The 72,089-nt window shown below is 35.7% G+C and overlaps 1 protein-coding gene across 1 annotated transcript; it reads left to right on the forward strand.

The window, feature by feature from the left end:
• The first annotated feature begins 42,150 nt into the window (after positions 1-42,150).
• On the forward strand, positions 42,151-42,610 carry LOC308617442 (small nuclear ribonucleoprotein E-like). The gene has a single exon (XM_081234635.1). The coding sequence runs from the start codon at positions 42,230-42,232 to the stop codon at positions 42,506-42,508; it is 279 nt and encodes a 92-aa protein (XP_081090761.1). The 5' UTR covers positions 42,151-42,229; the 3' UTR covers positions 42,509-42,610.
• The last annotated feature ends 29,479 nt before the right edge of the window (positions 42,611-72,089 follow it).

A 72,089-nucleotide genomic window follows, 5' to 3' on the forward strand; every position in this document is an offset into this window, starting at 1 on the left:
GAATAATAGCTTTCTGAATAGCTTTCAGACTATGGATTGTGCTCCATTCCCAAAAGGCAAATTTGTGAGTTTTAGATAAATGTCACGTATTTTTTTGTTTAATTATCTCAAAACATATAATACAGTGGGGTGAATGACAGCTGCATGAGGATGTATATATGCAATAATCCTCTTGCTGGTTTTTGGCAGAGCCTGCTGTAGTTCCAGTCTCTTTGTTTACCATGTGCAAAAGACTGGATCAACTTTCAAACACTTTATTACTGTTTAATGGGGGAATCATTAGTAGATGAGTTTAACAGACCCAAATGCTGGAGACTCAGTGGTTTATTTTTCAAGATTAAAATAATGTCTGTTTCTAACCTTCCGTAGTTTAAAGCAAATTTGCATACAGCTGTATCCAGTTAAGTGCCTTTCAGACTTGTCGTTACATTAAGAATGTACAAGCATTAAGAGTGCTTGTAATACAATTGACTTTAGGCTGAATTTTACATTAATGGCCCGCTTTGTTATTTAGCTGGCATTAAAGGCTTAAGTACAAGAAAATCCATGTACAAAGCATATCGTTTTATTTTAATTTAAACTCCCAAGAAATTTAGTGACTAAAACATCCGTTATGCCATTTGGAATAATTTTTTCCCCTAAAGCTCTTCTTAGCAAAAGACAAATGTTAGCAGAATCCCAAAATGCACAGTTACCTCAGGTTTGCTGGACAAATTGATAAAGACGACAGTGATACAAATTGGAACCACAATGGCCAGGGGACACAAAGCTGATGGGGTTTAGGCCTCTCTTAGGATGCTGTTAGGAAAAGGGCCATTAACATTGGCAAATAGGAAAAAAGCTGTGAGTAGGATGCTAACAAGTACAGCAAGGGAGATGGCGCAGGCTGCCAGAACAGGAAGTGATTTCAACAAATCTCTAAGGGAAATCTTTTGGATAATTTTTCTTCAGCGAATACCTAGAAATTATGCTATTTATGTGACATCTACTTGCTTATTAATAGCTTTAATAGGAACTATTCAGTGTTAATAAAATCTCTACTTCTCTAGAAATGTTGGAATATCCTTGGTAAGTGAATTTTATGGTTCACTTTAATGTTACGACCCTGTAAAATATACTAGTCTGCATTTGATTCTATTCATCAAAAATTAGGCCATTACTATGCACAAGGCGCTAGGCCAGGCACTTTCCTTTCTTCGTATGTGAGAAATGCATTGAATATAATTGTGCATTTCTCTGATGATCTGGGATCTTGTAGTGCCTCCTGTCGTCTCCATTCTGAAGATTTATTCTCATTGAAAATCAGTTCAGAAGGGGATGGAAGAGGTGAAGGAGATTGTACTAGACTGCATGATTGCCTCTGGAAATATATACCTTTGTGTTTGAAACTTTATTATCCTTTATTTGCTTCTTTTTCTTAGGAGTAATGTGCTGAGAAAAATGTGATTAATTAAGGGAACTGGATAGTTTAGTTCCAAATAATTATTTATCACAAACTCATCCTCTCTATATGTCTTTGGTTATTCTTTACAAAGAGGGTTTCTTGAGATCAATCTATCTGCTATAATTTGAGAAGTGACTTTTCAATGCCTAATGGATGAAAGATGAAAAAAAAAAAAGGTGGGAAGAAACTGAAGTTTGTGATTATACCTGTTGGCTGGGTAATTATACTACCAAACCACTACTGAACTATAAATCCACTGGGAAGCAAATGAGTATCTGGAGAGTATGGCCAAAGAAAACATCTAGTAGAACAAATAAACATAGCTGGGACCTCCCAATAGGAGGGTGGAGAATAGCAATTTGGGAAGCTGGCCTTGCTTGGAGATCCCTGTGCTAGAAGTGTGAAAGGATGACACTTGTTTGGAAAATATTCCAGAAGGGCTGGATATCAAGATGTAACCACAAGGGACTTCCCTGGTGGTCCAGTGGCTAAGACTCCATGCTCTCAATGCAGGGGGCATGGGTTCGATCCCTGGTCAGGGAACCAGATCCCGCATGCTGCAACTAAGAGTTCACATGCAGAAACTAAATATCCCATAGGCGGCAACGAAGATCCCGCGTGCCGCAACTAAGACCTGGCGCAGCCAAATAAATAAGTAAATAAATAAATGTTGAAGAAAAGATGTAACCACGAGAAGCAGAGCAATGATTCACTCCTCATAATTAGACACAAAATCAGGGCTGGATCTGGAGGATAAGGTAGAAACCAATATCTGGGCTTTCAAACTTACAGGACGGCAGGGGGTGAACAGAAAATGCATACGAGTGAATTTGAGTGATGGAGACAGCGGCACACGGAGAGCTCATGCCTTGTCTACCAAGTGAAGAGGTTATCTACTGTCTTCATGTGGAAATGCAGGCCTGTGTGGCCAGATCTTACAATTTTTAGAGATATCAAAAGTATAAAATCCTGACTTTAAAATGTTATAATTCATGTACAGAAAAAAAACCCAGAAAGTAGGAGTTTCAAAAAAATTGATAGGCCAGATTTACAAGTCTTCCATGTTTCTACTGTATTCTTAGCATGACCTGCAAGGCCCTTACTCTCCTCACCTCCCATTGTGCTACCCCTTCATCACTTCACAATAGCAGCACTTGTCTTTCTTAAGTTCTTCAAGTGATTTTGCTTCAGGAGTGCTCTTCAATCATCCTTTTTCATTTGGTTATCTCTTATTCATCCCTGAGATCTCAGCAAAAATGTCACCTCTTAAGAAAGTTATGCCTGGTAACCCGCCATCCCCAATTCCCCAAGGTTTTGTAAGGATTCCTTTCTTAGAACTTTGAACATTTTGTTTATCATACCTATCCAGTTAGTATTTGTTGTGTTTTGGTTGGGGAGCAGGGTTAGTGAGAGAGTTCAGTTACTTGTTTAATGTCTACTCTCTATTGAATTATAGCATCACGATGTTGGGACTTGTCTGTTTTGTTTAATGTTGTTTCTCCAGAACTTAACATAATGCCTATATAGAACCTCAGGGCATATTTACTGAATGAATCAGCAAACTACCCCCGGGACAGCAGAACGCATATATTTCGTGTGGAAGGGCACATGAGATCTCTCCATGGTCCTGAAAACTATTTGTGAAAAGACGTGGCCACTTGATTGAAACGTTTTAGGTAGGGGGAAGTATGGAACTAGCAGCAACTAATAACTGACCAAGAAAGGAGAAAAGATGAGAGAAGAAAAGATGACTAATATAAGAAACTAATATTTACTGTGACTCTTTTACATATGTGATTCTCTTCTTTACATACATAATCATAATTAATCCTCACAACAGCCCAGCAGCATAGATATTTTTACCCTTATTTTGTGGATGAGGAAACCAAGGCTTAAAGAGATAGTTTTCAGAAGTCCCAGTTCTCAGAGGTGACTGAAATGATATTCCAACAAAAGTTCGTTGGACTCCAAAGTTTACTTCATTAATACAGGAAGCTGGGTCATGTGGATTGATAGAACTTAAATGCTTCATGCCTAAAGGAAGGACTAGTTTTATAAATTCATATAAGAGGTTAAATCTGTATGTACGGGAGAAAAAGGCAGAAAAATTTGTGAATCAACCTGGGTCTATAGTATGTAGCAAACAACTGACAACACTTGTTTTTCCAGGATGAGTTTTGAAAGATAACAGCTTCTTTGTAGTAAATAATGAACATACTGCAGTAACATTCATTATTGAAAGTAAAAGATGTTGCTCTTTGTATTCAGACGTCACATTTTGACAAAGTCTAATCCTGAGAAGAAAAAGTAATAATCAACTTCATGACTGTAGGTTTTTCTTTGTGTTAAAAAGCACCTAGAGGGCTTCCCTGGTGGCGCAGTGGTTGAGAGTCTGCCTGCCGATGCAGGGGACACGGGTTCGTGCCCCGGTCCGGGAAGACACCACAAGCCGCAGAGTGGCTGGGCCCATGAGCCATGGCCGCGGAGCCTGTGCTCCGCAACAGGAGAGGCCACAACAATGAGAGGCCCGCGTACTGCAAAAAAAAAAAAAAAAAAAAAAAAAAGCACCTTGAAATGTCTGAGAGGTGTATTCTGTACCCTAATGATCTTAATTATCTGAATTATTCCCCCAAATATCTTTATTCTGGAACTGGTGATGTACTACTTGTAAGGGATAATCACAATACCAAACGTGTTTATTTGCACTTGCATAGTGAACTGTGTAGCTGTGCACAAGGGACTCCTTTGGTATACTTATGGAGTGGAGGTGGGGATGGGCCTTTGATGAACGGGTTCACGTACAAGACCACTAATCTCAGAGGGGTGGAAGAGAGAGAAAAACATGATGTTGATCCCAAGCTGAGCTCAAAGTGAGTCCCAGTAAGTGACCCAAGGACATAGGGGAACCCTACAGTCACACCTACAACTTCCAATCATGGGAAGGTCAGAGACAGGAGACAGATATTTAGGCTTAATGCTGCATGCATGTAACATCACTCTTCTGGGTTGTTCGGATATTATAGGTAAACATCCCTACGAGTCATTCCCTTATATAATCTTTTTCCCCTTTGGAGACCTCCACCTCAATGTATCCTATTGTTGCTCCCTTCCAGCTGCAATTTTATGTACTGCATAAGAATAGAAACTGACTTAGCCTGGACTCTGATTATTGCTGGGAGGAATTATTATTATTATTATTATTATTATTATATTATTATTATTATTGCTGGAGGAATCATAGAAAACATAGGGGTACTTGATAGTATCCAGGCACACTTAAAATTTTTAAAAAGTTTCTACTAATGAGCTATAATAAGCTTTCCTCATTTAATACAACATGAGGCTGTTCAGATTTAGTTTCTGTTTTTTTTTTTTTTTTTTTTTTTTTTGCTGTACGTGGGCCTCTCACTGTTGTGGCCTCTCCCGTTGCGGAGCACAGGCTCCAGACGCGCAGGCTCAGCGGCCATGGCTCACGGGCCCAGCTGTTCCGCAGCATGTGGGATCTTCCCGGACAGGGGCACGAACCCGTGTCCCCTGCATCGGCAGGTGGACTCTCAACCACTGCACCACCAGGGAAGCCCCCAGACTTAGTTTTGAGAATCTATTAAATTGTTCTTATTTCTCACTTGTTTTAGAACACACACACAATTTAGCCTTCAAAGGACTAATTAAAACATGGACGAAACCTGTTGATATATTTAAGTTTTCCAGAAATAGCAGTTTCTTTGTGTCTCATTATGTACTCATTTAATTCTGAAGTTTTTACTTAATTTCTTTCCAATGAAAAATGATAAAGATGTAAGCCTTATAGGCATGAAATTATGGTCTCTGTGTTAAGATTCTAACAAATAGCTATTAATTTCATGGCATAGAAGGTGAAGAATATGGCATAATATGTTACCTTCTGCTTATTTCAATCTGTGCAAGGTAATGAATATGGTATACTTTTAAAGCAGATTGCTTTTCGAGTAGATTTGACTGTGGTAAATGAGACGTGATTTCCAAAGTTGCCATTCTAAACATGGCATGTTCACGAACATGATCTAGAGTGAACATTAGGGTAAGGTAACTATGGGGCTTTAGAACTAATGCATTAGGGAAACAAGTAGTGTTAGAGTAAGCAAAATAAAATCTGTCATCCTTCTGTGATTTAGACCTGCTATAAATAGAAAGTGTTTAAAAGGTGTTATTTAGTAGTTTCCATTATGCAGCTGTCTATTTAAATCATTTAATTTTGGCATCTAATCGAACTCCCAGTCTCCATCAGAGATAAATAAGAAACCATATGTGAAGGCATCTGTGGAAATCTTCCTTTTATTTATGACAACATTAAAGTAAGACTCTGATGTCAGTTACTTAACAATAATAAACGTTCCTTTGCACCTATAGTGCTGAGATACTTGGGCATATATATCCCTCAGTGGTATCTTATACCTACTGCTGTTTGCTTCATTATATACAGATGCACAGCAGTGGAGACAGTAATAGTCTTTCTTAATTAAATAAAGCTAAATGTTAATTAGTTCAAAAAATTGATTTATTTTTAGTGTCTGAAACTTTTCATACTGGGCCTTTTGCTTTTAAAGAACAGGTTGTATTCTCATTTAGAACTTTACATTTCCCCCCTTTATTTTGGGTTTGTATTTGGAGTCTTGTGGTGGGCTCTAATCGTCATAGAGAAATTATAGGTCTACAGATGTTTTCAAGATGTTCCTCTGTCAGTAGCAGATTATCCCCTGTAGCAAAATCTCATTAAAGTGCAATTTACAGAGCTCTGCTGATGTTGCCATCAACCAAAATTAAAGGCATTAATTTTTCAAAGTTCACAGAAGTCCTTACATAAATGGTGTAGCAGTTTGCAAGAACAATTTACAGAAGTGTTATTTGCAGAATTAACCTACATTAACAGAACAAATGTTGTAAGGGCAGAAGAAAGGCCTGGGCAGTGAAATTGCAGCTGTTCCCATTTTATATTAGGTGCTTGATGTAAAGAAGTGTTGAAATGTAACAATGACTGCTTGCTGGGTGAAAAGTTGAGAAGGGAAAACAGGAATTTGAACGACCTCACTAAAAGAGTTAAGCTTACAACAGAGTGATCACCAGTTGGAAACACCCAGTGAGACCTTAAATTCTACTTTGAAACATCTGTAGTCAATATCTTTTAAAATATTCTCATTTAGAGAATGAGTTTATGTAGCTCATGGTGTGAGTATTTCTCTTCAATAAACTGCTAAGTGTCTGAGAATTTATTATCTGTACCTCAATGATCCTAGCTAAGTTATATGTATGGTGGTGTTTGTGGCCCAAGGTATGGAGGTGGGACTCTTTCCTGGTAGGAGAGGTATAATTTTTTCTCTCATTATTGTATATCTTTTCCCTATGCTCGATTTTCTCTAACAAAATCTCGATTACTGAATTTAAAATATCACGGTTGAAACTTCAAAAGAATTAGAAATTTCAGAGATTAAAAACAGAAAAAAAAGACTACTCTTTGGAAGTGGTAACTATTTGCTACCACATTTGTTTCAGAACAGAGGGTACGGTTCTTAAAACTCATTAATCTTTACTAGTCTTTTCCCTTTCATTACATTAGTTATTTCAGCCTGGATTGGACTCTCATTGTATAAATGAGAGGGCTCATCAATCACACCTGGTCTCAGCCACTCTTTCTCTGTAAGGCTCATTCTTTCCCAACATCCCAGGGGTGGGCTTACTTTATTTCAGGAAGTCTGGGTGATGCTTCGTGATTAGAGTGAACTGTTGGGATGATATCTGTGCTGGTGCAAGGCTGGTTTTGACAGTTCACGTCAATGGCAAACACAAGCTGTTTCTGTTTAGTATCCAGCCATTGAATGTGAAATTGTAGTCCCGGTAAACAGGTGTGCATATCATACAATTGCCCCGCAAATGCTCTTACAGCCATATCAGTTCTTGTGGTTTGACTTTTTCATGCATGTCAGGCTCCGTTTGCTTTGTCTGAACTCTGTCTGGATGTACACCCGATTTGATTACATAGTTGTTTTTTTTCCCCCTGTGAATCTCAATAAGATCATGGACTTTTGTCAAGAAATTCACCTCTGGTTGAGCTAGTATGATAACTGTGTCTTTCAGAAATCTTAAAAAATATTCAACAAGCAACCCAAATACAAAATTTTAAAATATAATTGAAAAGTATACAAAATTAGAACACTGGGGGAAATTTGGAAGGGACACATTTGCTTTTGGTGGATATGAAATTTAGGAACTTGTTAATAAATTCTGTTGTTTGGGAACGTTTCCTATTTAGAAATAAATGACAGTTCCTTAAGGGACCAGGTGGAATATATGTCCATTGGCCTTTCTGTTGAGATTTTCAAAGAGGATATCAATTATGTTCCAGAATGATGAGGCCATCTGTTAACCACAGGCTGATTTCAAATCATCAGATATTGGTAGGAACATTAAGCCTTGCTAATTTGCATAGTATCATTATCTCTAATACAAAAAATACATTTGGGAAAAAATGTGTATTCTCTGGTCCATTCAAGTATGAAGATATCCACTTGGGTATGGTGCAAACCCTGTAATATTTACAACTGGGAAAGCCTACAGAAATTACTCATATCTGCCTTGACATAGTGAAGGCAGCAATTGTTACTTTATTATCTTTTGGACAATAAACGTGAGAAACACACACAGATGGACTATGAATTTGATTGACAGCCCTAAGCCCTAGTCAAAAATATTCTTGAATTTTACTCTAATTTTTCCTTGATTATATGTCCCTTAATTTGTTTCAATAATCTTCAAATATGTGGTAGATGATTCCTTTTCTGTAATATTAGTAAGATAATTTTCTCACTTACACAAGGTTTTATACTTTGCTTAATGTGACTAGTCTATAGAAGTATTGGTTGAATAATTTATTTTCATTTTTATTTGATAATAAATTTTCCTTACTCATACAGGATCTCTCATTTAAAGAAATAATTAACCAACAGAAATATTAAGAAATCTGACATGATAGGCGTATTCATATTTATATTTGTACATCTAGTGCATGATAATTACATAGCATCAGAACAACTGAATTAAAATTTCAGATATTAGTAGTTTTATGAATGATTTGAGAAAGAGTACATACAAAAGTAATAGTAATTAATGAAATAAATGACTTTAAAAGTTCCAATCAACAAAGAAAACACTGATAAAAGACTTACAATTTTATTGGACATATTGAATGTTAATTTGTAATATTAGTAAATATTGATTCTAGCCTTTGTTTTTTCCTTCATAAGTGGAGAAAAATTGATTTTTACACTTGATTGGTCAAAACTGAATTTCCCTTAAATAGATTCTGGAGGCTCTATATTTAAGAAAAGGTCATTTGATCTACTTCTAGCCTTAAGTGATAATTTGGACAATTGTTAATCCTTGTAACTTGTGCAGTGTGGCCCTCAGACTTCCTCACATGGGCAGCTTGCACAGTAACTCAGCAACCTTGCTGTTGGTCTGAGCTGGCAACACCTCACTGAGTTCCCTCTTACCCTAAATTTGGCCTTTAACTGCCTTCTTTCCAGGGACTCAGGTTCTTACTGCTATGTTCCTGTTCAGAAGCTTCCTCTGTCCAGTCTCTCTTCTTGAATATTTCAACTAAGTAGCAAAGGGAACTCAATATGTATTTCTTTTGGCAAATTTAGTCAGAATCAGCCCATACCTTCGAAAATTATTGTGGAAGAAATGGACATACCCATGTTAAATGAGGAGAATATATTTATTTAGGCAACTGGTTATTTTTCATAATCTCTGGAAATGATGCATTCACAGTGGGAGGCACCATAATGCAGTAGCAGACAGATTTGGGTGGAATCCTCTCTTGCCCCAGGACCACCCACAAGAGTTTAAGGAGTGACTTAACTTCTTAATGTCTCAGTTTCCTGTTTGTAGAGAAGATAGTATTTACCACATGAGGTTGCTGTGAGGATTAAGTCAGAATGGTGCCTGACATACAGCAGCCACTCAATGAATGCCAGCCAAAAAATTCACTGGCTATACTCCTTAGATATAGAAAAGTAAACACAAGTAGGCAAACTTTCCAGGTCATGGCTTGCAAAACCAGAGTGAAGAACTCAGAAGAATATGTAAAAAATGTTAACTTTCTCCTTTGGTTTCACACATGCATGATCTATACTACCTTTTGAGAATGTCTAGTTAACTTGCTTTCATAATGTGCACTATAGAGAATAGTACACTTTGTAAAAACATGTTTATTCTCTGCTTTTGGAGCTCAGAAAAATGGCTAAAACCTCTATTCGCCATTCAGTGAACTTCAGGAATAGCTTGGGTTTTTTTGTTATAAATTTATTTATTTATTTGTTTTTATTTTTGGCTGTATTGGGTCTTCATTGCTGCCTGCAGGCTTTCTCTAGTTGCGGTGAGCGGGGGCTACTCTTCGTTATGGTGTGCGGGCTTCTCATTGTCATGGCTTCCCTTGTTGCAGAGCACGGGCTCTCGGCGTGCAGGCTTCAGTAGTTGTGGCACACGGGCTCAGTAGTTGTGGCACATGGACTTAGTTGCTCTGTGGCATGTGGGATCTTCCCAATCTACGGATGGAACCCGTATCCCCTGCATTGGCAGGCAGATTCTTAACCACCGCGCCACCAGGGAAGCCCAGGAATAGCTTGTTTTTAAACTTGATATCTGGAATGAATTCGACACATTGCTTATCTGTTTGCTTTTGTTTAGAGAGTCTTTAAAAGCTTAATGATGAAAATATCCATCTAAATCTTAAAAATTAAAAAAGCTGTTTTTCAATAATGAGACTTTCTCCAAACCCTCCTTGCCCTCCACCACAAGTATCAGTTTGTGGGCCTGAGAACGGTCCCTTGATATAAATCAAGGCTGTCTTTTAGAAAATTATTATACTCCATGTCAGTTCATTCAATAAATGTTCGTAGTAGGTGCAGTGCTAAAGATGGTGATACCCAAAAGCCAATGAGGATCGTCTCCTTAAGGAGAGGGGAAACTGACATGTGCATAAGCAGAGATTAAGCAAAATAAGGAGATCGTATCAGAGAGGTGGAGCAAAGTACTCTGGGATTGCAGAGAGGGTCTCACTCACTTCAGCAAGTGATGGCAAGTGAGGGAGGCACAGATGGGAACATAGAATTTCGTCAGGGGGAAGTCAAGGTGGTAGGACCTAGAATAAAGATGCATAAAGGCACATGATGAGTTTTATAGGATTATAGATAATAAAGATTGAAATTTTTATAAAATCATAAATACATGTGTAAAATATATTTTGAGGCATTAGACCAACACTAAAATGCTTTGTTCCTTCCCCAAATACTTTATCTTATCTTGCTTGGGTGTGTAAAATGATCATATATCCAAAACCTTTATGTTGTAAAAAATAATATTAATCAGATAGTGTTCCTCAGTCTTTATAACTTTCCTTGTTTCCTATTATCCATAAAAATTTCATAGATAAATAATATATTGGTCATAATAAAAACCATCAGGTATAAATCTTCTTCATATATGAACATGCAGATATTCATGAGAAAGAGACAGAGAAAGCAATTATTTTCTTGGACAAAGTGAAGCTACTTTGTTATATGCGGGGAAATAATATAGGTTAAATTTACTAAACTTTTAAAGGAGATTTGTTTATTTGAAACTTTTTGTTTTAATTTAATGAAGTCAGTTATCTCCTACAAATTCATTAGAAATTTGGAATTTTACAATTACTTTACCTCTTAAATATAGCAAAATTTGTACGCTATTTTAAAATCTCTAAGAAAGAAATAATCTAGTGTAATAAAATTACCTAGCATAATTTAAAATTAAGCATGTTGTCATCTTTAGAATCTATGTCAAAAACCAAATTTTATAGTGTAATATAACATTCATGAGTGATGCATACACTACTTTAGAAACTATTGTTTTTAGGAATATTCCAGGAAAACTATTTCAGGAAAAATATCTCTTTCAGACACAAAAGCTGTTTAACATGCTTCATTGTATACGTAAGCCTTCAAGCAGTAAGTGTTTTTACAGAAAATGCTTAGAATTGACCACTAATCAAGGCACACTACATTAACTGATGGTCACTCCCAAGTTGAGCAGTGCTTTTTCTTTCCTGTACGATGCCGACTCATGTAGACAATTTCTTCCTCTCTTATTTCTATAAGGTGCTTTGAAATATAAATTTAGGAAGTCTTTGCTGGTCATAATTTATAAAAGCAAATATTTCCCCATTTAATTTAACTTTTAGATATTGTGAAAAGCAAGACTGTCACTGACAACGTTTCGGGAAATCATCAATGCTGTAAGACTGTATGTGAATCAAGCAGCCATTTTGCTGCTTTCACCTGAAACTGGAACAAAATGGTGGGAGGGGATACAAATGTTTTAGGTACAAATACATAACATAGATAATTGTAACACTTTTGGGGTGCCTGTCTTAAATTTAATTTTTCTTTTAAATTATCTTATCATTTAATATAACAATAGGAAACATTTATCAAGTAATGACAAATAGAGGAGACTTGTTTATCTGAAACTTTGTGAACTGACTGTAGTCAGAATGGTGCCTCCCAGGCTCTGATGTTGGTTGGCGCCGTCCAAACCAGGCTCTATTCTCACTTGCTGTGTGAGAAGTGGCAAGCTACTTACTTGCTCCCAGTTTTCTCTTGTAAAATGGGTATAACAATAGATCTCACTTCATAGCGATTGTGTAATAATTAAAATAAGATAACACATGTAAAGAACTTAACACAGTGGTGTTTGGTAAACATCCAGAAATGTTTTAATTAATATTCATATGAATAATAAAATAAAGAAATAAAAATTGATGATAGAAGGTAATATGAATAAACTAGTATGAAAAATAAAGCCAGTTTTAGAGTAGTGTAAAGGTTAAATAGACTGGGTCGCATTCCTGTTGTAGATATAATAATCTCTGAATACATTATTGTTCAATAAACACATAATTTAAATATAATTTATCATAATATAGGGACAAAAAACTTCAAGCTGAAAAAAATTCCACAACTAGGCTCTGAAATCAAAAGCCTTTTTAGAGAATGTTTGACACTAATTCTATATATGTTATGTTTTTAGTTATATATATGCATATGTGTATATATACATATATGCTTATACATATTTTTAGGTGTGAGTAAACAATTCATCCTTAAAAATAGACCAACTGTTGAAAAGAAAAACATTTATAGCACAATAAAAATGAAAGTTTTATTAATACTCAGTTGTATATCTGGAATAAGATTGCCTTATCTGTAAGAATTCTTTGCTTCCAGTAGGGCATTCTTGTGAGATTAAAATTGGCCTATTAATAATCAGTATGGTGGGCTCTTCATTACCGTAGAGGTAGAATTTCAGTCTTTAGACGTGTAAGTAGTAGTACTGGGTACTGTGTGTACAGAAATGTAAAAGGCAGGCACATGCCATTTTTAAAGAATAACCTAACTCTATCTCTTTGTATCTATAGCTCTAGATTTTAAAGAATCTGGATCATTATATATGGAATATGTAGATCTTAATATATATCACATATATCTGTATATCTATATCTATTCTTTAAAATCCAGGTCTGTAGATATCTAGATCTCTATATATGATCCAGAAATATACCTACATCTATATCTATTTACATAGATAGATATCCAGATATATATCCATACCTATCTATCTATCTATCTATTATTTATCCATATAGAGATATGTAGATCTGGATCATATCACCATAGACATCCATATCTATATATGCTTTAAAATCCATGTAGATATATATCCATACACTTTTACAGAATCAAGTAGTATATGTGTGTGTACAGACACACAGTTAAAAAATTTTATTTATTTATTTATTTGGTTGTACCAGGTCTTAGTTACAGCAGGCAGGCTCCTTCACTGAGGCACGTGGGTTCCTTAGCTGTGGTTTGCGGGCTCCTTAGTTGTGGCATGCATGTGGGATCTAATTACCTGACCAGGGATCGAACCCCAGGCCCCCCGCATTGGGAGCGTGGAATCTTAACCACCGCGCCGCCAGGGAAGTCCCACACACACAGTTTTATTTCAGCCTTCCTTCACCCTCTCTCCACCATGTTGCTGACAGTAACTCTTCTGCCTCGTGACCAACATGTGGCTTCTGTGAGCTGTGCCTTCACTCAGCTGGGGCGAGTGGCCAGACAGAATGAACTCATGGGATGCTTCCTGCTTCCTCCTCTTTGTGCTTTTTCCTCCTTTTCCCTTTCCATGACCTCTCCATTGCTTTCCTCCTATCCTTTCACTTTGGCCACCCCATTTTTTGGCAAGGGAGTGTTCAATTCTGCATGTTTCCTGCTTCCAATCATTTTCAACTGTGTTATTAGTAAGTAAATTGTTAGGAGGGTAGCACATAACATAACAAACAAGGGTGTGACTCCTGATCCACCTCTGTTCACTCCCTTCCCAAGCTGTACGGGATGAGAATTTGGTTAGTAACAGCCTTGCCTACACTCCGTGTAGTGTGACTGTTGTGTGGCAACAGTAGAGCCTCATCAACTGTGTGGCTTTCTGTGCTGGGTAACATGCTGAACACTTTATACCATTAGCTCTGTTTATGCACCTAACTCCACAGGTAAGTATTATTCTCTTCTTTTTAGAGAGGAGAAATCTCATGTTTACAGAAATTGATAACTCAGTGGTGGTGTTGGGAGGGGTACTCGGATTTGAACCCATGTCTGTCTAATTCCAAAGTCCGTGGCTGTAACCACTAGGCTTATTGCTTCAAGTTTGTTTTATTTAAAAGTCTGTATTTTTCCTACATAATAACTTAATGGCATCAGGATAGGTGAAATATGCAACTTTAGCTTATGAGAAACAGATGTTTGAGGTACATGACCAAATGTCAACTGGAAGACTTATTTCCCTCCACATTTTTCTTCAGTGAGGTATCATTTGGGAACCCCCCCCCCCCCAACTTTCTCACTTTATTTCAGTTGAGAACATTTTAAAGATTTAAACGACAGAACATGCTTGTGACAAAGGATTTACAATAGAGAAAGAAGCTAGTTTTCAGAAAACTTAGGTTACAAATTAATAATAATAATAAAAATATTCCAGTGCCTTTCCTCTGAGCAGACCCAGATGATTTATAAAATGTGAGGGTAAACATCATTTCACTCCCACCCCAATCAGAGCAAACAGTCAAAGCAACAGTGTACAGCTTGCTGGAGCCGTGCTCTTTACAGAGCCCCGGAATATTTGAGAGCTTTGTGTTGCAGATGTCAAAACTGATTTAGTAATTAATCATTTAGAGAATAAAAATCTAGGTTCTTGTTCTGCATCTAGAAAAATACTAATTCAATAAATAACCATAAAGATTTTTATTTTCACTTACCTGGTCTCTACAGAAATTAAAATCTAGTGTTCTATTTGTTAAAAGCTGTAGAAGTGCATGTACACACTAGTTTAATTTGAATTAATATGGGTGTAATATTATGTGCACGATTTGAGGGTAGGAATTTTTATTACAGGAATAAATCTGTTAGTTTTTAGACAAAAAGAGTTTTGTTTCACGAACTGTTTAAATTTGGTTTCTTTCCCAGCGCTTTCTGCCTGGTGCTTCTGAATAAAAATAATGACTAATTAGGGGGAAATCCTGTTTGAATGATAGGATTTCTGGGAAAAGAATTACCAGATTATTTTACATATCCTAGTCATTTGTAAATTGTTGTGTATGATTCCCTCAGAGGGAATCATTTGCTCAGCGATTCATTATAAAAATTTGGACAAGGTTTTACTCTTAATCTTTGAAATGACCTCTAGGCCTATCGTGGCTTTTGCCATAAGTCAGGATGTGCATATGAGAACTTCTTAAAGGACCATGGGGGGCTTCCCTGGTGGCGCAGTGGTTGAGAGTCCGCCTGCCGATGCAGGGGACACGGGTTCGTGCCCCGGTCCGGGAAGATCCCACATGCCGCGGAGAGGCTAGGCCCGTGAGCCATGGCCACTGAGCCTGCACGTCCGGAGCCTGTGTTCCGCAACGGGAGAGGCCACAACAGTGAGAGGCCCGCGTACCGCAAAAAAAAAAAAAAAAAAGGACCATGGGAAGCCAGGATCCCACCCTGGGGTGGAGAGAGCTTTGAGGCCACATCTGCATGCAGGTGATTCCATGCTACACAGGAAATTCCTAGGGAGCTGACAGTGTTACAGAAGCAGCCCAAACTAGAGCAGGGCCTTCTCTTTACTGCCACCCTATATTTACATTCGTTCCTATTCATTCTCAGCTCTTGAAATCTTTTCTGTAAATAGGATTTATGGAAACACTTGTGTACTGTTCAAACCCTAATCCAACACCCAGATTTTTCTACCCCTTAAGGAGGCTGAGTTAGCTTTCCTTGTAGCTGCAAGAACAATACTGCCGGTTTCACCACACTGGAATCGTATCACTTCACGCGTAAATAAGAGGCAGTAGGTGAGTCGGAAAAAGCAAAAGCCTGGACTTCAGAAGAACTAAGTTCTAGTATTGACTATGCTTTTAGCTAGTCCTAGCCTGGTGACCTCGAACAAGTCACTGAACTCGGTTCAGTGATGCCTCCATTCTCTCTTTGTGAAATAGAATTTCAGAGCTGGAAGAAATCTTGGATTAGAGCAAGGATCACAGACTCAAGTGTCTAGCCTGGGGAGCCATAGGTAACATACATATTGGGCTGGATGTAAGATAATAAAAGTGATGAGGAGTGTGGTCCACTAGCAATCCAATGCCCAGTGTAGGGGAGGCAGCAGCTCATGGCTGATTGTTTTCATGGGAGAGCCTGCCCAAACTTGAACTTTATATGTTTTAGGAAAAGACCGTAAATCCAGATTTGCTGTGAAATCCTTTGATTTCTAAGTGTTCGTAAATATTTGAAAAACAAAACAAACCCACTCATCTACCAGGGGAATTTGGTGTGCAGGTGGTCAGTTAGTGACCCCTAGTAAGGGAGGCAGGGGGTCCCCACAACCGCCTTCAGCTGCCAGATGTGTCCCCTTGAGATTGGCGCTCAGTGCAGACCACTCTGTGGCCATGGAGGGGGCTGCTGAGGATATATGTTGCTTTTCTTCACCTTGTTTGTAGGAGATTTGAATTTTGAGTCATGTTTCCACTAGACCTAGAGTAGTTGTGCCAGCAGAGGAGAATTTCCAGGACCATATTTTTCTACTGAAATTCCATGCAACTCTTTCTGGTTTAGTAACATATCCAACAAGTGAACCAACAGCACAGGCAGCATGCCAGATGACTGGTGTTCAAATCGTACCGTTGCCCGGTGTGGCTGTATTGATAGGAACACTGTCTTGGTAGCAGGCACCTGGAGATTGATACCCCTGCACATTAGCTGCTAAAAATCTCTTCAAAAAAACAATCTAAAGAGATTTCAGGGTAGTCCTTTGGAAAATCTCTGTTTTACATGCAAAGAAGCAGTATAGCAGTGTCTTGAAGAATTCTGCTTTGGGATGTTAACTTCTCTTAGCCTCAGTTTCTTCATTTGTAAAATGGACACTATAATAGCAGTTTTAAAAATTGAAGTATAGTTAATTTGCAGTGTTGTGTTAGTTTCAAGTGTACATCAAAGTGATTCAGTTATACACATACATATATATATATACATTCTTTTCAGATTCTTTTATAAGTTATTATAAGATAATTGAATATAGGTCTCTGTGCTATACAGTAGGTCTCATTTGTTTACCTATTTTATATATAGTAGTGTGTATATGTTAATCCTGAACTCCTAATTTATCCCTCCTCCCACCTGCAACCTCTATCCCGTTTGGTAACCAGAGTTTGTTTTCTATGTCTATTTCTGTTTTGTAAATAAGCTTATTTGTATCATTTTTTTAGATTCCATATATATAAGTGATATTCTATGATATTTGTCTTTGTCTGGCTTACTTCACTTAGTATGATAATCTCTAGGTCCATCCATGTTGCTGCAAATGGCATTATTTCATTCTTTTTATGGCTGAGTAATATTCCATTGTATATATGTAGTACATCTCTTTATCCATTCATCTGTCAGTGGACATCTGGGTTGCTTTCATGTCTTGGCTATTGTAAATAGTGCTGAAATGAACAGTGTGGTGCATGTATCCTTTTGAATTATAGTTTTCTCTGGATATATGCCCAGGAGTGGGATCGCAGGATCATACGGTAGCTCTATTATTAGTTTTCTAAGGAACCTCCATAATGTTCCCCATAGTGGCTGTGCAAATTTCCATTCCCACCAACTGGGAATTGGTTGGAATTCATTGCTATACATACATAGCAATATTAACACCTATGTTACTAGAGTTGTCATGGGGATATGATAAATGAGATAGCACATGAAAAGTGCTTAGAAAAGTTCCTGCTTCCTGAGCACTGAATAAATCTGAGCTACTATTTTACCTGCTCCCTACACTATCTCAGACTTAGCTCTACTTGTCCAGCCTGAGGTAGTATTAAGTATTGCTCTGTGTAGATTGTTCAAAACTATAATGAAAACATAGACATGTATATGCATTATGACTAATATAAACTGATTAATATCTATAAACGATTAGCAAATTAGTGAGTTGGGCTTGTGTTAACATTGTTGTTTCCTACCTGGTGCTTTGTGGGTTTAAACAGGATTGTATTATTGAATGTCTTCATATCAAAATAGTGCTGATTATACTATATTAATATTTTCCTTAACTAGACAATAACTGACATTTAAAAAAATACTTAATGTTACAAGTGCCCATAATTAGTAGAGCAAAGTTCAGTTAAATAGTGAAATCATTAGGTTCAAACCTTAAATATCAGCAGAGGCACAATCTCCTAATTTGGGGCAATTGTTTGGTTCACTGCTTTTGCTCTGACATATATGTCATGAGATATATATATATATATATATACACACACACATACACATACATACAAGGTAGGGCTTAGAGAAGACAATTTAATTAGTTTTTCTTTTTTCATTTACTCTTTATTACAACTCCCAGTAGTGAAAAATTAGGCTGATGAACCTGTTGCTCTGCATCTGAATTACCAAAACGTAAAAACATGATGAAATGTTTGTGCAAAACATGGTATTTGTTTTAGAAAAGCAAATGAAGACTATTCTTTTCCTAGAAGACACACCAACATTGCTAATTTTAACATTCAGAAATGTAGTAATCACACTGAAGTGTTTAACCTGGTACATTAAAGTCAGATGTCCTAAATTCTATTGACTCCAATTTTGAATTTTTAATAGTATGAATATCCTTCTATGAATGGAAATACTATAGAGTAGTTTGTAAATAAGTTTAGTGGTTTCTGCAAATGCGGATTCAATTACTTCTAAATTAACCTTATATCAAGAATTTAGAATACAGTTCAGTTTGTAATCAACTTTTCAGTTATAAAAACTATTACATTATCCTTTGAAAGCACAAAAACTAAACAATAACCCATTTTTTCATCTTAATTAATTTATGTTTTTGTTTAAAAATAAGCAGTTCTTTAACCAAGTTAGGAACATAACTGAGTACTAATAAGCAGATATAATTACACACACGCCATTCTAACTCTTCTTATTTTAGTTTGATACCGAGAGGGAGGATTTGCCACAACTGATTGCTTCTCTTCATCAGCATCTTTCTGTAAATTTGGTGGGTACTCATTTCACTCAATTATCCAAGTACATATGAATAAATCTATTTTTGAAATAACATTATTAGGCAATTATTACTTCAGCATCATTTAATTTGTATTTCACATTTTATCATTTTTCCATCAATTATGTTTTTTCACTAAGATAATGTTAGTTCAGGAGAAGAGCAGATTAGAAGGAAAAGGGACTATAGGAACTGGAAATGAGACCACATCTATTTTACATATAGGGATAAACATATGTGTATTTGGCAAACAAGATTAGCTTGGAAATCAAGACCTTTGGAAATGTTGTCAATGTTTCAGATTGCTGATCTGTGCCAAAAAGAGACTAAGACTATGTTTGCAATGGAATATTTTGAGCAACTGATCTCTACTATAAACTCGTTTATCCATTGCCACCTATAAAATATGTGGTTGTCAAGAATTCAGCGCTTGTGCTGGACTGCAATCTCCGTGAAGGTAGGGACCACCTGGCTCCTTACCTTGGCCCACGAGCCCTGCATGCCCGGGGTCTTCCCTCCCTCACCAGCCTCACCTTCTGCCCTTCCACTTGCGAACTGCACGTGAGCCGCGATGACCTTCTTCAGCTCCTGGAACTCTCTCTGTTCCTTTCTGTGTCAGAGACTTAGCTAACTCTTACGTGTCCTAATCTGACCCCAGCTTAAGATTCATTTCCCTCGCATGTGGCTCTCATCATAATTGTCTACTTCCCTTGTAGGAATGTGAGCATGGCAAAGATAGTATACACATTTTCCTTATTCATGGCTCTATCCCACTGCAGGGCATAGTATCCTGCATGGGGCAGGAGAACAGTGTACACTTGCTGAATGAATGAAACCACTGGCAATGAATTCTTGGAAAATCATATACCAAAGTTGTTATTAAGCCAATATATTGTTTCCAACAATTTTTCCAGCTCTAAAATTCCAACTATTTTATATAATGTGTACTCAGGTACAAATGTAATTATATTTATTTATATTTACATGCTTACTCTGAGCACTTAGAGGGCACAGTTAAATGTTCAGGTGCAAATGCTAGTTTTGTTATATTTGCTGGCTGCATAGATTTGAGCAAATTACTTGAACTTTTATTTTTATTTATTTAGTTAGTTATTGGCTGTGACCCTCATGCAGGGATCTTAGTTCCCTGACCAGAGATCAAAACTGTGCCCCTTGCAGTAAGAAGAATGGAGTCTTAATCACTGGACCACGGGGGAAGTCCCAAATTACTTGAACTTTTAAAGTCATCTTCTGTCAAACGGAGATCATAATGCTCCCCTTCTAGTGTTGTGCAGCCTAAATGGGATAGTGTATATAAGGTAGTTCTGGCGTGTGATAAGTACGGAATATATGTTAGCCTTTTTTATTTTTTTATAAAGAATGCTACTAACAGTAGAATCCCTAGCACCTATGTAAGCAGCTACAGTCATCATGGGCAGATTTGCTTCTTCTGTAGTATTAGACTTTCTTCAGAAATGGTATTTGTATCTTGTTGTGAATCCTAAGAAGGAAGACCTCATGTTGTTGGAAGTGCAGCATGAGACTGGGCCTGTGTGACTTGAGTTACTATGCAGTTGTGTGACTTTGGCAGAGTCATATAACACTTCTAGGGTTCTAGTTGGCTGTAAAAAATGCCTGGACAAAATAATCTCAGAATGGAAATTCTCTGATCGAAGCTCAAAGACCTACATCATTGTCTGGAGGTTCAGCCCCTCTTTCAGACTTTAAGACCTGTGGGTGTAGTGACTGGCTTGCTTTTGACAGTTGGGGGAAGGAAGGAGGTATAGAGGGATTGGCTATAACACTACCAATATTTTACCCAGTGAAATGTGGGATAAATAAAGCTTGTGGCAACCTGAAGTCTAAAACACCTCATCTGTGGGGGAGTTCCCTGGTGGGCTAGTGGTTAGGTTTCTGGGCTTTCACCCCACAAGCCCTGTAATGCAGTCAACAAAAAGAAAACCAAAAAGAAAAAAAATTAAAACACCCCTTTGAGATATATATATTTGTTCATTTTGTATATATATCGCCAAAGCTCATTGTTATGGATAGAAATTCGGAATATGATCTGGTAGTGAACTGATCACACCACCTATTTTTTTCTTTGTCTCTCTTAGTCTATAAATAACGTGAACTTTAGAAAACAATTTTAAATGCTAAGGACATCTTTGATATAACATAAAGTAGTTCCCAATGCAGGTTGCTTGTTTCCCCCATAACAGGAAACAGCCCCCCTTAGCCACTTCATTTACTATTCATTGTATGAATGTGTATATGTATAAATGAAGAACAATGACACATTTAGTCTAGAAGCAAAAGGAGATGTTCACAACCAGAAAGCAGCATTTGATACAGAAAGGGAGGGTGTACCCACATACATAAGCAAAGGAAGGCAACTAATGAATAAAACATCTTTTTAGAAGTGCAGAAAAGTCAGTTGCACCATGTTAAAGCCGTTGCCAGGCAACATATCTTTTCACAATAAACACTTGTGAGTCAGATAACTCATGGAGACATTGAATTGGCAAATGTAACTGCTCTCAGGCAACTTCTGCAGGGTACAGAATGCTCACAATCCTTTGCACAACATCAGGAATGCATCTCTCCTTGTAACAACTTCTCCTTTGAACCACATCATTTGTTTTCGTCTCTTCATGGGAATTCCCAGTCTTTACGCCCAATCCCTCTTTATCTTGCAGGCATCAGGATGCACATGCAGATCAGGAACACATTCTTCACGGTCTAGGGCTGGGAGAATGCAGGCATCCCACCTCAGGTGTGGAATGTTCAACTTTTGCAGAGGAGTTTAGAAATAGGGAAAGCCAGGGCTATGAAGAATCTCTGTTGGCTTAAGAGAAAATGAAAACCAAACAAAACAAACACTACACACGTTTCTTTATTAAATCCATTCAGTGAGAGAAAGAAAATACCCCCAAACTTGGTCACTGGGAAAGATGCAGGACACATCCGGAATAGTGATTGTCTTTCAGAGGATGGAATGAGCTGACCTCAGGACCACCCACCCTTGTATTAGCAGAGCAGACGGAGAAAGCAGATTTTCAAACAGTAACTTGCTATCTGATATTCCTGGCAGAAATACAAAAACATACTTCCATCTCAAGTTTATGGCACCATAATGTATTCCCTCTAAGCTTTCCAGATCGTTCCCATTGCCAAGTGTCACCAAAATATAATCACAGCGACTAAACAAATTAAATGTTCGGTTAAAGACAAGCCCCAAAAAAGAAAATGAGTAAGGGAAAGAAAAGCCCCCAGATTGGTAATAAATTAATGCCATGTCAGGCTTTTTAGTCAGTGAGTTTAGAGCCAGCATTTTACAGTGCTGCTATGGTGCCATGTGACCAACATAGGGAGAGTTCCTTTCCTGCCGGATGGGCTACACTGCACAAACCAGGGCTCCTTAGGTTCTGCTTTGTTTAGGTATTGCAGCAACAATGGCCATCTTTTAAAAAATAATTTTCGATTATTCTCACTTCATGCTTCAAAATATATCTCATTTTTTTTTGTGATAGCAAGATAAGTAACAAATACCTTTTGTTACTTTAAGAGAAATATGAGTTCAATATTTCCCATGTTTATTGAATGAGAGATTAAACATTTTATTGTGGAAATTCCCTCCCCCACATGCTAAAGGTTAACATTTGTACACATCCTTCCAAATACTTTACTATCCTCCCATTATCCATTTTTTGGTGTGTACACAATTTCAAAATTTGATTGTGTTGAATAATATGACAGTTTCCTTTTGGGGGAAAAATGAATTAAGCTAACAGAGATCGAAATGCAGCAATTCTGAAAAAAGAAATTTAAGGCTCTTTTGTATATTTGTACAAATTTTGGAGCTGGGTATGGTCTTCAGAATTTACATATTCCAATTATTTTGTGATATAGTTGTAGAAATCAAAACCTGGAGTCTGAAATGACTTGCTTAAGTTCATCAGTCTAATTTGTTAACTGACTCTAAAACTAAGAAAGTGGGCTCTAAAAGTTAGCAATACTTTCTTACATATTATTTCTGCCTCTCCCTTATAATGAAATATGATATGACTTCAAAACACAAGTGAAGGAGTATTATCTCCAAAATTTAGAAAGGAAATGAATAAAACCACAATGCCATTTTGAAATAGTTATCTATATTTCATAATATGTTTCTTCACTTTTAAGATCAAAATTTATTGAGGAGAGAACTCTGTCTAAACATGTGTCTTGAATATATTGGTCAACCAATGTCAAGCACTTGTGTTGTGTAGCAATTTATGTGGCTATTAATCAGTTTAATAAGAATGCCCATGCCTATTCATTAATTTTTTTCTTTTAGAAATATAAAAACAAGCAAATCATAGGTCATTTAAGAAAGACTTGAAATACCGTTAGTGTATTAAAATTGATTGTCCAATTCTATAGTTGGTATTGTAGACTTAATTGTCCAATTCTACAAGTCCATATGTGTTTTTCCTAGAACTAAATATTGTCACTTTATTACGTATGTCAAAAATTATACTGTGCATCTGCCATATATGTTAGTCATCTTAATGCATTAGTCTTGGACAAGATACTAAGCTTATTCACCCATGAGAGAGAGATAGTAATACTTGCTGTAAACATTCACACAGGGACAAAATGAAATCACAAATAGGAACTTATTATCAATCGTAAAGCACCATACAAACATAACAAAGTATATATTTTATTCCTTATATACGAATATCAGGAACAAAAGTACAATATTGAAATTTCCTTGTATTGTCTCAAAGGGCAAATAATTAGAAGGAAATTAGTGTAGCAAAGAGATACTCTAAGTAGGTTAACATGCAAGTGTCTTTGGCCTTTATGACCACCTGGACACTTGAAGCTATGGGAAAACTATGTTTGGCCAATGGGTTCTTCTTATTATATGTCCATGACGGTTTTCCATACATTTGTCAAAGTTTTAAAAATAATAAGACATAAAATGTTTATTCTGAATAGACAAATTTTTGCTACAAATTATGTTACAATTGAAATAATAATTAATTTTGTTAGAGAAATTCATATCAAGTTGTAATAATTTCAGCCTATCTTTTGTAACTGCCTGTTTCTCCTATCACTTTAAAGCTAATTTAGGCCACATTATATACAAAATTAAATCTTACTTTCATAGCTACACCCTTGGGGTTCAATGAAAAGGCTTTATGAGCTAGAAATGAAAAGTACTGGTTGAAATACTATTACATTATACCAGCTATTATTAAGGCAATTTACAAAGTTGGTGCTAAAACTATGCACATTTTTCATTGTCAGCCCTCATATATTTAATAAGCCCATGGGACTGTTTGGTATATAATTTGACAAATAAAATCAATTGAAAAGTAAATAGCAAATCAATGGCATTTATCACAAAAGAAAATTACACTATACCAACAGCAGCATTTATTTAACCCAATATTGTTATGAATTAGCACATTTATACTAAGTGATTCCAGGAAGATATTTGGGTGCTGCATTCCTTGGCTATGAATGAATATGGTTTCATCCCGGCAATTTCCTCTTTGAACGTGGGAAAAATAATGAAATTTACGAGAGTATACTTTCAATAAAATATACTTCTGACTTTTTAAGACTCTCATAGTTTCTCTACAGCAGTATGCTGTGACGTGTACATATGATTATGTTGTATGAAAGTCCGATGGTCCTCAGAAAATTTAAAATATATTTCATAATTTGAAAGAATTATTATATATATATAAGTTTAAGGTAGATAATAGCTATAAATTATTCCTTTCAAAGACTTGAAAAGATTAGTAATATTTAAATCACTATAATATAAGTAAGCATATGCAAATGTGTGATTTTTATCATCTTAAATCTTGTGTGTTAAAGTGGTTTACAGTTATTCCATATGACTGTATAAGTTCTTATGAAAAATATAAAAAACAAAAGACACTTTGAGACATTTCTGAACTTATTTTTTAAGTACATCATGAAATTTTTCGTCTGTGTTATGGTATTTCATAATGAAAAATCTTCTCTATCAAGAGAACAGTATTTGACGGCTTCCAGTACAAACACAAAATGGCTATTAGTGTTTTCCATTGAAGGAAAAACAATTTAATGTTCTACTTGATAAACAACTGACATATAACACCTCTTTTAATGTTAATGTTTCATTTTAATGTCTAATTTTTGTATTCTTTTGCAGTAATAAGTGATATTTCCACATGGCGGTGTATCTTTTTGTTTCTTCTATTCAGTATGGCTGATACTTTTGAACAGGTTGTGGTAACTACATTGTAGATTAATAAAAGGAATGTTGTCTTCATACTGTGTCAACCATCAGGGTTAGGAAGAAGCAGGGGATAATTTTAGGATCTAAAAGAAGTGACTAGAAAGGTTAGAGTGAAAACAATGGAACGTTTTCTATTCAGGAGAATCCAATCTTTTTTTGAGAACATAATACTTGTCAGGCCAAAGCAGGGGTAACAAATCCAAATATCTACATACACCTGTCACTGTGTGAATTGTGCCAATATACAACCACAGAGAATGGTGGTCTTGGAATGAACTAACGCGCAAGGCCATGCCTGCTTAGATGCAAGCAAATTGAGAAATTTAAAAACCACTATGAGGCCAAAGTAAAGACTTCTGAAGGCTGAATTCGCCCAATAGGGTTATCATTTAGCAATCCCTGAAGATTTAACATTACTCGTGTGTGTGTGTGTGTGTGTGTGTGTGTGTGTTTTCTCAGTTTCTAGTCATGAAGTCCCTAAGGAGGTGGAGAGTGGGAAGGGGTACAATAACTGGTCGAAACTGTTCCACAAGGAAAATTCCACTAGATTTCAAAGAGACTAATATGTTACAAATAGTCTAGAAATATACCACATATATTGTGGACATTTGAGTAGATTTTGGCTGACTACTAGGTAACTCCTGGTGAGGGCAAAATAAAGCATATGAATGATATATATTAAATTAGTAAATTATCTAAAATTTATACTACTTATTAGGACAATTTCCATTTTGTCCAAAACACGAGGAAAATGGATTCATAATTGTTTACTTGGAAAAGCTGAAAAATGTTTCTTTTCTGAATTTCCATATTCATAACTCCAGCAAATAATTGACGTAACTAATTTGATTGCATGGAAAGTAATTTAATTTTATGATGTCTACAACAATTAAATCTATCAAGACCCATAAATTATGAAAATAGAGAAAGGCATAATAACGTGTGAAATTTCAACTATTGAAAATGTTTCTGTAAGAGGAGTTTTTTACATATTAATGCTTAGATTATTTTATAATTTTATAATAAAACACTATTGATTTTTAGTTTAAGAATTGAAATTTGGATTTAAGCTTTGGATAGGTCTACATTGATGTTAATAATATATATTATTTATTTTAAATATTCTGACTGTTCCTATTTTTGGAACCATTCATTTGGGGCCATTAATCCAGAAATTTGTTTGCTCTCAATAAGTAAGATTGAAGGTCGAAGCTCTATATTTATGATGAAATAGAAGATAGCCATAGAATTAATGTTTAATTCCCTAAACAGTTAGTTCACATGCTTTTCTGGTGTCTCTAAATGAATGATTTTAAATATGACTAATAAGTAAATGGGGGGAAAAGACTACATTACTTAGGAATTCTATTAGGCTGTCAATTTAAATACTCATTCCTCAGGCAAAGTGCAACTTCACATTTAAATAAATGTATATTAAACACTTTAAATTGATGGCACCAACTCTTCCCTTGGGTATGAATCATTTAGACTTTTCTAGTACACTGTTGTAAAGCACAACATTATACTACATTAATCTAGTATATTAATATCTTTGATTATAAATTCACCATTAAGAGGTGAAAGTATGTCTGATGATTCTAATGAAGTTCAAAACTACTACACAAAGTAGCAAAATTATTATTGTTTATGTTACATCCAGAAAAAAATCATTATGTTTCAACTGTATCAATATTTTAAAGCCAATTATTAAAACAACAAAACCTCCAAATTTGCTCCATTAAATGGTCTTCAATTCATTAGCCAATTAAATTTGATTATTTATTCACACAAGAATTCACAATCAAAATGCATGTGATTTTGTTCCCTATCTTTAGTGTTGTTAGGATATAAACTATGTTATTGTTACAGCAGATCATATTTAGATACATCAGAAAATCAAATTATGAAAGTTGAAATGAGATATTCAATTTGACATACTGTTCTTTTCTCTTGTAAGCCCAGATTTTAAAATTTCAGATTATACTGAACTGATTTGTTGGTTTCAAAGATTGTCTGACACTAACACGTTTTAAACTGATAGGAATAGTACAGCACCAAACCATTCCTGGTGTGCAGAAATACATTTTACAAATTTAACAGCAGTGAACTCTTTACTGTATAGATAGATAACACATATATTGTTAACTGATAGGAACAAATATGAAAATATCATTTAAAGATGAACTAATGCTCTAACTGAAAGCAAATTATTTAATTTTACCTTATTGCATTTGAAGATTGAGGAAAATTGTATAGTTTGTTTAAAATGTTAATGTATCATTTTCTGCTTGACCTTTTAAAAATCTGGGTAGAGTGAATACTTAAAGTGATTTTGGAGATTATCTACTAATTTACCTAGATTATTTGTAATCAGTAACATATTAATATGTTAAGTAAAAGAATTGCAAGTAAAGAAATTACAGATGAAATGTTCACAAATATTTTTAGTGAGTTAAGTTCTAACTTTATTTTTGTAAACCCTTTCATGTTTATAAATATATAATGGCTCACCACAACTACTAAGTGTTTACTTCGATTCTGACAGCTAGCCAATCCTTCATTAATTAAATATATCTATCCAAGTTGGTTTTTTAAAGACATACCAATGAATTCAAATTAGTTTGTGAAATGTTAGGCAAATCAAATTTTGATTCCCCCTATTTTGAATATCCACTTGTCTAGATTCTTCCCACCTGCTGTCATGTGTTAATTTTTTTTTAAGCTTCATCTATTTGCAAGAAAAGAAAGAAATTGGTATTGTCTTGTGTTGTTTCATCCTTAAAGCGAAACCATTTGCAAGAAAATTATAGGTCCCTAGTGTTGAGCTTCTTTGCATATTAATTTTGTTAGCCTTACCTCCTGTGGTCTTTAGTTCTGGAAGGTCTATTAGATAATACACAAGATAAATTTTTCCCTTGTATTTCTGAGCTAGTAGAAAATACATCCATTTTCTCTTAAAACTGAAATTTGCAGTACTAGTCACGCACATTTTCCCCTATTTTACAAATAGAGATTTATTTAATTAAGCATGTTAAGCACTGTAATAGTCAATATTAGTTATATTCCTGTAACCCAAGTTCCTGAGAATACATATTAATGTTAAGTAAATATAAGTATTGCACAGCGTTCCAAACTAGTCAATGTAATATCACGAAATGTGAACTTTGAATAAAAGCCTGAAATCATAAGGATTACTTTTTACTATACATAAGTATAGTTCAAACAAGTGTCAAAAGCAAATCATTCATGCACATTGGAAATATAATGATACAAAAATAATCTATTTTAGATGGAAATCATCCATTGCTAGTGACACAAGTATATGAGGATTTTATGAAAGAAGGACATGTGCTTATTAATTTTTAAAATTCTAGATATTATTTCTTCATTTCTCTCTTTATAACATTTCACTAGAATCTAAAATTAACTCGCACTGTTTAGGTTGATCCTATTTGAAAGCTAGTATTTTGAACATTCCTAAATTTGACGTAGAGGTATTGAAACCAGTTTAAGAGATTAAATACGACAATGAAAAGAGAATATAAGGGAGTGAAATAGTTACCTAGAAATTAGACTAATTAAGAAGTTAGACTGGGGCCTCCCTGGTGGCGCAGTGGTTGAGAGTCCGCCTGCCGATGCAGGGGATACGGGTTCGTGCCCCGGTCCGGGAATATGCCGCGGAGCGGCTGGGCCCGTGAGCCATGGCCGCTGAGCCTGCGCTCTGCAACGGGAGGGGCCACAAGAGTGAGAGGCCCGCATACCGCAAAAAGAAAAAAAAAAAAAAAAGAAGTTAGACTAATTAAGAATAAATAATGAAGAGTGAGTTTGAGAAAGCTTTCCCTTTAAAAAAATTGGCACTACGTTTTTAGTCAGAGCATCGAAACTGTGACGGCCCGATAAAGGCAAATGGTGGGATGAACTGGGAGATTGGGATTGACATGTATACATTAATATGTATAAAATGGGTAACTAATAAGAACCTGCTGTATAAAAAAATAAATTAAATTTTTAAAAAAGGCAAGATGAACATTGTTTGCTGTTAAGAAGAGGCTCAGGGACTTACAGTCTGAGAATTTTATAAAATTTCTGAACAATTTTACTTATTGGAGTTGTCTTCCTATCATAGAAAGGAAGCTATAAAAATGTTACCAAAATCAAAAAAGTAATTCTTCTGTATGTTATTTAAAACAAATCAATGATAATTTGTACTAATGGAAAAAAAGTTTTAACAAGAGATTCACTAGGTTTTTACATTTGTATATTTTTTAACATTATGAATTTATAGATATATATGAGGGGCCAACACTAGGGAGGAATCAAAGTGCTTCAATATTTAAAATGATATATCCAATACTGACAGTTTAAAAAAATGGGTTTATTATTAATAAAGCTTCTTCAAACTCTTAGAACTGTCGAAGAGTTGACACTCTTTGTAGTCTAAACAGATCAAAGTGAAGAGAAAATAGAAATGATTGGTAACCTAACCTCTTCATCTGAATCTAGCATCATGTTACTATTACCTTTTGAATATATTTAGAAATATTATATGATACTGAAGCAGAAATTAAAATGGATTTTACAATATATGAAATCACATTTCATAAATCCAACAAAATATTTTGATGGGAACCAGGAAACCCTTACTTTTGTATCTAAAACATATGTATTTTTTAATCCGTCTTGAGTAGAAAAATCACAGAATATATATATTTCAGAGGTGAACAAAAATGTAGAATACAGTAATATGTTTAAATGAAGCTCTTATTTTAATTAGGTATTAGAATTAAGTTTTAAGGCAAATATGAGCCAAACACTTGAGGAATGAAAATTATACCATTTCTGTGTAAACTTTTTTTAAAATTAATTAATTAATTTATTTATTTTTCGCTGAGTTGGATCTTTGTTGCTGCACGCGGGCTTTCTCTAGTTGCGGCGAGCGGGGGCTACTCTTCATTGTGGTGTGCGGGCTTCTCATTGCGGTGGCTTCTCTTGTTGCGGAGCACAGGCTCTAGGTGTGAGAGCTTCAGTAGTTGTGGCCCACGGACTCAGTAGTTGTAGCTCGTGGGCTCTAGAGTAGTTGTGGTGCATGGGCTTAGTTGCTCTGCGGCATGTGGGATCTTCCAGGCCTAGGGCTCAAACCCGTGTCCCCTGCATTGGCAGGCAGATTCTTAACCACTGTGCAACCAGGGAAGCCCTGTGTGTAAACTTTTAATGTTTTGTTTTCTTACTATCAAAATGTTTTGTTTTCTATTATGAAGCTCAAGGATATTAAAATTATAACAGTTTAATAATATGTTCTTCTATGCTTCCTAATTTTATTGCTTTGTTTACATAACTACTGAGGAAAACATTATCCAGAAAAATGATTTTAACCTTTAGGTATCTGATCAAAGTACAGAAGTCTGAAAGTAAAGCCATCTTATTAGAAATAGTCTTAAGAATGTTGGATAGGCTTACTTAGCTTCCAGGCTTGTGTCTTATAACAACAAAGATGTTGGAGCAGTTAAGATAGAAAGTGACGTATGGTGATGTATTCGCCTAGAGAAAAGTGGTGACCCCAGTCCTCACTACTTTGACTTCTTTCACTGCAGTTAAGCTTCAAAGCAACGAACAATTTTGCAATTCTAAATTAGTTTAGAGTCCTTAATTCATTTGCTTTCTCAATGATTCTAACACTGGGGATAATGCACGAAATGTGTGATATGGTCCCTTGTTTTTTGTTAATAAGGAATATGTATATTTTTGATACACAGAAAGATAACCTTGTCAAATAAATCATTTTTTATTTTTAATTTAAATATTTGTTTTATTTAAATTTTAAAACTGCACATTTTAATTGTTATTTGCTGCACTAAAGCATATGCTTCTTAATTCTTTATCCTAAGAAACCTAAAATTCTGCATCTATCAAGTTTCCTCAGATTTTACAATAACTGTAATATTCTGATTCTCTTCTGAGCTACTCCTTATAGGTCATGCTCATTCCTAACTCTTTTCCGAGATCAGAAGAGATCGGGCGCGTTCAGGGTGGTATGGCCGTAGACCCTAACTCTTTTCATTAGGCTCAGTGTGTTTGAAAATTTATCTCATTTTCTCTCACCAAGACTAAGTCGTTGCTTTCCTCAATGCCCAGCTCAAGTCAGTCAGTGTTCACTAACTACTAACCATAGTATCATAACATCTGTATGCACCAAAGATACATACAGATGTTATGACTATATGTATGTTGCTTCATGGGGCTGGGTAGCTGTTTTATCTAGTCATACCTTACCTCCTCAATTTAAATGTATGTTTCTTGACAATAGGGACCTAGTCATAAAATCTTTAATTAACAGGACTTAAAATCAAAATGAAACCTCATATTTCCTATTTTTATTGTCCAGTGTTTTTTTCACTTTATCGTGATCTATGATATTACGGTGGCAACAAAAAGGGTTTTTTTTTTTTTTGAGCACCTATCGCTAATTTACTCAAGTTTAATTGTTAAACATCCAACCAAATTAAAATGTGACAGCATACGTATATATCAAGGAAGATGAGTTCCTTTACGTATGTATGTGGCAGCTACTAGAAGTCTACAAAGTGTCTTGAATGAAGTGTTCAAGAAACTTGAATAAATCTTCTATTTATTATTGCCACAATGCTTGACAGCAATCTGGACATAAAAAATAAATGTTAAAAAATTATTAACACCAATGTAGTTATTATTTCACTTTATGGATTCTTATTACCTTATATTTCACTTGTTTTAAAAAAGTAAAAAATACTAGATTACTTATCTCAACAATTATGTATCTGTACTTGATTTACTTTTATAGAAGCATATTTATGTCCTTCAGGTATATTTAAAAATCATTAGGTATGTATTGACTTGAAATATTAGCACTGTATTAAAAATAAATTATCAGCTAAGTCTATAATTCAGATTATAGAAAAATGTAAGATAATGTTAACAGTTCTACCCTTCAAATTAATATAATTAAAATCCTGTTTTACTGAATATATTTACATTATACATTTTTTCTCTTAAAATATAAATGAATACATTTAAACAGTTTTTCTAACAATAATGCATTAGAAAGCTATTTTTTATTCTATACTGTGTAGATACTATAATTTTAAGTGAGAAAAGTCTTAAAAAAAGAAAGCTATATTAGCTTTCTCTTCCTCAGCGAGGTTCAGTTTTGATGATTCTTGGATTTTAAAAGGTACATTTCAAGAAATTTACTTTCTTTCTCTCATAACCATCTCAAAATATAATTACTTTCCATAGAGTATAGAAAAGCTGTCAGGGCTCTTTATATTTTATAAACAAAGAGATCCCATTCTCTTTCTAACATAGGAAAGCAAGGAAAATAGATGCTGAAATCAGGAAATGGAAAAATGCAGGAAATGAGGTAGATGCCATGCAGAAAAAGAAAAAAGAACCCCAGATGTAGTTCAATAAAACAGCTGCTCAGGAGTATCCACAGGAGTCTCCTCTCTCCCCCAAACAATCTACTTCCACTAGAAACACATTTGACTGATACACGTTGCTCTCAATCCTCACTTGATCAATTTGTTCTTGGGTTTTTAAGTGACTTGAATGTGTTTTTTAAGTTGCTTTCAGTGTTTGACTCAAACACATTCATATATTGAATAATTAAAATTTCCAGTAGATAAAATATTTTCAGTTGATCTGTGATGTTTTATTTTAAATTTACTAGATGTATATATTTAAAATAAGTACTGAAAAACGATGTCAAATGTTAATTTTGTGAGCTTTAAAATGGTAAAAAGGGTTTTATCATCACATATATTCTTGGCCACATTTACAAACAAAAATTGTTTTAAATATGCGACAGGAAAAAAAATTCATTTGTTGACCTGAATAAGTAAAGGGTCTTTCACATGTAATTTGTAACATTATGTTTTATGCAGGGGCTGGTGCACAAATTCCATTGCGGGTAGTCAGGATTAGGGAGAAAGAACTGTTTCCTCTCTAGATTTAATAGCTGGAAGCATAAGAAAGTGTAACAGAATCTTTCCCCTCTAATTTTTCACTTACTTCCCCAGGGAATTTGTTTTATGGTTAATGTAGAATGGCATATACCTTTTCCCCACCATCCTAAAATATCTCAAATATTAGAAAAGCATGCCTTCCCAAAGTCCATGCTTTTATAAGCCATTTATGGAACAGAAGACTCTTTGTAATCCACGTTACACACATGAACAAATGTTTGATGTGAAGACTTCATACTATGCCTGGGAAACCCCAGCTGAACTTTGTTTGCCAAAAAACTTTCACTTTCGTCATGTGCAAAAGCCAAAAGCGTCCAGTTTTTAAACAAGTCATTTGACAACATGGGACTCTGATGTAACAATCCAAAACTAAACTCTGAAACTCAGCAGCTTGGGGTAATAAAAAGATGAAGGGCTAGGAAAGCTATTACACAGAGCTAGGTGTGTGTAGAAGGGAGATATCCAGAGAAAAGATGTTTCTGGAACCCATTTCAGAGCACACAAGACCTACTGCTTGCTTCTCAGCAGGACTGGTCCTGAACGTGGCATCCAGAAGATGCCAGCTCTTGGTTTCTCATGGAAGTCTATCACATCGCACCAGTGCTTGCAATTTGGAGAAGAAGGTAGAATTCCTGGATTGCATGAATATGGGAATTTACTACTTAGGTTTTAATAACTAGGGAATGAGAAACGTGCAGGGCTGTAAACATTCATATGCAGAAATAACTAAAGCATGAAATTAGCTACATGTTAGTCTGAGTTCGACATCTGTCCTTGAAGGTATATGGACCCTGTAACCTGAAAAAGCTCTGGAAACTATAGGAACTGTAAGGCCCTTAGAGGTCTGAGGGTAATACTAAAGGCCCAAGAGGAGCGGCTCTGTTTCTGTTGCTTGGATGACCTGAGGGAGCTGGATGAGTTAAACTTTGAAGAGTGCAATAGGTTTGCAGTACTCCTGAGGTTGGAAAAAAGTGAATTGTGGCCCAAAACTAAAAGGTCACATATTCCGGAATGAAACTGATATAACCCCTCTCTGTATCCTTTGAAGCATTCTCAGGAACATGAATGAAAGAAACCTATTATTTGAGGTCAACTGACCATAATATTTGTGGCAATTTCATTTTCTTTTGCTTATTATTTCATCAAATATGGGTTATTTGATACTTCAGCACTATTTTTGAAAACCTACTATGTGCCAAGGTCTGAGGTATTTTCAGCGAGAGATAAAGATATACATGCCATAAACTTTGCTCCATTTAATATCTAGTTGGGAAGATAAAGCCAAAATATAAGAAAAGTTTTACAACAATATAAACAATTCACAGTAAAAACAAAACAAAACAAAACACCACAGAAACTGAAAGACAACACATGATAAGTTTGGAAATCAATGAACACTCTTTATGGTTTGCATGGCACCCTGACCACTAACAGAAAAAAAATGTGTGTTTATTCTATGTGTTAACAAAATAAAATACTAGATTTTAGACTGGTATTCAGAGACTGGACCCAGGATCACTTCTAGGTTTTGATTGCCTGTTGCTCCTGGTTAGTCATTTGTAGCAATACAATGAACTTTCTCAGCTGTATAGTTTGTCTTTGCAATCATTTATTTACTCACTCAACAAATATTCTTTGAGTGTTTACAATGCAAAACGGAAATGGAACTAAACAAGACATATATGGTTCCTCCTTCCTGGAACTTGAAGTCTAGTAGAGAAGACAGATGTGGAAGAGTTAATTTCAAATGTAATCAGTGTTACAAAAAGAGATGTACACAGTGCTATGTAAATATATGCCAAGATCTAATCTAGTCTGAAGGCATTAGAGAAGAGAAATGCCTTTTAAATCAAGATAAAATAGTAGGAAACTTTTAGTTAAGAACATTGAAGCAGAAAGAAGTAAACGGATTTTAGGGATACTGAAGAGACATAAATGACAAAGCTTAACTAGTCTCATGCTTGAAGTGTGACACCCACTTCTCTGCTTAAATGATTAAAGGGATGATAGTTCTGCACTTACAAATAAGGAGCCTAGAGTTTGGAGTAATGTGGGGGTCAAGAAAGAAAGGGAAAAATGCATTCCCTACCTGCGATGTGAAACTTCCAAGTAGTAATACCAAGTAGGTGGTTAACTATTTGGATTTTGAGGTCACAAAGTGGTTTGCTCTGGCTATATGTGCTTGGGGGGTCACTGTTATATATTATGGAGCCCCAAGGGATGACAATATTAATAAAGAAGGGAAAGGCAGTAAGAGAGCAAGAAAAGGACTGAGGAAAAGAAAGGGAAAGAAGTTTTGGAGAAGGAAATGCTCAGCCAGAAGAAATACCCAGAAAGGTCCAATACATGAGGATTGAAAAGATTCTGTGTTACTTAATGTACCGTACTCTTCTAGTTATCTGTTGTAACAAATCACACCAAAACTTAGTGGCTGGGCTTCCCTGGTGGCGCAGTGGTTGAGAGTCCGCCTGCCGACGCAGGGGACATGGGTTCGTGCCCCGGTCCGGGAAGATCCCACATGCCGTGGAGCGGCTGGGCCCGTGAGCTATGGCCGCTGAGCCTGCGCATCTGGAACCTGTGCTCCGCAACGGGAGAGGCCACAGCAGTGAGAGGCCCGCGTACCGAAAACAAACAAACAAAACAAAAAAAAACCTTAGTGGCTTAAAGCAGTCATTTATTATTATTTTTCATGGTTTGGGGATGAATTGGGCTCCGCTGCTCTATCAGATAGCTGCTGCTGTGGGATCGTCTGAAGGCTTGATCAGATAGGGCAGCGAGCATAACTTTCTCCCTCACGTGCCCAGTACCTCTCTCCCGGTATCTCACGTGCCCAGTACCTCTCTCACAGAGGAGTTTACACTTTGCAGAAACTGCCAGGAGAGATAAGAACTACACCTAGATATGATACAGTGTTACTTTTTTTTCTAATTCAATTTTGATTTCATGTTGGAGTATAGTTGATTTACAATGTTGTGTTAGTTTCACGTGTACAGCAAAGTGATTCAGTTATACACAAGCATACGTCCATTCTTTTTCAGATTCTTTTCCCATATAAGTTATTACAGAATATTGAGTAGAGTTCCCTGTGCTATACAGTAGGTCCTTGTTGATTATCTATTTTATATATAGTAGTGTGTATATGTTAATCCCAAACTCCTAATTTATCCCTGCCCCCTACGTTTCCTCTTTGGTAACCATAAGTTTGTTTTCGAAGTCCGCGAGTCTGTTTCCATATGGTGTTACTTTTGATGTTGTAGGGCTGCCTAGATTCATGAGTTGTAGGGGTGTGAAAAAATATAATTCTCTTGATGGAGGAGTAACAGGGACTTATGGCAGAAGAATGTGTGTGATTGGAAACATTGTTATGGCGATCTTCTGAAAGTACATTCTGCTCTAAGTAAATGATTACAGTTGTCATTTATTGTGTATTCTGTACAATGCGAAGTAGTAGAAACTTTATATACATGATTTCCACAGTTTACAGCAAAACTTTTAAGGTGGATTTTGTTATCCTCGTATTACTAGCTGAGAAAATTAGCTCAATGTGGTTAAAACACTTGTCCAAGGTGTCATAGCTAAGGAAATAGCAAATACCCAGTTATGGTCATGACTTCTTACATTTAGTAAACCACTGAACTTATACTGCTTTACTATAATTTTTTTGAAGTACAGGTGATTTACAGTGTTGTGTTAGTTTCAGGTATATGGCAAAGTGATTCAGTTATACATACATGTATGTTTGTATCGATTCTTTTTCAGATTCTTTTCTATTATAGGTTATTACAAGATATTGACTATAGTTCCCTGCACTATACGATAGGTCCTTGTTGTTTATAACTTTTTTTTTTTTTTTTTTTTTGCGGTATGCAGGCCTCCCACTGTTGTGGCCTCTCCCGTTGTGGAGCACAGGCTCCAGATGCGCAGGCTTAGTAGTTGTGGCTCACGGGCCCAGCCGCTCCGCGACATGTGGGATCTTCCCGGACTGGGACACAACCCCGTGTCCCCTGCATCGGCAGGAGGACTCTCAACCACTGAGCCACCAGGGAAGCCCTATAACTATTTTTAAGTGGTAATTACTAAGCAATAATTGTCTTGTTGGCAGTGGACAATATTTATTTAAGAGGGAGGAGAAGGAAAAGAAGGAAGAGGAGGAGGAGGAAGTGGTGGTGAAGGAGGCAGATGTGGGGAAGGAGGAGAGTGCTGAAAGAAAGAAGTGAAAGCTCTATGGAGATGGCCAAATGCAGGCCATGTTTCCTCCTATACCTCTAGTGCCTTGACTAGTGCCTAATACATACATGTTAAATGATTTAAAAAGTATTTAGCTATTCCCATTTTTTGAAAATTATAATAAACACTCCAAATAATCCCTCTATATATGGCACTTTCCCTTGAAATAATGTTTATTGAAAAGTTTTGTGAGCATATTGCTAATTAACGAAGACTTCATACTTGGCGTCACCAGCATCATCATCATCACAGGGCATTAAGTTACTAGTTTCTGGTATTATTGAGATGCAGATTTTGTTCCTCAAAACACTCCTTGTGTCAAAGAAAGGAGAAAAATATAAAGACATTAAAAAATCCCCCTAAATGTACACGCCAATCTATAATACAGAGGTTACAAATCAAAGTTAAATGTATATGTGAACAGATAAAGAGTGTATCATGAGTTTTATGTTTCAAAAGAAGTTTGGGAAAACCTTGTGGTTAGTATGAGAACATTTCATAGGATTTCACTGGTCCTTTGAGTAAGGAAGACTTATTTGAATAAGGAAAAATCAGTGGTCATCCACAGGAGTATGCCCTGTGCTCCATTATTTCTGAGATTCCAGGAAGCCAAGCATCAAGAGAGAAGACCACAGGGGCAAGGAATTGGTAGGAGAATGCTGAGCATTTGTGAGCAAAACTTCTCTTTCTAGCTTCAGTGCCAGCAGGTAGGACCTTTTGAATGCCGCCCTTTTCCTTTTTCAGTTTTTTCTCTTTTGCTCTTCTGTTTGATCTCTTACCTCCTGAACTTGACAATCACTGTGCAGGCACCCTGCCCTGCACCTGAAGTGCTAGCTAAGCTCAGTGAAAAGTATTTAGGGACTGGTTGTAGAATCTTTGGTGTTTTAGGGACTGCCAAACCTTCCACTGTCTCTAAGGGGACAAATGTCTTTGAACAAGCATAATTCAGCTATACGGAATGGCCTTAGATGAACTCATGTCTGACACTTCTCCACAATGATGGTTAATATCTTGACCACTGATAATATGTAAAATACTTTAACAGTTAGAAATGATAAGTCTGAGTTTTAAAAATCATAGAGGTCAATGTAAAGCCTATAATTTGGATCCTAATAAAGTCATCAGTGTATTTTTATATTGATGAGATCTGGTCAAAGGAATTTAGTTGACTTCAGTTTCAGTATAAACTAACACATAATCCTTTCACCACCACCAATAAGACTGGCATAACTTGAAGATTTCTTTTATTAAAAGTTAAAAGTACAATGTCTGGCATAAGGAAATAAATAGAATCACTATACCCGTTCTCATTAAACCACAGCCGTGTTACTGAATTTAGTTCTGATCATTGTATTTTATAAGAAGAAGGCACTTGGTATAATAAGTGTCTGAAAGCTATCTCAAAGGATAAATATTAGAAGTTACTAGAGGAGAGACAGGAAAGGAAAACGTTAAATGGAAAATACATAATATCCATAATATCCAAACTTGTGTAGAGTCATCTGCTGGGGAAATCAAGGTTCAGCAAAGTAGATTAATTTCCTTATCTGCAAGTAAGGAACCTATATTCATTCATTCTTTGAATAGTTATTGAGCTCTGCTATGTGCCAAGCATTGTACTGGGTGCTGCTGATATGGAAGGGAACAAAACATACAAAAATTTCTATCTTCATGGAGCTCCCATTGCTTTTCTTCATCTTGACATGTAAAAGTTCAGAGTAGATTGCTATCTTTAATTCTAATGTTAGAGCTAAAAATCTTAGCAATAGTTAATACCATTACTGGCAACAAAAATGCCACAGAAACTCTTTATGTGGGGCTTTAGATCCCTGCTATGTGGACACTTCAGCTGCCTTTAAAATTAAAGGCAACATAGAACACATGATTCCATCATGTGTTCATGGATAAGTAACTAAAGAAAAAAAAAACCCACAGTGTGAACTTACTCAACAAGAGCTAACAAAAATATTGAGTCTGTAGAGGTTCATCAGAAATCAGACAACTCACCTTTCTCAAACTTTGATTTCAACTTTCACATGTGCATTCACGCCATGTATTGTATGGGTCAGTGGGCTGAAACCACATGGTTTTTAAGGCAGTTAACATTATCAAAGGAGCATCTGGAGGATGTTCAAGGTTAATGAGAATTCCATCCATGAACATTTCATTGAACTTTGGGAGTTCCTTCTAAGATGTCTAGATTCAGTGTTATCATTTTTATCAATATGAGCTAAAATTTTGCTTATATTAACATTCCCTTTTCACAAATAAAATGTCAGAAATGAATAAACAGCACTCTCATAATTTCCCCATTATATATATTAAAGGATGTAGACTTATAAGCAACCAGCCATATATATATTATATATGTATATATACATATATATATATACAAGCACACATAACACAAAAGCAAGTAACGCAAATATGGTCTCAAAGTAGCTTTCTATAAAACACAGATATTTGATTGTATTGCAGCACATTTAAAATATTCTATTTTTATTTTGAGGTACGTTTCTTATGCCTAAAGTTGTTTTTTCCTTTTGTTTTCTAAAAAAGTTCAGTCAGTAGCCTGTTGCCGGTGAGGGCCCTGGGGCTGAGAAGGGCAAAGTGACTTCTCTAAAACTACACAGCTAGTAAAGGGATGAGTCAAGATTGGTTGAAATGGGTGATCCTCTGACTAGATGGCCCACGTGTCTCACTTACTCTTTGATTCTGGCTTCCCTGGTTGTCCTGACCTAATCTGATTTTTTAAATTGTTTTTTTTTTTTCTGTTTTCTGTGCATTAACGTTAAGTTAGATAATAGAACAAAGAGACAATTTTCAGGAGTGGAACTCTGATTCTAATGTGCACACACACACACACACACAGGTACTGACTGTTCTCCAGAGGAAAAGTAATTTCAAAGAGTTAGGTCCTAAAAAAAAAAAATCAAAAGCCTGCCTGCAAAATTGATTTGATCAATTTTTTGATTTGATCTTACTCTTTTCACTATTTTCCAAAGGAGGTGTGGTGATATTTAATATGGTCCAGACATTTTAATTTATTTTTATTTAATGATAGTTGATTTATAATATTGTGTTAGTTTCAGGTGTACAGCTTCAGATTCTTTTCCATTATAGGTTATTACAAGATATTGAATATAGTTCCCTGTGCTATACAGTAGGTCCTTGTTGATTATCTATTTTATATATATATTGCTGCATATCTCTTAATCCCATATTCCTAAGTTATCCAGCCTCTTCCCCTTTTCCCTTTGATAACTATAAGTTTGTTTTCTATGTCTGTGAATCTGTTTCTGTTTTGTAAATAAGTTGATTTGTATTATATTTTTAGATTCCACATATAAGTGATATATATATTTGTCTTTCTCTGTCTCACTTGCTTTGCTTAGTATGATAATCTCTAGGTCCATCCATGTTGATGTAAATGGTAGTATTTCATTATTTTTTATGGCTGAGTACTATTCCATTATATATATATATATATATATATATATATATATATATATATATATATATACCACACCTTCTTTATCCATTCACCTGTTGATGGACACTTAGGTTGCTTCCATGTCTCGGCTGTTGTAAATAGTGCTGCTATAAACATTGGGGCACATGTATCTTTTTGAATTAGAGTTTTCATCTTTTCTGGATATATGCCTAGGAGTGGGATTGCTGGACATATGGTAACTCTAATTTTAGTTTTTTAAGAAACCTCCAGTTTGTTTTCCATGGTGGCTGCACCATGGTCCAGACATTTTTGAAGGGGAAATCACGATCCATGTATAAATGCAGTAGTGATACTTCCTCACTCAAAGATGGCAGTAATTCTTAGTTGAGTTGTTGAGACCTTTATTAAAATATAACATACATACAGGAAAAAATACACAAATTACAACTGTGAAACTTGACTTTTTATGAACTGAACACACCCATGTGAGCAGGACCCAAATCAAAAAAGAGTATATCATCAACATCCAAGAAGACCCTGCTGTGTCTTCCATTCTCATGTCTCTCCAGTGATAATAACTATCTTGACACCATAGATTAGTTTTGCCAGGTTTCTAATTTCATATTAAATGAAATCTGCAGTATATATATGTACAGTGTTTTCACTCAACATTTTGTTTCTAAGATTTTTCCATTTGTGTTATGTGACTGCAGTATGTTCATTTTCATTGCTCTATAGTATTCAGTGAGTACATCACAACTTATTTATGTATTCTACTCTTGATGGACATTTTGGTAGTTTCCAGTTTGAGGTTATTATATATGTTATTCCTATTAACATTCTTTTGCATATATTTTGATGGATATATATATATATATATATATGTGTATAGATATATATATACATACATACATATATACATATACACATGTATATATACATTTCTGTTGGGCAAATACCTAAATGTGGCATTGTCCAATACGTTTGGAAAGGTCACTCTAATTTTGGTATGTACAAAATAAAAGTCTATGTAAAGAAACATTTCTCTATCTCTACATGTATTTAAATTGTTGCTCCATGTGCATATAAAAATGACCTTTAGATTCCGGAAGTTGCTTTTTGAGGTAGTGTGTGGGATAGTGTGGTCTTTGTGAGCTTCCACCATGGCGTACCAGGGCCAGGGCCAGAAGGTGCAGAAGGTGATGGTGCAGCCAATCAATCTCATCTTCAGATACTTGCAAAATAGATCTCGGATTCAGGTGTGGCTTTATGAGCAAGTGAATATGCGGATAGAGGGCTGTATCATTGGTTTTGATGAGTATATGAACCTCGTATTAGATGATGCAGAAGAGATTCATTCTAGAACAAAGTCAAGAAAACAACTGGGTCGGATCATGCTAAAAGGAGATAACATTGCTCTGCTCCAAAGTGTCTCCAACTAGAAATGATCAATGAAGTGAAAAATTGTTGAGAAGGCAATACAGTTTTTTTAGGTGTGCTTTGTTAGAAGTGTAGTTCTAAAGCATTTATTCATATTGTTTTGCTCACCTTTATGTTATTACCAGATAACAATAAATACTGTGGGATTGTTTTTATTAAAATATTTACATTGTTTTCTTTAAAAAATAAAATAAAAATAACCTTTATTAAGTTGTATTGACAAATCTTGAAAAATAAGGAAAAAAATATGATTGCTCATATTATTCATCACCTAGAGGTAATAATCACATTTAATGTTTTTCAGAGTCTTTAATGATGTGATATGCATCTATATTTACATAGCTAAAATTATATATACTCAGCTTACTTCCATTTAGCAATATATTATTAGAATATTCTCATGACATAAAAAGAAGGATTGTTTGGAATGGTGGGGTAAAGGTAGCCAGTGGTGTTATAGAGGCAAAGGCTGAATGTTTTAAGATAAAGTAGTCAAACACTGGAGTGAGGCCAAGAAAGGAAACATTTAAAAAGAGTCTTTTGGATTTAGCAACTTGGGGATTATTGGTGACCTTGGTGTAATGACTTTAGTGGGATAATGGAGTAGAAGCCAGATTGCAGTGGCCTGACTGGTGAATGAGAGGCGAGGAAGGGGAGACTGAGTGCTCACTAAATTTGGGGGAAATTTCCTTAGAAGGAGTTACATGGGGACACATTTTACAAAGGTCTTTTCTTCATTTGCTTTGCTTTTTTTTTTTCTTTCCCTTCCATTTTCTTCCCTTCCCTTCTCCCTTTCCTTTCTTTTCCTTTCCTTTTCATCTGTTTGTTGCTTTTATGGACAATAATATTACAGTAGTCCCTCCTTATTCACAGGGGATACGTTTCAAGACCCCCAGAGGATGCCTGAATCCACGATAGTACCAAACCCTATGTATAATGTGGTTTTTCCTAGACATACACACCTATGATAAAGTTTAATTTATAAATTAGGCATGGTAAGATTAATACCAATAACTTAATTATAAACTAGAGTAATCATAATAATACACTATAATAAAATTTACCATAGATCTTAGCAACCTTAGCATATAATATTTTTTCTTTCCTTATTAAGTTGGGAACTTTCACCTTTTCACTTAAAGGAGACACTTTACCACTTCTCTTTGGCATATCTGAATTGCCAGCATCACTACTCTCATGCCTTGGGGACTTTATTAAGTAAAATAAGAGTGACTTTGGGCTTCCCTAGTGGCGCAGTGGTTGAGAGTCTGCCTGCCGATGCAGGGGACACGGGTTCGTGCCCCGGTCCGGGAAGATCCCACATGCCGTGGAGTGGCTGGGCCCGTGAGCCATGGCCGCTGAGCCTGCGCGTCCGGAGCCTGTGCTCCGCAACGGGAGAGGCCACAGTGGTGAGAGGCCCTCGTACCGCAAAAAAAAAAAAAAATAAAAAAAAAAAAATAAAAAATAAGAGTGACTTAAACACAAGCACTGTGATACCATGACAATTGATCCGATAACAGAGATGGCTACTAAGTGCCTAAGAGGTGTGATTTGCTGGACAAAGGATGACTGCTGTTCCAGGTGGGATGAAGCTGGAGGATGAGAGATTTCATCACAATACTCAGAACAGAGTGCATTTAAAACTTATGAATTGTTTATTTCTGCAATTTTCCATTTAATATTTTCAGACCGTAGTTGATCTTGGGTAACTGAAACCGAGGAAATCGAAACCTTGGTTATGGGAGGACTACTGTAATTCTTATCGCCCACATGACCTTTTTGACACTTCAGCCAGAGCAAGGTGAACAGAGAAAAGAATTATGTAAGGTTAAGAGATGTGAAATTTGCTGGACTCGGGGTTGTAAATGGAGTCTGGTTATAAAATGATTCTAATATAGATGTGGCAGGTTCAGACCATGTTAGCTGGCTGAGCCTCCAGAGCTGTAAACTCCTTTGCTTGTATTAGCTCCTTACCCACTCTACAAACAGGTTGTTGGTGAAAAGTTGTCATGGCACCTCTGCAGAAATCTTTCCCCAGGGTTTGGAGGGAATGTTGTTGGTCCAGAGCAGCTTTGAGGAAACGGTCTCTTAAATTCAGCATGTGTATTTTATTTGCGATTTTTATTCTTTTTTTATTATTTATTATTTATTTATGGCTGTGTTGGCTCTTCGTTCCTGTGCGAGGGCTTTCTCTAGTTGCGGCAAGTGGGGGTCACTCCTCATCATGGTGCGCGGGCCTCTCACTATCGTGTCCTCTCCTGCTGCGGAGCACAGGCTCCAGACGCGCAGGCTCAGTAATTGTGGCTCACGGGGCCAGCTGCTCCGCGGCATGTGGGAATCCTCCCAGACCAGGGCTCGAACCCTCGTCCCCTGCATCGGCAGGCGGACTCTCAACCACTGCGCCACCAGGGAAGCCCGTGATTTTTATTCTTTAAAAAAAGTAGTACATATGCATAATAGAAAAAAAATTTTTATTAGTAAGTATACCATTTCATTGGATGGTCTGATCAATAAAATAAATTTCATAATTTGGATCCTTGAGGGAATTTGGGGAGTTTAATTATTATTTAGAGATGCCAAGGAGGTCAGTGGGTGTGTAATAGGGGTGGGTGATGAGTTGCAAATAGAACGCACATATTTCAGAGATTTGTCCTGCTGCAAACTGATAAGTATATCTCTGATCCTCATCTCTCAGCAGTAAGTGAATAAGGTTAAAAGGCAGAATTTACTGTGTTTTCCTAGTTCATATTTATCAAGAATTCTATGATCTCTCTTCTTGAAGTTTCTGGGTTTTGTTTGATGTAAGGACGATGAGAAATTTGCTTAATAATAAACACTATAATTCTCAGAGGAATTCGACATATTCAAGTCACTTCTCAAGGAGGATTTAATGAGTGTACTGAGGGGCTTTCATGCTTTTAAAGCTAACATCCTTTTGAAAACTAGGAACCAGCTTATTCTGAAGCATTATAATGAATGACAAATTGCCCTTGTCAAAATAGTTGAAAGTGTAAACATGTATTGATTTGCTAGTCCTTGGCTATGTATATATTTGTGTGTGTGTTTTCCGTTCTGACCCTCAAGGGTTAATGCATATTTATAAAGGGATATTTTTGCTACTAGAAATTAAAAGGTTTTATTTAAAAAAGAGAAAAATTAAAGGATGGTGTATAAGTTTCTTGTTGCTTGCCTAACAAATTACCACAACCTTGGTGTTTAAAACAACAAAAACTTATTGCCCCACAGTTCTGGAGGCCAGAAGTCTGATTTCCAGGTATCGGCAGGGCCACGCTCCCTCCAGAAGCTCTAGGGAATATTGTTTTCCTTTCCTCTTTCAGGTTCTTTTAGCTCCAGGGGTTCCTTGGTGTTTCTTGGCTTATAGCCAGCATTCCAATCTCTGCAGTCTTCACGTTGCCTTCTCCCATTCTCTGAGTCTGTCCTTTGTCTTTTATAAGGACATGTTACTGGTTAGAGGAGCCATCCAGATAATCCATGATGATCTTAACTCAAGATCCTTAACTTAATTATATCTGCAAAAACCCTTTTTCCAAGTAAGTTAAAATTTACATGTTCTGGGGTTTAAGGCATGGACATATTTTTGGGGGCCCACAATTCAACGACTATTTCACTGGGGCTTGACTAGATATGTTTAAAGTTAATTTTGCTTCATAAAATGTAGGTTTTGGCTTATGTATCATTTAGGATTGATCATATATTTAAATAACTTGCTGAAATAAATGTAAAAACCTGTTATTCCAAAACCAAAGCTGGCATGAATTATAAGCTGGGTTTATGCTATTTTCTTATAAAGTGTCACTTTAACTGCTAAATGGAAATGTCCACCATCTTTTTCAGTCAGTATCATGTGAAACATGCTGCAGTTTATATATATCAGAAATTCTGTAAATGTTTTTGGCAACTATTGGGCTATGTTTTTTTCTGTATTCAATTTTTATAATTTAAAATATTTATAGTTTCTTATAACACCGTCTTTCAAGTGTTCCTCAAGTGGTGGGTTGCTCTGGTGCTGAAAAATGGGCCTGAAAATCAATAATACTGGAATAGAATTTCATTTGGATAAAACACTGTGATGAAGGCCAAACAATCATGATTTTACTCAGTGCTGACATTTTGGAGAGAACACTGAGAAATGTAAGAGATAAGCCTGAAAATGTGAAAGAAGCATATGGTAAAAATATGCTAACATGACTGTAGATGTACATATTCTGTAAATTCATCACTCCATTGACATTCCTATCTGAAGGGTTGTCTTGAATTTTGTGTGGTGTTCAGGAAATTATCCCTAACATAAAGTACAACTGCCTTATGTATATAATTCTGTATTCTGCTTTTTCTGTGATATTACATCATTAGCTTTTTCATGTTATTTTTAAAAATTTTTATTTATTTATTTTTAATTGAAGTATACTTGATGTACAATATTATATAATTTACAGGTGTACAATATAGTGACTCACAAAGTTTAAAGGTTACACTCCATTTATAGTTACTATAAAACATTGACTGTATCCCCTGTGTTGTACAATATATCCTTATATCTTATTTTATACATAATTTCATGTTACTTTGAATAAATACATAGTATTCTTCCATTTTGTATGTATAATTTACCTCACCAATTTCCTACGTTTCATTTATGTTCCTTCTACTATTTTTATCATTATGTGTAACACAATAATGAACATATCTGTGATATGATTTTTTCCATATTTCTCATAATGTAGTCATATTAGACTCGAAGCAGAATAACATCAAAGAACATGAATATGTTTGAGTCTTGTTAATATGTTACCAAATAATTTTCTAAAAAATGTTAAAGTATTTTCATTTCCACAGGCAATATATAAATTTTTTCCCAGTTTTATTAAGATATAATTTACACACAGCACTGTATATGTTTAAAGTGTACAGCATAATGATTTGACTTACATATATTGTGAAATGGCTACCACAGTAAGTTTAGCTAACATCCATCATCTCATATAGATACAAAATAAAAGAAAAAATTTTTTTCTTGTGGTGAGAATGTTAGGATTTACTCTCTTAACTTTCAAATATACCATATAGCAATGTTAATTATAGTCATTATGTTGTACATCATATCTCTGTACTTATTTAAAACTGGAAATTTGTGCCTTTTGACTACCTTCATCCAATTCACTTCCCACCACCTACCCACCCCCCACCTCTGATAACCACAAATCTGATCTTTTTTTCTATGAGTTAGGTTGTTTTATTTTATAAAGATTCCACATATAAGTGAGATCATACAGTATTTGTCTTTATCTGATTTATTTCACTTAGCATAATGACTTTAAGTTCAATCCATGTTGTTGTACAATAAATGGCAGGATTTTCTTCTTTTATGTGGCTGAAAAATATTCCTCTGTGTGAAATATTATACCCCAACTTCATTATCCATGCATCCATCAATGTACACTTTGGTTCTTTCCATGTTCCATATTTTGGCTGCTATAAACAGTGCTGTTATAAACATGAGGGTGTAGATATCTTTTTGAGTTAATGTTTTCATTGCCTTTGGATATATTCCCAGAAGTGGAATTGCTGGACCATGTGGTAGTTCTATTTTAATTTTTAAAAGGAACCTCCACACTCTTTTCCATAGTGGCTGTACCAACTTACAGTCCCACCAATAATGCACAAGAGTTCCCCTTTCTCCACCTCCCTGCTAATATATATCTCTTGTCTTTTTAATGTTAACCATTCTAACAGGTATGAGGTGAAATTTCACTTGTTTTGATTTTCATTTCCCTAATGAATAGTGATGTTGAGCACCTTTTCATGTATCCATTGGCCATTAATATGTCTTCTTTGGAAAAATGTCTAGTTGCGTCCTTTGACAATTTTTTAATTGAATTGTTTGGTTTTTTTGCTATTGAGTTATATGAGTTCTTTCTATATTTTAGATATTAATCACTTATCAGATACATGGTTTGCAAAATCTTTTTCTTATTCTGTAGGTTTTTTTCATTTTATTGATAGTTTCTTTTGCTATGCTGAAGGTTAAAAAGCTTGATGTCATCCCACTTATTTATTTTTGATTTGTTCCTTGTGCTTTTGGTGTCATATCCAAAAAAATTATTGCCAAGACCCATGTCAATGAGCTTTTTTCCTATGTTTTCTTCTGGGAGTTTTATAGTTTCTGGTCTTACATTTAAGTTTTAATCAATTTTGATTTAATGCTTATGAGTGGTTTAAGATATTCATCTAATTTCACTCTTTTATGTGTCAATATCCAATTTTCCCAGCACCATTTATTGAAGAAACTGTCTTTCCCCCCCTGAATATTCTTGTCTTCCTTGTCAAATATTAGTTGACTATATATACATGGATTTATTTTGGGGGCTCTCAATTCTGTTCCATTGATCTATGTGTCTGTTTTTATGCTAGTACCCTAGTTGTTTTTTTTTTTTTTATCACTATAGCTTTCTAACATAGCTTGAAATCAGGAAGTGAAGTGCCTCCTACTTTGTTCTTCTTTCTCAGGGTTGTTTTGGCTACTCATGGTCTTTTGTGGTTCCATATAAATTTTAGGATTGTTTTTCTATTTCTCTAAAAAATGTCATTGGAATCTTGATAAGGATTGATCAACTCTATACATGGATTTGAGTAGTATGGATATTTAAATAATATTAAAACTTCCAATCCATGAACACATATACCTTTCGATATATTTGTGTCTTTTTAAATTTCTTTCATCAATGTCTTGTGGTTTTCAGTGTAAAGATCTTATACCTCCTTGGTTAAATTTATTCCCAACTATTTTACCATTTTTGATGCTATTGTAAATAAGATTGCTTAATTGTTTTTCATATAAGTTGTTGTTAGTGTATCAAAGCATTACTGATTTTTGTGTATTGATTTTGTATCCTTCAACTTATTGAGTTAATTTTATTAGTTCTAACAGTTATTTTGTTCTATAAAGAAAACAGAATTTTCTATATATATAATCATGTCATCTGTGAATAGAGTCAATTTTACTCCTTCCTTTTCAATTCTGATGCCTTTTGTTTCTTTTTCTTGCCTGATTGCTTTTGTTTCTTTTTCTTGCCTGATTGCTTTGGCTAGGACTTTCAGTACTTTGTTAAATAGAAGTGGTGAGAGTAAGGACTCTTGTCTTGCTCCTGATCTTAGAGAAAAATCTTTTCAACCTTTCACCATTAAGTATGAAGTTAGCTGGGGGCTTGTCATATGTGACCTTTATTAAGTTGAGGTATGTTCCCTCTATACCTAATTTGTTGCATTTTTATCATGAATGGATATTGAATTTTGTCAAATGCTTTTTCTATATCTGTTGAGATGATCGTATTTTTTTCTTTCATTCTATTAATGTGTTATATCACATTGATTGATTTGAGTATATTGAAACATCCCTGCATCCAAGAGATAAATCCCAATTGATCATATTAATGATCCTTTTAATATTCTGCTAAATTTGGTTTGCTAGTATTTTATTGAGAATTTTTTGCATCTATATTCATCTGGGATATTGGCCTGTAGTTTTCTTTTGTTGTAGTGTCCTTTTCTGGCTTTGGTATCCAGGTAATGCTGACCTTGTGAAATCAGTTTGGGAGTGTTGCCTTCTCTTTGATTTTTTTGAAAGTGTTTGAGAAGAATTGACATTAATACTTTAATAGTTTGGTAAAACTCACCAGTGAAGCCATCTGATCTTGAATTTTTCTTAACTGGGAAATACTTGATGACTGATTAAAATACCTTACTAGTAATTGGTCTGGTCAGATTTTCTATTTCTTCCTGATTTAGTCTTGGTAGGTTATATGTTACAAACATTTTTTTCTATTTCTTCTAGGTTTTCCAGTTTTGTTGGTGTATAGTTGATCATAGTAGCTTCTTATAATCCTTTGTTATCTCATTTATAATTTTGTTGATCTGGGTGTTCTCTCTTTTTTCCTTGGTTAGTCTAGCTAAAGATTTGTCAACAATTTTTATCTTTTCAAAGAATCAATGTAAGTTGATTTATTTTTCTATTTCTTTTCTGTTCTCTATTCCATTTATTTCTGCTCTTATCTTTATTATTTCCTTCCTTCTGCTGACTTTGGGCTCAGTTTGTTCTTCTTTTTCTAGTCCCTTCAGGCATAGAATTAGGCTTTTTATTTGAGATCTTTCTTGTTTCTTAATATAGACATTTATTGTCATGAACTTCCCTCTTAAAACTGCTTTTGCTGCATCCCATAAGTTTTGGTATATTGCATTTCCATTTTTGTTTATCTCAAGATACTTTTTTAATTTTCTCTTTACTTTCTTCTTTGATCCATTGATTGTTCAAGAGAGTGTTGTTTAATTTCCAAGTAGTTGTGAGTTTTCCAGTTTTCCCCTTGTTATTGATTTCTAGTTTTATACAATTGTTATCAGAGAAAAGATTTGATATTATTTCAGTCTTCGTGAGTTTGCTAAGACTTGTTTTGTGGCCTAAAGTATGGTTTATTCTAGAAAATACTTCATGTGCTCTTGAGACTGATGTGTATTCTGCTGTTGGCCGATAGAATGTTCTATATATGTCTGTTAGGTTCATTTGGTCTATAGTGTCATTCGAATATGCTGTTTCCTTATTAATTATCTGTCTGGATAATCTATCCATCGCTGAGAGTGGGGTATTGCATTCTCTGACTATCACTGAATTGCTGCTTATTTCTCCTTTTAATTCTGTTAGTTTTTGCTCTCTAGATTTAGGTGCTCTAGTGTTAGGTGCATAAATATTTATAATTGTTATGTCTTCCTTGATGGATTGACCCCTTTATCATTCATAATGACCTTCTTTGTCTCTTTTTTATCATTTTTATTTTAAACTCTATTTTATCTGATATAAGTATAGCTACCCTTGCTTTTTTGGTTACCATTTAGTTGAAATATCTTTTTCCATCCCTTCACTCTCAGTCTATGCTTGTCTTTAATGCTAAAGCGAGTCTCTTGTGGGAAGAATATCATTAGATCTTGTTTCCTTGTCCATTCTATGTCTATGTCTTTTGATTGGAGAATTTAATCCATTTATAGTAGTTATTGATAGGTAAGGACTTACTATTGGTGATTCTTTAATCGTTTTTGCCTTTTTTTGAGATCCGTTGTTCTTATCCTGCTGTATTTTTTTGTGTTTTGATGTCTTTTGGTGGCTTTTTTTTTTTTTTTTGGTGCTTCTCTGTATATTCACAGTTTAATGCAGCTAGTGAGTATTACTTTTATGACTAGAGAATGCTGTTATTTAAAATATTTAAAAGTACGTTAAAAAACAATACAGCATATTTCAGTTCTCTGCATTAAGTCAATAAATTGCATAATATCTGGATCTTTGGATGAATTTTACTATCCTTCTCCCCCACATGGCACCCCCCCAAAATAAACAAAGCTACTTTGAATGTGTGAGTGTGTGTTAGAGTTTATGTGTGTAGTACATATTGTGTATAGACATAAACTTCATGAAGCACATGACTTAGAAGTTTTCTAGAATCTTCATTTAGTCAATTTGTATAAATTGCCTGATTTATAAGTGTTTGCATGTGTGTGTGTATGTCTGTGTATGCATGAATTTGTTAACCTGAAAATAAGACTTTGAAATCTAGGAGCATTTCTAAAACCTTAGTTTGTTCATATGGAAAAATTTAGTATGTGTTACTTGATTTTTTTTTTTATTACCTTAGATTTCATTCTGAATATATTGTCTGGATGTTCTTATGCTGTAGTCATTGCAAGATGTTATGATCACCAGTGCACATATTACAAAGCATAATAGTTTGTTTTACATAATTATGTGATATAAATTTCAAAGCAGATGCTTTAAACACACACACACACACACACACACACACACATGCATATATGAAAAACACCAAACCTCATGAATCCCTCTTGTGCAATCAACTAATAAGGCCTATGGCCTGCTTTCCTTGGCTACGTGCTTTTATTTTGCATTTTTCTGAATCATAGAATATCCTTTATATCTCAGGGTAGTCAAGAGAGAACAAACACTCTTTTAGAGATTTTTAAGTCTCTCTTTTTCTGACCATAGGTTTTTTTTAAAAAATAAATTTATTTATTTATTTATTTATTTATTTATTTATGACTGTGTTGGGTCTTTGTTACTGTGTGCAGGTTTTCTCTAGTTGTGGCGAGCAGGGGCTACTCTTTGTTGCTGTGCATGGGCTTCTCATTGCAGTGGCTTCTCTTGTTGCAGAGCACAGGCTCTAGGCGCGTGGGCTTCAGTATTTGTGGCACATGGGCTCAGTAGTTGTGGTTTGCGGGCTCTAGAGCGCAGGCTCAGTAATTGTGGTGCACGGGCTTAGTTGTTCCACGGCATGTGGGATCTTCCCGGACCAGTGCTTGAACCCGTGACCCCTGCATTGGCAGGCAGATTCTCAACCACTGTGCCACGAGGGAAGCCCTGACCATAGGTTCTTACTCAACTTGTCTATTGTGCATTCTGGATTTAAGCTCTCAAAAGGAGGCAGTCTTAATTTTATAATCCAATGCTTGGTTAATGTAAATAATCTATGAAGGCTAAAGCTAATGTATGCCCAATATTTGGTTTGCTACATGCCAAGAATATTATGGTGGCCCATACTTAAAATTTCTAAATGTAAAAAAGATTCTTTGTCTTAGTAAAGTAAAATACTACCATGAAAAATATTTATCCTCAAAAGTTATAGAATTATATTTAGAGACCAGCTAGGAGTAGGAGGTATAGGAATTAGGTTCTCATAGGTTCACCCAGATCACAGGGCCCCATTTTGATTGGATTATTTCTATGTCAGAAATTATTGCTTAAGTTCACCCATGACCTCAGGGAATGATTTACCTCCTGAGGCATTGTTTTGAATAGCAGAAAGACACTCACGATCAGTAATAGCCTGGAAAGGACTTTGGGTTGCCAAAGATCTTTTCCAATTCACCTCCTTGCTCTTTGTTAACTGAAAAACAGGTATATACTAGTTACAGTTTCCACTTAGATTCTTTTCTACCCTTCTGCCCTTCTTTCCTTCCTTTTCACTCTATTCAGACAAGAGAATAAATCAGTCGTTTGGTCTGCAGGTTCCCCAACGTCATAGAAAAAAAGTAATGGTGAGGAGGAAAGAATTTACACTCTGAGTAGAGTCTGGCTGTTCTACTAGATTCCGGAGTGACCCGAGTGAGCAGGTGATTGCTCACAAAATGCTCTTTTTGGCTGAGAAACTGACTTCTTAAAAATGCATTTATTTATTTATGACAAGCAAACATTCCAACTTTAATTAAAATTCACATATATTTGACATTTTACACAGACTAGAGTTTTAGTAAAACTGTAAAATACTTCTGGGGGCAAGGTTTGTTTAGGACATAGCTCTGTCTGCAATGACAATCATGCTCTCATCTTGCAGCATCCAAAATAGAGAAAACAGATTTTGGAAAAAAAAAAAAAGGTTAATCTGGGAAGTGTGATTTCTTAGGCAGATAGTTATGCTTTTGTCACTTTATTACACATAGTAATATCTTTATTACACCAAATGTCCCTTTCCAGAAAGTTCAGGGTAGTTTGCATTTTAGAGAACCTGATTAGAACATTCAAATCACATTCTCCACTGGTGGTCACTAACATAATAGTATTCTCTGAGGATTTTGGTAATACTGCCTCTCCATGGCTCTCTTCTCTCTCTCTACACAAATGCTTTGCATGTTGTTACTACAAAAATCCTTTCAGGTACCAGAGTCTTAAAGAGAGGTCCTTTTGTGTTACCAATGATGGAAAAATGTGTAGAAATCCTTCTAAGGGAGTGTTCTTTCAGAGATAAAAGCACCTTTAAAAAGGTCTACCTCAGCAATTAGAAGTCTAAAAGATTTCATACTGGGGACCTGTCCTAGTGTTTGAAGTCTTGATGATAAAAAATGCAAATAGAGAAATTTTTTTCAAGAAAAATACCTGCACTTATTACTTTTTTTTTTTTTTTTTTTTTTTTTTGAGGTACATGGGCCTCTCACTGTTGTGGCCTCTCCCGTTATGGAGCACAGGCTCCGGACACGCAGGGTCAGCGGCCATGGTTGATGGGCCCAGCTGCTCCACGGCGCGTGGGATCTTCCCAGACCTGGGCACGAACCCGTGTCCCCTGCATTGGCAGGTGGACTCTCAACCACTGCACCATCAGGGAAGCCCATATTACTTTTTAAAGAATTAATCACTTTTTACTTTTTAAAGAATTTTATGAAATGGAGGAGACATACATTTGTTTAACCTCTCTACTAGTATTTTGTCAACTCATGCTCTTCTTGGAGGAGATATTATTGAAAATTTCACATGCTGATATTTCTAAGAATTAATGTAAAAATAAATGTATCAATATATGAGATGATATTTAGAATATAGAACATCATAAAAATAAAAAGATAATAATGAAAATAAGAAACTAAATAAAAATTGATTCAGAATCTCATATTCAGTTGAAAAAGAGGGCCAATTAGAGAAGTAGTGGTAATTGAAACCAGGGAAGCTGCTGCTTGGTTACAGAATCAATCTCTGGTGTTATGCTGCCTGAAACATCATTTCCATACATAGACTGTGGATCTTCCTCTATCCTTTCCGCAGAGCAACTGGAGCCCTTTGGTGATTATCCACCAATCAGTCATGAGGTAGGGTCAGCAAGAAGAGCCTGGAAAATGTTATTGCTGATGAGAATTTAATCTGGGTTACTGCTGGAATGGACAAAGACTATAGCTAAAAAGAGGGCCTCCACCTTCAGGCCTGGCTTCCCGTTTCACTTAGCATGATATTCACACTCCTCACAATTGTATCCATAGCTCTCCTTAATCTGCCATCTATTTACCTCTGTATCATTTCATTCCACCCCTTGTTCCCCAGCACTGCTCTCCAGACAACCTGGGCTTCTTTGCATCTTCAGATATTGTGTGTTCATTAAGGCCTTTGCCTTTGCTATTCCCTTTGCTTGGAATTCTCTTCACCAAGATTTTTCCAGAGTGGATTTCTTATTGTCACATCAGACACAGCTTAAATATCATATCACCTTCTCAGAGATGGCTTTCCCAAACACCTTAGTTCCCTCACTGCCCTGTAATTCTATCACAATAGTTTATTTTATTTTTATGGCTTTTATCATGATCTATACTTTTATATTTATGTGCTTACTTTTGCATTTCTCTCTCTCCCACTATAATATAAATTCCATGCAAACAGGATGCATACCTGTCTAATTTACTGTTATTGCTGCAGCATTGCCCAATAAATATTGTTGAATGAGTAGTTTTACATAGTAAAAACAATAAACATAATCTATTTTAACAATAAACTTGATTTGAGAATATGGGGTTCATCATGACCCAAAAAGAAGTGAATTTGAGGTATGTTAAAGGGTAGTTTTTATGCACACAAGATTTTAAAATTATGAGTATCCTACATTAAAGTTTTAGTCAATATCCAAGGTACCAAACATAACTGTGCTTTGACCTATTGATTCTCAGAACTGTTCAAACATTAAGTATTTTCTATTAAAATGACCACTTGCATCATTTTTATATTGGGAGGAGATAGAAGGCAGAAACTTTCAAGACATAGATTAAAGGGAAAATTTCCTAAAGGATATTACTGGAATTAGTGTGCTGTGAAGTGAGTCATATTGAATATATTTAAATCATATACTCAGTATATTTTAGCTCAGAATATATTATTTCAAAATACAAATTAATTTGTACTGGTTTCAGACAAATACTTTAATGATATTAGTTAAAATTTGTTAAGCCAGTTATAATTAGGCCTCTGTTTCTTTTAGTAGAATGTAAGGAGAAGCAAGCATCTAAGAGATAAATTCTGCTTGTGATGAGAGGTGAGACCTCACTAGAGGTGAGATCTTTTGGTTCCCATGTGCTTCCTCCTTGAATAGAACCTGAAATCCTGTCTGCCTCTTATGCCTTTCTCTCAAATGAAGCCTTGACAGGGGTGCAGCTGGGCCAAGTTATGGTTCCTGAGGGACCAGTAACATTGACTCCATTGCCCATCTCGTTCTTCCTAAGACAGAGGATGTCTGGATGGGGACAGTGTTCTGTCTTAGGACCAGAAGTGGGTACACAAGGAGAACAGACCTTGGGTCAGGATTAAGATACTATTTTCTGACTTATTCATTGTATGCAAATAAAGCCTAGGGAAAAAATCAGAAGAAATTGTATTAGTTAATGTATCAATTAATTGCTTAACAATTTATCATTTTGAATACTTATTATATGTCAGGGAATTTCCTAGACATTTTCACATACTTCATAATTTCTACTGCCATGAAATATATATTTATGATAAACATGAAGCAGTTTAGATCCATCTACCAGTCTCACTTTATGACTAGGAACACAAATTCACAAAACATCTGGCAGATCTAGGGGTATGCTTATGTTCACAAACGAATCAAACTTATGAATATAGTTTCCTTAGCAGCGTTCTCTAATCTACCATTGATAAGGACAACCAGTGACACACATTGAGAAAGATGGAGGGGAAAAACAAAAGCAACCAATCACGTTAGATCTGGACCTACTCTGCACCCAGGGAAATAAGAGACTATCTACCATCACATTGGAAGGATGTGGAAAAGTCCTCTAACCCCAGTGTATCTGCCGCATTGAAATGTCACAGTGTCAGGCAGCCTCAGTGTTAAGTACTTCTCTGGTTAAATTCTGAGGGTCCTGTTTGAAATGAGTTGATCTGGGACTGACTCACATTAAACAATCATTTCTATTTAATACATCTGCATAATTTAGTCAATCATTTATCTAACAAAGAAGGACATGGGGTAGGGAGGAGGGTATAGTGTGAAGGAAGAAACAAAAATTCATATGCCTTAGCTTATTATGAATATTAGAAAAAATAAAAATACTTTGTAAACTATAATATTATAGGTAAAGTAAGTTATCATAATTATTTTCTACTACAAAGTGTTGCCTATGGTGGATCCAGAGCATAATTATTGAGTCTGATTCATTCTGTTAACAAAAGTGTCCTTATAGTGAGAAGCCAGACGCTTTAATATTATAAGGACATTAGTCCTATGATTTTTATACTACTAATAATTTTTACTTGAATGAATACTTCTTTACAATTTACAAATACCATTTGAAGTAACTATAATAACTAAGTTGGATATAATTTTAAAACCAGCTTTGTTGAAGGCCAAATGTAACAGACAGAAATACAGAACAAAACACAGAATTGGTTTTTTGTGATAAATTTAGAAAACCAAAGAAATAATTGGTAATGAATAATTTTAAACATACGGCTTATTTTTCATCTTAATATTCTTAAAAAGTTTTGAATTTCAGAGGGCATGTAGTTGAAATTATTCAAAACAAACCTCTTAGGTCTATGGATCTAGTAAAGTTGGTTTTTAAATTATTTAATCAGGTCCATAGAAAGCAAAAATTAGGATTTCCTCCTAATTATTTTTGGAACTTACTGTATATAAACTGTCAGATATGCATAGGTACCTCACACATCTTACCATTTGTCTACAGAATTAAGGGCTCATGATCACCTTGAAATACTACATTAAATTTGAGGGTTAGAAGTAATTTCAAAGATCAAGTTTTAGCACTGCTATTTTATGAATCACTATTTTTTCCTTAAGTTATATTTTTGATCATTAGTCAAATATATCAAAAAACCAAATGATTTGTCAGGATTATTTTCATAAGTCATTCAGAACATTTTAAGAATAAACTGGGGGGAATTACATACATAATATAAAACTAAAGTGTGGTTAAAAAATTTAAGCATACTCTTTTGACTAAATTTTCATTGAACATATCTATATGATTAAAAAAGATCAAGAAGAAAAGTGAAAAGATTATTCAAATACAATGACTTAACACTGTTTACTCAACTCTCAACATTTTTATATTTGGATATCTTTTCTCTGCTTTTGCAGAGCATTTGGTGATATGTTAGAAAACATATTAACTTTTGGCTATTGTGAATTGTATTTCTGTTCTTAAAACCATACCCAAGGGGTATTTCGTTACAACATATTACATTTCAATTAAGCAGTTTTCCATGTAATTGTCTTGTGTATTTTGTCAACTGTCGAATAAATATCTTAATCTTTTCTCTGAAAGTAATTAAACAAACTATTACATTACTTTTATATTAGAACATCCTTATTTCAACTAATTTGATTTATTGGATTGATCTTGACTTACAAAGTTTCTCTCCTACACTTTCAGGTATTAACATAACATAGGAAATGCTGGTTGTCATTAAATAATTTCAGTGATAGTGTTTCAATTTATTTTTTAGGTAGCATAATTGTTTTCTCTGTAAAAATCTTGATAAAGTTTTACTTTTAAAAAATTTCAAATGCTTGTTATTTTAGTTATACCTAATGGTCATTTATGTATAATATTTTATTAAAATAATTTTGCTCCATGTTTTTATTTTATTTTTGTTTACATTAAAACACATTTAAACAAATTGATAACCTGTCTTGTTAAGATCAGTTACCAGTATAAACAGACCATGTTTGGGTCAGTGTTAATTTTGAGCACTTTAAAGTCTATTATGAATTGAAAACTTTATGCAGCTAAACAAACAAATATTACATAATGTGGATGGAAAATATCAGTAAAATGACATCAAATACACTTCATAAGATAGATGTACAAATGCATTTCAGTTCTTTTCTCATCAGTCTCCTTTTTATTTTTAGACAGTCTTTATGTGAATACAATGACTTCAATATCAAACATTTTAAATGATGCTTGAAATATCAGTCACTTGACTTTGATGTCACACACAATTAAATCCAACCCATCTTCTCTCAGTTAATAACAGCAATCTCACCAAGTCTAGTGCCTAATTAATACCAGCTATTTGTCACAAAGAGGTGACACATGTATATCAGAAAGCTTGAAATATTGTTTTGTGCTGAAGTGTAGCCAGGTAGTCCTTCAATATAGAATCTGTCTTATGTGTGATTGGCTTTAAAGATTTCAAAGGCCCCCCGAGTTTAGTATGTTCAAGCTGGGATGCAACAGTGCATAGAAGGTGTTACTGATGTGACGGGTCCCTTTAGGCTGCTTAGTAGGAAGGTATTTAGAAAAAAACACAGCTCTCTCTCTCTGAAAGGTTCAGACTTGATCATTCACTTAGGTAATGGCCAAAATTAAGAATAAAGTCCCTATCGTCATTTGCTTCACCTGCAGTTTGTAAGCTATGTGTCAGAATACACAATCATAAATTGTATTATTTTATTGCAAAAACTTTTCTGCTTCTGCTTCCATCGAAAACTCTCTTTACCTATGTTGGTCTATATACAAATAAATTGGTATCTGTCAAAGAAGTAATGCTTCTTCTTAAATTCAGTTACAGACTGTAATAAGAGGTTGACTTACATTTAAATAGTAATTACTAGTTGTCAAATTAGGTGAAAATGTTTGAGGTACATACAGGTAGAATATAAACTATACAATTCTATGAAAAACTAGATGGAAAAGCAGAGGTCATTTGTTGATTGGGTACTTATAAACTTATTCATACACATTAATATTTAAAATTCAGATAAAAATGTATGTTATTAAAGATTTCTTTTAAAATGTGCCTAACCATAACCAAAGAGCTACTACCTTTCTGTAGCTTAGATTTTTCTGCTAATATATAAAACTGTCTATTTTGATATAGAGGAAAATTAAGTGTGGCTGAAACATTGTACTGATATTAAGGAAGCATTCTCTCTTCTTTCTTAGAAAAGAAGGAAAGAAAGACCTAGAGGAGTTGCCTGCTGCAGATTAACTGTAGTTCTGGAATTTTCCTCACTACTCCAGTTTTTCCAGCTTACTGTCCTTACGGTCCCCCCCTCTACTCCCCACCCCCAGAAGGATGTTTAACCTCAGGTTTACTAGTCAAGTAGTAATTTTTACTCCTGTTCACTTATTGAAATCAATGGGGAGAAAGTGCTGACTGTAGTTGAAAAAAAAGAGAAGAGTTACAACAGTGCTACAAAACAGTGACGACTAGGAAATGGAAATGCTTTAGAAGAATGGAGAGATTCTAGCTCCCTCAATGGTTAGCAGGCTCTAAACAACTACTTATATGAGGCAGTGTGGTTTAAAGTAAACAATGCTTGTGGCCACCAGGGAAGTGCCCAGTGGCATAGTTTCATTCTTTTCAGGCTAGCTCAGTTTTCAAAGGGTACCAAGTCCAGGTCTTCTTTTTTTTTTTTTTTTCTAGGTGGAGGTTTAAAGGAGTGTTTCTTCAGATATAAAAACAACTGCAAAGAAGAAAAAAAATCAATAGAAAACCTGAGGTTTCTTAGATATGTGATGCTAAATGAATGATTGGACCATTGTAATTTTTCACTAGCTTCATATATAGACAGAGCACCCCTCTCCCCAGTTTGGAGCATTTCTTTTTCATCTGCCTTTAATTAAATTTAAGATACTTGTTTCGTTAAATAGCCTCTAATTCCTAGACAGGTTTTGAGCCTGGAAAAATTAGCCATGGGATTGTGTGTGTTTGTTGTCTGAGGCCAAGGCTTCTATGTTGACTCTGACAGGTCCTGGGTGCTCTTAGAAACTAGAGAGCCATCCCACAAGGGACAGTGGCACATTCTCAAGTTTATAACGTGGTTGCTCATACAGATGTTGCAGCAGCTTCTGTGTGTGACCTCCAGATCCTCCAGCAGCCTTTCAAATGTCACATCAGCCAGACTATTTCCAGGTGCAGAATGCAGCCCCAGCCCTGTATCATTCCAAGATCGAACATCTTAAACCAGATTGGGGCATTGGAGAGAGGGTTAGGGCGCCCCCCTGAGTATTCCACATGCAGTTCTAGGCGGCTTAGGCCAAGCAGGTGGGAGATCCAGCTGGGCAGATAAAAAGACACCAAATGATTTCTCTCGTGAGGGAATTATCTTTTTGTTTGTAACTGCATTTTTGGTTCCTTCTCTTTTGTTTTGTTTCTTCTTACACAAACGCTACAATTCTATTTGGGATTAAATCAAGATATTAAAGGAAATATAAATTAAGCTTCTATTCTGGTTAAGATACTGTGGTAAGAGTTTGCCAGGTTGTAGGGAGAGAATCCACTACTCCTCTTCTTCTTTGCTGACAATGGCTCCTGTTTCCTGGGGGAGGCATTTCACTACATCTTCTATTCAGTTGCTGGTAGTGTGGTGATTGGCTCCCTTTAAAGAAGACACTTTAAATAATTGTCATTTCAAGATTTGTAGGAGCTTATGCTTTCAGAAGGAATTAATGAGATGAAAGAGGTGAAGATATAATTTGATTTTCACAGAGTTAGAGGCTGGAATGAGGGTCACTGAAACCCACTCTTGTTTCTTGATGGATGCTTCAAAACATCACCATTTTATCAGAATGAAGGTTGACATTATTTTCTCACAGAACTTCTGTGCTTATCTAGCCTGCAAATAAGTATTCAGAAAATACTTCAGAGTGGTTCTGAAATCACCCTTAGTTTTTTCATCTTATTTTTTTCTTTCTTTTTTTTTGCGGTACGTGGGCCTCTCACTGTTGTGGCTTCTCCCGTTGCGGAGCACAGGCTCCGGACGTGCAGGCTCAGCGGCCATGGCTCACGGGCCCAGCCGCTCCGCGGCACGTGGGATCTTCCCGGACCGGGGCACAAACCCGCGCTCCCTGCATCGGCAGGCGGACTCTCAACCACTGCGCCACCAGGGAAGCCCCAGTTTTTTCATCTTTTTATATCTTGTTTGTCTGTCTGTGGTTGGGCTTCCAGTTGTGTGCATGTGGACCAGCAGGACAATCAGGACTTAGAGTTTGGGGCCCTGAATTTTCTGAACCAAGATCTGTCAAAGAGATGTACGATAACTCATGTGATTTAAACATGGATTGTTTCTGGACTTCATATTTTGTCGGCTCCTTTAAACTGCAGTTATTTAAAGAATACTGCTCAGAAAGTGCTGGAATGTGTGATGTCTAATTGGTTTTATGAACCTCCATGGGATTTATGAATATATATAATTTTTATTCTTTGGAGTGCTGAATATGCAAAATTCACCTGGAGCTTGCTGACTGATTTCTTGTAGGTCTTAGTTGATTTACTCTGTGAACTAGCTTCATGGGATGATTACTTGTGGTTAAGTTCAGTTACTTAACCACAAGTGGCATTTTTTCATTATGTGTATTAAAAATACAGGAACATTTAGTTTGCAATTACACTACATAACAAACTTTGATTGATATGCAAAGTCAGGTTAGTTTTAATTCTTGGCCAACCACTGGAATTTTATATATGCTTTAATTAAAATTTCACAATGTGACACCTTCATCCCACATCATATTTCCCAAAAGGATGCCACATGAAATGAAGTTTTATTCTGTCTATTTGTTTATTAGGAAGGAAATTTCTACTTTGTCTTTTCATACAGATCTTGTAGTTTGATAGCTTAAGATAAATAAAGGAAGCTAATTTATATGCTTTGGAAATACACAGTTGATTCTGTCAGGCTTAGATTTTGAAAATTAAAGTCTTCAAAATTTAACTCTTCTTGATATCTTCAATTTACTGGTGACATATATATATATAGTATATAAAGGTATATGGTTTACATATAGTTTAAAGATCTAGAAACCTTGATATACCAATGGAATTTAAAATTTGTGAAGGGATAGGCTAGCATCATTCCTTCTTTTGTGGAATAGGTTGGCTAAGGTATAGGCCAAGTCACAAAAATGCCAAAGCATCAAACACGAGTGGTCAAGGATAGAGATTTGGTTGTAGAAATAGAAATTAAGACCTGGGATACTGTAGACAGAGAAAACAGGAAGCAGATCAGAAACAGAGCAGAACATTAGAATCAGACTGCCAGGTCAAAGTCAGGCTTACCACAGAGCAAAACCAGGTTGGCAAACTAAGGTCAGGAAACTTGGAGGTCAGAGTCAGGAGGGCAATGGGAAGCACCATGATTCAAACACACAGACTGGAACAAGGTGGGACCAGAGAGGCGGATCACCAACTGGGAGGTGATGCCTGGGGTTCTCTAACATCTGGTTACCCCTGCTGATTTCCATTCCTCTTGACCCTGGCTCACAGGTTAACCCCTGCGTGCCTAGTGTGCTTACTTCCTGCAGAGTTCTAAAATTTAATTTTAATATAAAGTTGAGTGACATCAAAGGCAACCTCATGGCCTGTGTTTCAGTAGCCTCTTGTTTGTTTTTATTGATAAGGCATTAAGGATCATACTCATATATAATATGTTCTGGAAAAATGATTTCCAGAAACAAAATGTAAACATCTAAATAGCTGACAGTTCTCTTCAAATGCTTAGTGTGTGAGAAATAAATACATGCATACATACTTAAATGGAAGACTTAATACCTTTGAAAGGGCTGACCATTATAAATAATTGTTAATTCTTGTCCAAACAAATATAGCCTTTACTTGAGGTATGCTCCAGAGGTGGTGCCAATAAGTTTTTCCAAAGGAAACGAAAGACCAAGTCTTCTCTGATTTATATTGTGACCTATGAACTTAATTTTCCCATAATCCAATTTCTTTGACCAAGAGTTACTTACCCTTCTTTAACGGAGACTGATATATGCATTGACATTTGTTTCTGTGCTGATTTAAGTTCATGATATATTATTTCATTATATTCATTTCATTACATTTGTTATATTTACTCTATATAAATGCTTAAATTTAATTTACATATGACATACCCTTTACATATTAGCCCAGTCTGTTGCCTTTCAGTGTATCGTGGACCCAAATAGGAAAGTAGGAAATATATCTATAGAAGAAGTTCCTTTCAGAAACTTCTAAAATATTTTTATTATGTAATATTCCAGCTCTTTCTAGAGCTATCTTCATCAACTCTCCTTATAGTCAAACGTTCCAGCACGTAACTCAATAAGCAATCCAAACTACTTCCTAAGAAGTTAATGGAGGAGTCTTTCTGGGTTTGCAGACTTAGTCATGTGATGAGCTAAAGCAATGAACTAATAAAAGTGATAATGCCATTTTGCAAACTGAGAACCTATAAAACAAGTAAATAATCTGTGCTGTCTACTAAATTTGTCTTGATTTCTCTAATAAAAAAGGCTCTTATTTGAAATAAAAGTGAAGGGTTGCTTTGTTAAATATGAAATTCTAGAAGATTAAAAATATAATTTCCTTTTCTTCTCTTGGTATTTACTTTATTCTATTGCGTGGCATTCTTGGAAATCACCATTGTACTGTTTATTTTTTTAAATTAAAATGCTGTAACAACTGCAGCGTTTTTGCATTGTATGAATATTTTATTGCATGATGAAAAAGAATGATTGTGAAAGCCTTAAAATGCTCAATTTTTCATTTAAATATTTTACAAGGAAAACCCTACTGAGATACACCTTCTTTTCATGGGTGCCCTGGTGGTCCTCAGAGAAGGAAGATGCGATATATATAGTTCTACAACACACTGCATTTAAATTTCATAAAACAGAGGGACAAGATATCTTTCTGTTTTAAGTGAAGTACTAACATCTTATCTGGGTGTCACATCTCAAACCCAAGATTCTGCTGCTTCCACTCAGGTAAAAAATGACTGATCTGTTTTCTTTTCAAGGTGCCCAAACCCCTCTGCTTTGCAGGTATTAAACCGGGCGGAATGATAATGGACAATGCCTTTTGTTTATGCACATGAGAGGGCTTGATTTATAATATCTTTTATTTCCAAGTATTTCTTTATAAAGAAAAAATACATTTACATCTCAGATGTAATGAGATGTTCATGTTCATGCCACTTTTATAATCATTGAGTAAGTTGGTAATATCATTTTCTTATAAATTCCAAATACATTAAAAACTTGACATGGAAAATGGAATAATTAAAAATTCAATTGTAATTATTCCCCTCCCTCAAATTACAAATATTTGGGGGATTTTTCATGTATTTTGAGGTTTAATAACAGTGTTTACATCCATGACACTCTACTGGTAACTTATATGTATAAAGTAAATATAGGTTTAAAATGCTTTGGTTGTAGTACTAATTTTTGATGAATAAAAAATTATGTAAAAGATATTTTCCCATGGAAAAATTAATTTAACTTAAAAGTGAAAGAATATGATATTTAAGACTCTGGGGGTGAAATAGCCAGAATTTTATAGGATTAAAAAAAATGGATACAAGGGGAAAATGGTTAAAAAAGAAAATCTTAACCTGTTATATGGATAGAAATTAAAAGTGCTTAATGCCTTTCAAATTTACTAATTATTTCACAATATCCTTATCATCATGAAATATTAGTAAAAATTATTTAATGTGTTTGAATTTTAGTAGTGTGGGAACAGAAGCAAATGGAAAAAATTGTTAGCTCTTGCAATCATTGCTTTCATGTTGGATAAAAGGTTTAACTTCTAGTATTTGTCCTAGCATAGAACTCCAGAGATTCAGTTGATTTGGTTATCTCAGTCAAAACATTAAGTCAAAATATTTAGCAGCCTCACTTTCACATAAGCCACCATAGTCCCAGAAACTGCCCCCTTCCAAAGATGGTATAGAAGCTCAAACTCAAGAATTGATCACTTAAAGAGGATTTTAAGTTGAAATTGATTTTTTTACCAATATTTTCCAGACTTCTTCAATCATAAAAATCACTTGGAGGCACTGCTTAAACCATATATTTACAGGCACCTTTTTAGGACTTAGAAGGTCTGGAGTGGGACTCAAAGCCTGTATGGAAAACAAGCAATCCAGGTGATTCTAATGATCAGGCAAGTTTGGGGAACACCATTTAATGCAATGTGATTTACTTTGGCACCTTTAAAAATCTTTAATATAAAATCTCCCCTGCTTACTCAGAGGCTGATTAACTGCTGAGAATGGTAAAGTTAATATAGATTTATTAAACAATTTACAAGTAACATGAGAATTAACCAAACATTAATATGTTTTAATATAAAATTGCAATCTTATTTGATAGCTGCCTTTGAACATTATGAACTAAAGGAACTATTTAGCTGTTTCAGGTGGTTGCTCCTAACTTTAAAGACAGCCAGAGTAATGGCCTCAGAAATTCAATGGTGTCTCAGCAGTTGTGTTTCCCTGTCCTCATATGGTAGCAACACCTTTTGTAGTATCTCGAAAATCTTTGCCTTTGACAAAATGGTCTTTTGTCAAGTATCCTGAGCTAATTGTGAGTAGCCATAAATCCAGAGTCAAATATATAGGCTGAATTTTATACTGAAGATATAAATACTATTAAACTCACGCTTCCTCCCTCTTGCACCTGTTTTCTGTTGTATCTACTTTGTTTTCTATAATCTCATGCAGAAATAAAACTTGGCTGTTAATTTTCTTGGCTTCTGTCTTCTCAGCAACTTTCTGGAAACAGAAATAATTATTTTATTTTCTATTAAATGATATAAAATAGATTTGAACTTAATTAATAGAAAATTTAATTTCTTGAAGAAAATAATATCACCAAAGAATTTTATAAAATGTGCTCTCTCTCCCCCTCTCTTTCTCCCTGAGTTTGTCTTAAATATCTATATGATATGTTGGTTGTATATATGTATACATTTACACAAGTGAGTGCACATACAGATTCCAGAGATTCTAAAGAAAGTAAAATTGCTGTGAATTTGGAACAGGGACACATTCCTCTTAGGAAACTTTATTATAAATAAGTGATCTATTTTGACATACATTAGAAATAAAGTACTTAGGAATACTATAAATTAATGGAAAGAGAAAGAACCATTTAAATACTTTGCACATTAAAGTGAGAGGCAGCTAAGTGTTGAGGTTAGGAGCACAGACTCTGAAGCCAGACTTTCTTGGCTCAAATCCTGGTACTACTACTTGTTACTTAGTGACCTTGGGCTAATTACCTAACATAGTCGTGCTGAGACAGGCTGGGACCTGGGACCTGAGACTCTTTGCTGCAGTGCTTGCACCTGGACAAATGTCTCCTCAAATAACGAAACACAAATAAACTATATGGTACTAAAAATAGCTGCATGCATACACAATTGGGCAAATTATGGACAATAAGATCCAAAAAGATGAAAAACCCAATTGCCACTTCTGAAGAGTCTGGAGCAAAAGGAGAGTACCATGCAAGCACCCTGCACACAGCACCACCAAAGGGGTGGGCAGACCACCTAAGTCAGCCTTCTGGCCCGACCCCTGGACACACCCCCACCTTCACCTTGTATAAGGGACCAGCTCACCTCCTCTTGGGAAACTATTTCTTGTTTATGATCCCTCATGCTGCAGCAGGATCCCCAATAAAGCCTTGCCTAGATTTCTTCTCTGGCCTCTTATCAATTTCTATTGATTAAGGAAGGCCAAGAACCCTGATAGGTAACAGTGCCTCTGTTTCTTCATCTAGTAAAAGGGACTAGTAATAATAATATTATTTATTTCAGAGAATTGTTGTGAGCATTAAATGAGCTGTATATAAAGTTCTTAGGACAGTACCTGGCATTTTTTAGCACTAAGTAAATATTAGTTACTATTTTTATGCTTATATGCATACGTATTTGGGGGTGTTAATTTTTTGCAAGAAATTAACACTTTTTAAAGAATATCATGGAGTTATCACCTAAATAAGTTGGACTTGGCATGAATGCTAGCCTTTTAAAAGTTCAAGTACTGAAAAAAAATACCCTCTTTAATCCCCTTATTCCTTTTCTATCACATTTCCTTCTTGTGTATTTCATTATAGAAAAAAATTTTATAAATGCTGCAGAGAGGGCAGTGTAAGCTTCACACCTTTTGTTATGGGAGAATATTGTTATAACAGGCCTCTACTATACAGATGTAGTTATTATGATTCAGAGAATGCAATTATGTACTTGGTATTATCCAAACTTATGTAGCAACTAATTTCATCAGAATAGGATTTTCCTCTTCTCCAATTTGCTGACAATCTGGAGTTTATAAATTGCTGGTTAAAAATGTCACTGTTTACCACTGAAAGACATTCTTGCTGTATCTGTAACCAAAACAATTCAACTGTGGAAGATGTCTATAGATCCAGGAAAAGATGCATTGGGTATAATTTGCTTTAACCTTAAACTATAGATATAGTTAGATATAACTTCTATGTTTCCAAAGAAATTATGAAAACAATATGGTACGGAATATTTGAGAAATATATTACTAAAGGTCAAAGCAGACGCCTAAGTCAGACTTTATGTAGCAAAAATGTCAGACTTTATCATTAGATCTGCCTTTCTAAAGTCTAATTTCAAGGTACTAGCACTTAGTATGATTACAGAAGTTGTATTATCCCATGTTAGTGTAATCTCTGGCCTAGTGAGTTTCATTCAGTTTGCTTAAGAAACTTCGACGAGAGTCAATTCATTTCTGCCAGTCTTCATTCAAATCCACCAATTTAATGATATTTTTCTCATTGTAATGAGGATTTTGTATTGCACCAAAGACGAAAAGTACATACATCTGCAGACTCCAGCATGTTCTTTGGCCAAAGTGCCATCACCCATATGGTTGTTAAAGAATCATGAAGTGATCCATTCTCCTAGAGTCCCATCTGATTCTAGAACCTATAGGGGACTTGTGTCTCCTCAGTATCAGCTATAATGAGGCATTATCCAGGAATTTTGCAAACAGTTTAGATATCTTCCAACATATCAACCCAGGGAGTAGCCATTGTATAGTATGAAATTTCAGATCCAGCATGCTCATTTTTCTCAGTCATAAGCCAGAATACAATATCACAGTGATTTAATTAGAACAACCAAGGACAAGTATTATTCCTTACACTGCCCCTCTTTGGACGTTTGTCCTATCTAAGCTTACCCCTCTGACAGCTATCACCTGCACAAGCCTCTTCCACAGCAAAAGCACCTTTCTTTCTAATAGTCCTGAGTGAGGAAGCACTGTTTTTCAAACTTTGATGGGCATATGTATCACCTGCATGATCTGGAAGAATCTGATTCTGATTGAGTAAATCTGGAAGGCTGAGATGCTGCAGTTCTAACAAGCTCCCAGGTGATGCCAGTGTTACTGGCCTAGGTAGCCAGGGTAGTACATCTTGGTTTCAGAAAAACTAGGGAGAAACTTGGGTTCTCAGTGACACCTACGTCTCCTCTGGATGTTGATTCTTGTCTGGATGAGCAGAAGAAGAATTGGTGGGTGCTGTGAAACAATGATGATCATACGCTCATGTAGAGTGTCTCCTGTAGACTTTTACCAGCACAGCACTTTCCTTTGTCTTCAACAATAATCCTCCCAGGATTAACAAGAGCAGAGGAGGTGGTGTGGGCAATCAGTAGCCTCATAGAATTCAGATGGTGACCAGAGGGAGAGAGGGAAGAGTACATAAGTAAAGATGGCGGAAATGCAAGGCTACGGGGTGTATCTGACTTAGGGAGAGAACGGTTCCTGCAACCTTGCCTGACTCCCCTCCTCTACCTACTGTTTGAAGCCTGGATTGCTCAAAATTATGGTGTGGTGTACAGAGACACGGCACCATGCAGACCACAGGAGGGCTTTTGAGTCTGGTATATTTGGATTTAACTTTTGGATTTCTTGAGCCTCCTACTTACCAGGTGAGTCACTGCCCTCTCAGATACAATGTATTGATTATTGGTTAGCCAAAGACTAGCAAATGAGGTTTTTCAGTATGTTTGCTTCAGTCCTTTTTCTATGTGGATAACTGCCTTACAGGACAAATTGATGAAGGGATCAAACAAAACAAACTGTCAAGAGCCATGACGGTGGACTTTACGATAACCAGCCAGATCATGGCGCATTTAAGAAATATTTCTTGGACGAGTTTTCTTAATGAGTTTGATTTGGCGTTTGCAAATAGTCTCTTGGCCTAGCTAAGTTTACTGCTGGCAATTGCTGCAACAAGTTATCACTCTTTAATTTTGGAATGCAGCTATTTCTTAGATTTAAAATGGCTTTTCTCTGGAGGAGAGTCATAGTCCCTTTCTCCATTCCACTACCTCCTTTTCTTTGTTTTCTCAACATTCTGTTTAGCGTGTGCAAACCTTAGGGCCCCTCCATGCTGGGGATCTCCAGTAGGCAGGGTTGGCCGCCCCTGTCGTCTTTTTTCTCTTGGCTGGGAAGGAGAGTGGTTGTGTGTTTATATGTGAGCTGAATAAGTTGAATAGCAGCTTCGCTTTATTCAAGCCCTGGTCCTCACCTGTGAGGAGACACACTGGTTTGTATTTTTCTGTTGTTCCCTGGTAACATGTCAGTAGGGTAGCAAAATACCACGGCAGGTTACCTATTTGTAATGCAAATGAGGTTTTTCAGTATGTGTTGCTTCAATCATTTTTCTATGTGGATTGTTAATCCATAACCCACTGCTGCTTGTGAAACAAACCTGGGCCTTCTGGTGTGAGAGGTTCCAGGGCAGAGGCATAACTTGACTGATTCTTACCGTCCTTTCTCGAAGATTCTTATGGAAGTGGGACCTGTCAACAATTTTGGTTTGGGTAAACCTATATTATATTCCCAGTCTCTGGGATTCTTAAAAAGTAGGGAGACTTTTCATTTCTGGGGACTCATGCATACTCAGTGATAGTACCGGTGATGACTATTAGTTTGCTAAATGGGCCACCTGCTCTCACATAAAGTTCGTGTTTGGGGCTATATCTTTTGGACTGTGGAGAGTGAACGTTGATAGTGACAATGACAATTATTTGGTTCTGGCCTCTTTTCTAGATTCCCTTTCTTTTATTTATTTATTTATTTATTTTTTTTGCGGTACGCAGGCCTCTCATTGTTGTGGCCTCTCCCGTTGCGGAGCACAGGCTCCGGACGCGCAGGCTCAGCGGCCATGGCTCACGGGCCCAGCCGCTCCACGGCATGTGGGATCTTCCCAGTCCGGGGCACGAACCTGTGTCCCCTGCATCGGCAGGCGGACTCTCAACCACTGCGCCACCAGGGAAGCCCTAGATTCCCTTTCTTTTAACGTTTTGTGAGCACTTACTTTATGCCAGATGCTGTGGTAGGTGCCAGTTACAAAGACAAAGAGGTTCCTGCTTTCAAGGAGCATGAAGTCACTGATAAAATGCTACAGTCACACTAGGGCCAGGGACCAATTGCTGATTTGGGAAACAGTGACCAGGGAGGTTTCTTGATGTAAATGACAAAGGAGGTGGTAAAGGTCAGTAGTTAAGAATACAAGCTTTGGGACTTCCCTGGTGGGGCAGTGGTTAAGAATCTGCCTGCCAGTGCAGGGGATGCGTGTTCGAGCCCTGGTCCAAAAGATCCCACATGCCGTGGAGCATCTAAGCCCATGTGCCACGACTACTGAGCCTGTTCTCTAGAGCCAGTGAGCCACAACTACTGAGCCAGTGCTCCACAACAAGAGAAGCTACCTCAATAAGAAGCCTGTTCACCGCAATGAAGAGTAGGCCCCGCTTGCCACAACTAGACCCAGCACGACCAAAAATAAATTAAAAAAAAAAAAAAAAGAAGGAATACAAGCTTTGGAGGCAGACAGTTTTGAGGTATTGAATTCTAGCTGTGTGACTTACAATTTGTGTGGCTGAGACCCTAGACCAAGATATTTAACTTCTCTGTGCCTTGGGTTCCTCATGTTTAAGAAGTGGGCAAA

This window comes from Mesoplodon bidens, assembly GCF_964165515.1.
Source record: "Mesoplodon bidens genome assembly, chromosome: 5".
In the NCBI taxonomy this organism is placed as follows: domain Eukaryota; kingdom Metazoa; phylum Chordata; class Mammalia; order Artiodactyla; family Ziphiidae; genus Mesoplodon; species Mesoplodon bidens.

What these genes read in the sequence shown, in the direction of transcription:
- LOC308617442 (XM_081234635.1), top strand. Translation starts at nt 42,230, where the DNA reads ATGGCGTACCAGGGCCAGGGCCAGAAGGTGCAGAAGGTGATGGTGCAG.